Source organism: Mytilus edulis, chromosome 2, assembly GCF_963676685.1.
Source record: "Mytilus edulis chromosome 2, xbMytEdul2.2, whole genome shotgun sequence".
Classification (NCBI taxonomy): domain Eukaryota; kingdom Metazoa; phylum Mollusca; class Bivalvia; order Mytilida; family Mytilidae; genus Mytilus; species Mytilus edulis.
The window spans coordinates 62,092,825-62,157,167 of record NC_092345.1 but is presented as its reverse complement, the minus strand read 5'-3'; the positions used below and the strand labels follow the sequence as shown (position 1 = coordinate 62,157,167).

At 32.3% G+C, this 64,343-nt stretch overlaps 1 protein-coding gene and 1 long non-coding RNA gene across 3 annotated transcripts; one reads left to right on the top strand and one right to left on the bottom strand.

Annotated features, from left to right (window-relative positions):
- Positions 1-3,715: 3,715 nt before the first annotated feature.
- On the top strand, positions 3,716-15,616 carry LOC139510631 (uncharacterized). 2 transcript variants are annotated; one of them, XM_071297180.1, is made up of 6 exons: positions 3,716-3,765; positions 7,924-8,111; positions 8,969-9,066; positions 10,161-10,251; positions 11,308-11,465; positions 15,353-15,616. In XM_071297180.1, the coding sequence occupies exons 2-6, from the start codon at positions 7,970-7,972 to the stop codon at positions 15,557-15,559; spliced, it is 696 nt and encodes a 231-aa protein (XP_071153281.1). In that variant the 5' UTR covers positions 3,716-3,765; positions 7,924-7,969; the 3' UTR covers positions 15,560-15,616. The 2 variants fall into 2 exon arrangements, with proteins under 2 accessions (XP_071153281.1, XP_071153282.1); XM_071297181.1 differs by having other exon boundaries at positions 3,719-3,765; positions 7,939-8,111.
- A 6,476-nt stretch (positions 15,617-22,092) lies between these two features.
- Positions 22,093-28,887, bottom strand: LOC139510630 (uncharacterized). Its single transcript, XR_011661938.1, has 4 exons — positions 28,783-28,887; positions 27,467-27,557; positions 26,253-26,410; positions 22,093-22,356 (listed from the first exon to the last, which is right to left on the bottom strand). It is a non-coding gene; the product is annotated as an uncharacterized lncRNA (long non-coding RNA).
- Between the last annotated feature and the right edge of the window lie 35,456 nt (positions 28,888-64,343).

Sequence of the window (64,343 nt, the reverse complement as noted above, 5' to 3'; positions counted from 1 at the left end):
AGGCAAATCGATGTAAAATAACCCCCCAAAAAACTCCAAACACAATAATTGAACAATATCAGTATAATCGATAACTTTCATCAGGCAAACGAAGGTAACCGTTGGATTGTTTACCAGACACAAGTTGTTTCCTTTTTCCCTTTTTAATATTCGATATACAAATTTTATGGATTGTTTTAGGCATTTAATTATGCTTATATAGATGTCATACCACCAAATCATAGTACTTCACATTTCTTTTCACGTTGAATTTCACAGTTGTAGGAAATTTAGCCCTACAATTTTGCAGTAACAATCTGTGTCATAGACATATATTTTACGTGTTTCAAAGCACCATTATTTTTTCATTTGCTGTTTCTGTAGAATATTTTGAAAAGTTGAGGTTCCATGGTTACTCAATTTTGCAGGAAGAAAAAAAATGAAAATTTGATTAGTTAACCCCCAGTGATGGTTATTTTCTTATATGCAATGAAATATTATGTGAATTTTGTTCTCTATAGAACTGGACAGGGAAAAAACTTAACTCATGCCCAGTATTTATTTATTTGAAACAACCATAATTTTTTTGAAAAATGCACATTTAACAAAGACTAATAGAGGAAAATCAATTGTGGTATTACACCTATAGATTTAGGGTTTCTTTAATAGTATTTAACCATATATTTGAGCAGTTGATATAGTCAGACAGGCGTACACTATGAAGTGGTTCTTTGATAAAAATAAAAGAGTGTATATACAAAAAAAAATAACAACAACAACAACAAAACAAAAGAAACACGGAAAATTCAGAATGGAAAGTCCTTTATCAAATGGCAAAATAAAAATCACATCAAACGAATGGATAACAATTTCCCAGGTAAAGATGCGTTTTTTAGATTTGCTGTTTTCACTGGTCTTTTTTACATACATATTGATTTAATATAACATAATAAGTTTGTACTTGTTATTTGTTTATTTAAACTAAGGTTCACAACAATGCTCTCCTTGATGTTAAAGCTTACTAAATATAACGTTCGAATTGAAAAAAGTGGGTGTAAATTAACACAATATCTCCAGGTGAAATCATCCTTTAAAAATAGTTGTGTGACGAATAAATGTAACCGACAGCAAGGACGTATATTAGTTATACGTCCTTGCCGACAGTAACTTTTGACCACTGATCGGCAATATCATACTCACTACTAGTGTGAAAAGTTGAAAGGAAATAACGCCTTTTTTGGGCATTTCTGTAGTTTAATCATATTTTTACAACAAATATCTTATTTCAGATAAAATCTTTTTTTGAAAAATATTAAATTCAATAAAGTTAATTTTTAGCAATGTCAATGTTATGATTTTTGAACACCTTAAAATCTCTCAAACAGACACAAATCGAAAAGATTCATTGATGAAGCCTCTTGGTTTTTGTGTGATGGTAGAAGTGTTCCAGTTAATATGAAAAGTTTTCTGTTTGGTGAAATAATTAAATCGCTCAAGGGAAGGATGTTGATCTGTTTTATCTGCAAATAAAATAGCATATTTACAACTGCAGATGTCTGAAACACATATACTAATTACATACAGTTTAAAGTAACTTGAAGTCTCTATACAGTTTTGAAAATAACATAACTGTTGTAATTTTTATCTAAAGTAGATACAATATGTATTTAAAAACAAGAGTTGGAATACTTTTATCTTAAGTGTCAGTGATTGATTATTGAGTTATTTTGACAAATTTTTATGAGTACATAATTGATTGCTGCAACATCGTTCTGAACTTCCAGTTGACACCAGTTTTTAAGATTTTCTAAATACATTGACTTACATATAGAAATGGACAATAGAGGTCGGTTATGAACAAAACTTCACGTCAAAATAGATGATTTTAGCTTTTTAATTTTGAACATTCCATTTCTTTATAGCACATCTAACAGAGATTGCATATGGAGTATATATCTCCAGTTGAAACGATACACAAGATAATACATTTCCTTTCATGACTTCTATGATATAGATTTTCTGCTTACAAGGAAGCTATAAAACAAGTCTGGTATGATAGCAAACATATAAAAAATTGACCTACATGAACAGTTTACACCCCTAATATGACCCAATTTGAATTATCCGCCATTGATTTAAAATATGTTTACCCAGAGATATTTTTTCATTATTGATTAGCTAAATACATAATCTTTAAGTGTAGTGAGTCATGTTTTGGCTATATTTCTGCAAAAAAAAATATTTTAGGGACCAAATTTGGTCGAATTTGACCATTTTTGGTTAAGATCCACAGTACCTAAAATAGCTATTACCTCTGACATTCTATACTGTATTTCACCGTATATGATTTACTTTAATAAATATATCTTTATAAAGCATATTCTGTTGTTCATTTAATGGTAAACTATTAAAAGCTATCTGACATAATAAATAAGCTGTTCATAATTGAAATTTAGTCATTTTGAGGTAAATTTCCCTTGGTTGCTAAGGAAAATTATGTTCCTTAGCAACTGACAATAAGGACTGGGATGATTAAGATTTTAATCTGATTTTTATGAATAAAGCAACTACCTTGTTGTTAGAGGTAGTTTTTCTATCACATTATTTTTTTTTATGTGGCCAGCTGTTGGTTGATGCATACAGAGAATTGATGTTAACTCGATTGTTTTTCTCACTTTCGCAAAACTAGTTAAGATGACCTACGATAATCTCTTTTCAATCTTTAGTTTTCTGTCTTGTTTCTTGTGTACTATTGTTTGTCTGTTTGTCTCTTTCATTTTTAGCCATGGCGTTTTCAGTTCATTTTGATTGTTTCTCTGGTATCTTTCGCCCCTCGATTTATGAGTTTGACTATTCCTCTGGTATCTTTCGCCCCTCGATTTATGAGTTTAGCTGTTCCTCTGGTATCTTTTGCCCCTAAATTAATTAGTTTAACTGTTCCTCTGGTATATTTCGCCCTCGATTTATGAGTTTGGCTGTTCCTTTGGTATCTTTCACCCATCGATTTATGAGTTTGAATGTTCTTCTTGTATCTTTCGCCCCTCTATTAATGAGGTTGGCTGTTTCTCTGGTATCTTTCGCTCACCGATTTATGAGTTTAGCTGTTCCCCTGGCATCTTTCGCACCTCGATTTAAGAGTTTGACTGTTCCTCTGGCGTCTTCGCCCCTCGATTTATGAGTTTGACTGTTCCTCTGGTATCTTTCGCCCATCGATTTATGAGTTTAGCTGTTTTTCTGGTATCTTTCGCTCCTCGATTTATGAGTTTGACTTTTCTTCTGGTATCTTTCGCTCCTCGATTTATGAGTGACTGTTTGTCTGGAATCTTTCGCCCCTCGATTTATGAGCTTGACTGTTCTTCTGGCATTTGTCTCCCCTCGATTTATGAGTTTGACTGTTCCTCTAGTATCCTTCGCCCCTCGATCTATGAGTTTCACTGTTCCTCTGGTATCTTTCGCCCCTCTATCTATGAGTTTGACTGTTTCTCTGGTATCTTTCGCCCCTCATTTCTCTAATTATACACGGAATGAAACATTAAACACAAAGACAAAGACTTGTCAGCACTTTAAAAATGATTACCCCGATATTAATCATACGCCTACATTATGTCTATAAAATTTGAAAGCAAAGCAATTTAAGATATTCACGTAACATTCGCTCCATATGTTGCCAACAGTACATAAACTCAAATGACAATAAAAACCGATGATTTTCCTTCTTATATCTCATATCCACTACAAACCCTAACAAGAGTAGTTTATAGAAAATAAGGAGAACTTGTAAACCAGGTAAGTTGTATTTAATATATTTTAATATATAAAATATGAGAAATAACATGAATATTAAAATGTATCAAATTTGGATTAAAAAGTATAAAAGTGGTACGGATTTGTATATTCTACGATGTTCGACATATATGAAATCTTGAATGATTTGTAAAGGTATTTTGTATTCAAATTTAAAAAAATAATTATGACTCAGTTTTAGTTTAAACATATTTTATTTGTTAAAGTACAAATTGGATAAGACACAAGTCAAACAGACTTATGAAGTCTTCTCCATTTAACATTTATAGCAATATAATACAAAAATATATATGTATGAGCATGCATGTATAGAATGGTATATCTATTTAGTAAATATATATATAAATATGGATCAAAAGACGGAAAATTGAAGACTCAGTCTGACTAACATGTGCCTAATTTAAGAGATAAAAGAAATCTGTTTAAATTTCTCACAAACAATTTCTAATCATCAAAATGCAAATTAAAGTTGGGTTAGAATAGGTTTCTCTGAGCGTCGTAAATATCGGTAGGTTGTAATAAAGCTTGTTGAAAAACGTTACTGGTAAATTGTACAAATTGAATAAAAGTACTAAAAAGTTTACATTCACATGATGTGTTTTCAATTTGGACTCAACAAAGATACCGTATAGCGGGTTATTTTCGCGGATGAAAATATCACGATTTTTATTGAATAAGGTATACGAAATATTTTTGGGGTAATTATTTTGGCGGATTTAAATATTTTATCTATACCTTTGCATGTAAACTTTTAATTTGGCGGAATTTGCTTCGGCGATTTTGTTTTATCCGCGAAAATAAGCGATAATTTACATCCCGAACCCGCTTTACGATACCAGGTTTATAATTTATGTCGTTAGAGGCTAGTGCAGTGCAAATGAGACTCACAGGTGCCGCTCGAATAAGATTAAAACCGAAAAGCCTTATACGACGGTATTAATAGAGTATTGCAAATCGAAAATTCTTAATTCTCCCAAAAAACCTCAACTATAAACTTTACATAAGATAAAGTTATTGCATGGGCAGATTGATTTAATGTCAAAATAGTGTTCGTTTTGGTTGTTACACAGAACTACATATATGTTAATTATACGATTAACAACACAAGTTTGCAATCCTTTCCCAGATTGCTGCATTCTGACATATCTTTATGAACTTGAAAACATGAAATTACAAAAATCTTCATACATAATTCAATGTGTATACAGTGTTAATGTTTTATGTCATGTCTATTAAATCTAGAGTTGGATTTTCCTCGGAGTTCAGTATTTTTGTGATTCTACTTTTTGCTTAAACGTTTTAGTTTTATATGGAACTCGAAATACGTTATGTAACATAGGTTTTATTAATTTCTATCTCGATTACATTCTGCTACAAGTTTTTCTCCCGCAAATTGAAACAAAGTTCATGTTCAATGTTTTCGTATTCAAATAATGAACGACTACAGAACCTTTAAAAATGTTTTCGATTTCCAATCTTTAAATAAAGCCAAGATCGAATCGATTGACTCTTTTTTTTCTTTTTTTTCTTTTTCAAACTGCACTTAAGGAAGTTCGCTGCTCAGTTTCAAAATAAATAGCCATTACACTAGTATATATTGATGGGGGATTAATTGAGGAATCAAAAAAGCAAAAAAATATAAAGGGTCAATGTGCTTGTTTGATCTTGTTTCCGAGATATTAGCCATTGGAATTTTGGCGGGAACATGTTCTCTCTTGACTTTTCAAAGCTTTATCATGGACAAGTTGAAGTTCTCAAAAACTGTTAAAAAGTAATTAAAATTTTATAAGACTTTTACAGATGGCTTATCATTATACATGTACAAGATTCGTTTTGAACGTTTTTTAATAAACGCCCAATGCCGAATATTTAAAAGCCAAGGATGCAAAAGAACCTTAACATTTGAAAATCTATAAAACAAAATATTATCCGAAATCAGTATACACATCTTACAATCATAGCGTTTGAATAATCAATGAGATAATACGCACATATGTTTGCGCAAGTTGAATAAATTAACTGACACACAGTGACAATACCACCTGTTTTATTTTGGTTTTTAATGAATTTTATCACTTTAATCTTGAGTTAAAAATCCAACAAGAGAAAGGATTCTTATACCATGTTTGTATTATCTCAGTCTGCTTAGTTACATCGGTATGTAAACTGATTTACAAGACAAAATTATTGGTCTATTTATTAATGATGTTAGTTGCCGTCGGCGCTAATCACGCATATCTTCATCTAAAAAATAATGTTTTTTTTTTTTTTGCACTTTTTTAAATAAGAAAAATGTTGAGGCTATAAAAAAAGGTACTGATCGCATAATTATTTGAGGGATTTCTCAACATAAGAATTACTTAACAATAATAAGTCATTAAAATGTAAATATAATAGTAAACTAAAGAATCTGATGTTTACGGAGAACACATCTTACAATTTGTTCTGATTATATGTTTTACTCTCTGTATCTTTTTCCAGTGCAATTTATTGGATAATCAAAACGTTAATTAAATAGCTGGCATAACATATTAACATAATGGCACTGTTCAAACTTTTGCGGTTGAACAGAACACTTCTTTGTAAGAGTTGTCCTCACTGACACCGTGTATCTTGCTGTCAGAATTCTAAGTACTGTAACACAATTCAATATGTTTTCCTGAATTAATTGTTATATCATAAGAATATTGAAATCAAGTTATCCTTTTTGAATTTGAGGGAACTCACTGACTAACTCTTTAACAGTTAGAAATAAAAGCCTATAGCTTTGTTTTCAGAAATTTATGCCCAGTTCATGTTACAAGAATTTGTTTAAGATTTAAATATTTGTTTTTCATATTGCAACTCCTAAGGCCCAGAACTCAATACTGTGACATATCGATACTACAGTACATGTAGGTCTAAATCAGTAAATGCTATGGTGACTTTTTTAAAGGTATGCTTCGAATAGTCCTTGTGTGTTGAGTTTCCATGGTGAGTGTCTCCCTATCTAACGAACTAGTACCATTGTATACCAATGGCAGTCAAAGTCCTCGCCTGTCGTTAAGGCCTCCCCCTAATTCAGGACCCAATTTCTGTATGTATCATTTAATGAGGAGCAACAGATACAAAATGGATATTAAAACGGAGTCGAAGATGTCAATATCAAATTGATAATGCAAAAGAAAAAACATAAACGACGAAACGACAAACAGTAGACAAAACACAACAGAGTAAACTAAAATGGTGAGCAACAGAACACGAAATATTAATTTGTTTTAAGTTGATATGGTCATATCTTTAGATCAACCGTTTAGGAAATAATTTTCTCCTAAATACTAAGACTTGTTTACCATGTTTACCTCATGAAATGCTTACATTATGTTTGGCTTTATAACTATTTTGATCTGAGTGTCACTTATGATTCTTTTGTAGTCGAAAAGCGCGTCTGGCGTATTGAATTACAATACAGGTACCTTTAATAACTATTTGCCTTAGCTGTATTTAGCACAACCTTTGAGATTTTTTTGTTCTTAGTAACATTTTAAAATTAAATAAATGGCACTATATCTGTCAACGTATATTTGTTCCTAATAATATTTGTTCTTGAAGGAAACAATATTATAATAATATTTGTTCTGCAAAAATTATGTCATGGAATATTTTTTCCTTCTGTATTATATTTGTTCCACTGATATTAGGAACTTATATGTTCCTGAGTATAACAAATGTTCCTATTATGCTGAAGTTTAGTTTACACCTTATTGATTATTATATAAATCAAAACAGATTTTAAATACTGATTATATTCTAAACCAAAACAGATTAAATGCTAATTATTTGATTATTATGTAAAATGAAAAGTGTTAATATGAGTTAGATATATTCACCTGTACACAACACATGAATGTGTACTAAAACATGGAGGCTGATGAGTATGAGAAAATATGTATGTTTTTAAATGATGGGACATATTTGTTAACTATTCTTCATGTGACACAACCATAAACATTCTAATATGTTGAAATCAACTTAACTGATTTAGCAAACCTGTGTTTGCATATTTTTTCAATAAGATGTACGCATGCTTAATCATAAGCATAGGATGGTATAACAAAATATTTCTAGCGATATAAAATTTATAATCTTTTATTTGAGTAGTTTGTTCATTTTCAGAAACGATAAATAACACTCAACTGCAAGGATAATGAAGCTTGTTTGTACCTGCATCCTGTTTGTATTCCTGCAAATCAACCTCAACCAGATATATGTAAGCGCGCAGGTAGATGTTGCCAAATGCCCTATATGTACGTCTCACCTGCAGGAAATATTTTGCAACGAAAAGATTGGTAAGATGTTATACCTTTTAATATCCCAATTAAACTTTTTGTCGCATTTCCGACGCCCTTTTCTGAACAGAGATTCATCAAACACATACATTTTCAATCTCAGGATGAACATGAATTAGATCTAAACACGTTAGGAGCCGTCTAGTTAATAACCTGATCCCAAAAAGTCACAAAAATCCAAATTGTTTATAGTATGTGTAAATGTCACATAAGTCAGTATTTTGGTTGGGTACCAATATTTTTATTGTAATACATGTATTTAATTTGTAACTGCATATAAGCCTGATATATTTGATGATTTTTTATAATCCATGGGTCAATGTTGTTATGAAATTATAAAATTAAGAATAGAAATGGGGAATGTGTCAAACAGACAACATCCCGACTAAAGAGCAAAAAACTACTAAAGGTAAACAATGGGTCATTTACACAACGAGAAAATTCCGCACCCGAAGGCGTGCTTCAACTGGATCCTAAACAAAAACGTTCACTAGTTCAGTGATAATGAAGGCCATTCTAAACTCCAAAACATATAATTGAACTTATTGAACTTAAATTAAAGATCATACAAGACAAGGAAACTAAAGCAAGAGGCTCCTGCCTTGTGACAGGCGCAAAAATGCTGGATTTAACATACTTTGTGAAATCATTACCTTTCCCTATACATATAGCCAATGTAGAAAACACAACCCACAACAATACGTACAGTAAAACTCAGTTTAAAAGAAGTCTGAGTCCGACATCGATATAATAGGTAACAGAAGAAATTAGGCAAAATAACAATCATACCTAAATTAACAAAGAACTAATATTTCAATATACCAGTCGGACGGATAATACTAACCTGTCTGTTTCAGTTGTGGTAGTCATCATAGTATCAATAGTTCAAATTCCTGGCCCTCCTCATTATACTATTATCACTTGTACAGTTGTGAAAATTTACCGAGGCAATGAGGTAATGTATTCCTACAGACAACTGTGTCATCTACCATACTTTGATTGTCTTCTACAAAGAACTTTGAAAATAAGAAAATAGAGAAAAAAAAACATTGCTTTATATTTAGTAATAAAATAAGATAAAAAAAATATTGAACAAAACTGAAATTTACAAAATTGTACTGTTTTAAAAAAGGATCGAAATATGGATAGAATATACTTAAAACGCAAAAATTTCGAAGAAACACTGACACAAAGATGTGACATTCAATTCGACCGATACCGTACCGTTATCTACCGGATTCACACGAGGATAGCCGATTTACATTCGTCACATTCGACCGATTCGGTACCGTTGAATACCGAATTCACCCGAGGATAGCCGATTGAAATGTGTTGGTGTTCTCAAGTGCTGCCGAAGGTATTTCTTGTAACATCAATGTCAAACATCACGTTGCTCAATATAGTACAAATCCTCAATCGGTAATGTTATTTATCGAGGATAAAAGTCCAGGATTGTGACTCTGACAAATAGGACATTACCGTAGTCAGTCTGTTTAGTCCATAATAAGCGAGTTTTGTCATAAAACTAAGATCTTTACAATTGATTTCTGTAATGTTAATTTCCTATCACTCAATGCTCATTTTTGATTTTGACGATACGAGAGATTTATTGCATCGAATAGGAGTATTTTCAACATTTTTAATTTGAACTGTGAAGCGACGAATCACATGTATTTTATTGTAAGCATTCATTGAGCAATTCCATATTACACACTTATATATATATATGTATATATATGTATGTGGCAATATAGTTTTGTATTATTCTGACATTTGCAAGCTCTATTTTTTTAACAATTTGGGATATCATTGCTCCTCAGGTATCGTCAGATCGTTGAACGTAACTTACTAAATATTCACATTAATTTCAAAATACAACGATAAGCATTTAAAATGTGTATTAAATTTATCATTCTATTTTTATTTTGTTGTTATATTTGACTACAATACATATATTCAAAATAGTTAAGACATCTGAAACATGCGCTCATTGAACAACTGCTAATCATCAAGGTATCTATATCATGTCTTGTCTTTTTAATATTACAGACAGAAATTCCGATAGGATCTTCTATAAAATTTACAGCGCACGAGGATGCGTGCGTTCCCGCATGGAGGCAAACAAAATATATTTTGTCTGGTAAGTTAAAATGTTCAAACCTAGCTAGATTGATCTAAACTTGTTAATCTATCAATTCCTTAAATAATGGGTTTTGGAGTATGATGCATCTATCATGATAATTCCTTACATTATTACATTAAATTGTTTCAAATACTTGCAAATTATAAAGATGCGTTTTTTTAGTATTGGAAACTTTCTACCCGAAATTAAAGTAGGAAAACGGATGAAATCTGCCTCCGGATGGGGTATTTTCTCGCTGTGTTGAAGACTCATCGGTGGTTATCGTTTGTTGACTGCTCTTTGTTTGGATTGTTGTCCCTTTCACATATTTCCCATTCCATTCTCAATTTCTTTATAAGAATTGATGTCTATCAACATGTGTTGTGGGCCTCAATCCTTGTCGTGGGTCTCTATCCTTTTTCTTGTCTTGGAGGGACTATAAGATTGAAGTCACGCTTTTCGATATTGAATTTTATTCTACTGCCATTCAACAAGACATATGTACAGACGACAATAACTGTTCGCCGCCGACAAGCAAAAAGAATGTATACAGTTCCGTAAAATAGCATAAACAATTATGTCCTTCATTTCCGGTAAACAGAAATACCAAACAGAGGTATATAACACATGTTCAGCATTCTTATAATACATGTTCGGAAAGCCTGAACACATACTGTGTATGTACGATTCTCATTTTTGTTCATAACAAAACAAAAAGAAGCAAAATAATGAAATAAAATGGACATCTTTTCCATGCTAACATTTATTCCTGTTTACTTCACATTTAAAGATATCTAAGCCCTACATACATTTACATGTATGATAACGCAACACTTATTGTTTCATTTTATACTGCCAACTAGTTAATAGAACACAACATGTTATTTGTATTATGGAATACAAAATTATAATATTATAATGAACACGATAGAAATATGTGTAAAAGATTGTCTTATTCGCTATGTCTTTTTACAATAATTATGATTTTCAAAGTAAAGATGAAATTGATTAGAAAGCTAAAAGGAAACCATTTGATATTTCTTTTTTATTAGTAAAAGTTTATTATAATTTCAGGAACTTTAGGAACACTGCGTGACGGTCATTATGATATCACTTTATGTCATAGCATAATATTTCAGATAGGTGAAATCTCGATCACATTACTGCGATGGATTGAAAATGTTTTCAAAAAGTTAAAAAGTATTGGATGTAAAGGAAAACACCACTGCTTGGTAGGTATATAAATGTTGTATAACTATATTTCTTCTTTTTATTTTAAAGATTTGCATTTCAATTCCAAGATATGTTTTTAATTTTCTTTTGATACCAACAATTTCAACTTTTCGTAACATAAGTTATACTTATTTTCTGCACCCGAACAATAAGAGAAACAAAGATATAAGAATTGCATATGTTTCCATTCTATTCTTTTATTGTATAAAGCCTGATTTAAACCAGAGACCCTCCTTAAAAAAACGTTTTGTGTTATCAAAAAAACTAAGGAGATTTCAAAACGAGTGTTTCCTGATCAATTTAATAACCACTTTCCATGGTATTTTTTTGAATAAAACTATGAAATAGATATAAGAAGATGTGGTATGAGTGTCAATGAGACAACTCTCCATTCAAGTCATAATATGTTAAAGTAAGTAACCCAGGCGTAGATCAAAGTACGGCCTTCAACACGGAGCCTTATTTAAAAGCTCATTTTACATGTATTATAATACTTGTCCGATTGGCAAATTCACATGCGTATAATTGTTTTTTGCTTGACGATTTTGGCAAATAAGACAGTTGTGTGGTATTCTAAAATGTTAGACTTTGGATATACATGTATGTTCAATTTGTGAAACATTCTTTTAAACTTGACAACTAAAGTCTTGTAACTCTAGAGGTTCAAAACAAGGGAAAAACCAAAAAAAAAAAAACCAACGTAGAGGTTTAAGAAAACTGTTACAAGTATACTTGAGTGCGTGTTTGATATGTTCAAAATTACTTTTATTCTTATTTTTAATTCTCTTCACTCAAGAACGACAAATAAAAAAGTCAAAATCAAACAAGATCTAGAGCTTTTTTATCAATCACAAACATATTGTACACTTAAGAATAAATTGATTCAAGCAAACTCGAGTTTACTGAGTGCAATATCTGAAAAAAAATCTAAATTTATTTGTCTAAGTCCAGTATCTCCGGAACGACAGACGAAAACATTTTTAAAATGTAATATGAGCTTTTTACTGCCAATCAATTTTAATGAAAATTTTAATAGCAAAAAAGTAAAAGTTAGTGTACAGTATAGACCTACATGTGTTAGTGTATGTTCACTTGTGTGTACAGTGTAGACATACATGTGTTAGTGTATGTTCACTTGTGTTAATATGTCTTTTGATTGGATCAAGCCATTTCAGTTGATATTTATAGTGTGGTTTTTATGTTGTGATGTAACACTATTGTTTCAGATAAGGGTGGACTCAAGGTTTTGAACCATTAAACGTTTAAACCCACTGCAATTGTTTGCACCTGTCCTAGGTTATGAATCTTATGTTCAGTAGTTGTCGTTTGCTGATCTTGTTCATGAGTGTTTCTCGTTTCTCATTTTTTATGTAGATTAGACCGTTGATTTTCCCATTTTAATGGTTTTACACTAGTAATTTTTGGGGCCCTTTATACTTGTAGCTTGTTGTACTGTGTGAGCCAAGGCTCCGTGTTGAAGACCTATCATTGTTTATTTTGATAAATTGTGACTTGAATGGCGAGTTGTCTTTTTTGCACTCATGCCATATCTTCTTATATATATATACATGTATATGGTGTGAATGGCTGAACGGCGGGAGTTGACGGACGGGCTATGGTATACAATGATATGTGCCATTAGAGAAAATGAACTTAGTTTTGAATTATACGGTCACCTGGGTAATAATCCTGCTGATTAAATACTTCTAGCGACAACAATCTAATGGTTAAAACTGTCACTAAGCATGAGAGAAAAAAACAAAACCAATATGTTAATGCAATAAAGTGTTCTTGAGGAGTGTAACATTTTGTAAGGTCTGATCAATTTAATCGAAAGAATTAAAATGATCTACAAGCGGTATAACAATGTACATGTATAATGTTTACAAGCAATCTCATTTAGCAGAGTTCACGGTATAGGTTTTCTCATTGTTGAAGGCCGCACGGTTGCCTATAGTTACTAAGATTCACTTTTATGAACGTAAATTGATAGTTGTCACATTGGTAATCCTTCCACATCTCCTTATTTATATTAATAAATCATTATGGAAAATACTAGCCAGAATTATAATATATATAATTGTTCAAAGAGTTTTACTTGAAATACGAATACATTATCCAAATCACCAAAAATAACAACCAGTATAAACCTTACAAGCCTTTACAATAAATAAATCACTGCGCAGAGAAAAATACAATACATGTCATTGCAGACACAAAATTAAGAGTTCCCATTCCTTATGAAGTTCGAATCAGTAAAAACAGAGAAGTATTAAAAAAATAAACCTAGTGCGAGCAAAAAACTAACATCTAATTATTTATAAACAATAGGTGTCTTGCATATATACAAAACATATCTGTATTATGTAATAATGAATATGGTAAAATATTGGATCCATCTTATGAAAGATATTGAACCTTCAAATATTATTCTAAGGGAAGCCATAAATCTATCTCATTTTATGGACAAACATAACCAGGAATCTTGGATAGGAAGCATTAAACATATATTTAAATTTCTAGACTTATAATATCTATTTGTTAACCAGTCAAACTTTAAACAAAACCATATTCTAAAAAAAGTAAAAACATCTTTAACTATTAAATTTAAAGAAAGCTGGTTAGCTAGTTTAGAAAGCAATTCTGAGAAGTGTACTAACTTACAATCTGGCAATAAATTAAGAACTTACAGAAAATTTTAAAAATATTTTTATGTTTGAACCATATTTAGAAATGAATTCAAAAAAAGACAGGCAAATAATCACAAGATTTAGAACTAGCTGTCATGATCTTGAAATCGAAAGAGGGAGGTATATTGGAATTAAAGCTGAAGACAGAAAGTGTAAGCTATGTAAGAACGTAGTTGAAGACGAACTACATTTTCTTTCAAAATGTCCTGTTCTAAAAGATACTCGATCTCAACATCTATCTAATTTAAATTCAAAATTCAAAAATTTGTCAAGATTATCTGATGAAATGAAATTTGTTTGGATTCTTTCATCTGAAGATTTGTTTGTTACTTCAAACTAATCTAATTTATTGCACTCCCTTTTTGAAGAACGAAAGAAAATTATAGAAAATATTGTTGTTTGAAAAAAAAAAAAAATAGAAGAAAAATATATATAGATATATATAAAGGAAATAAAATTGATCAGGAGTTGTCTCCCATAGACCTAGAACTATAAAGATTGATGTAATTTCTCCAGGTCACAATGGCACCCATAACAACTATGTTTTGTCAATAACTTGGTTTATATCAGGTTAATTAGTGTACGTGTGTATTCGTGTGTTTTTTTGTTTAAATGTACTTTAATCATTCTAATCATTTTCTGTGCTTTTTTAGGTAATTCATTTGATTGTATAGCTCAAATTTTGGGCACCATGATTGGTTAATAAAAAAAAAAAATTATCTGTCAGTTGTTCAATAAGTAATTTGTTTCAATTTATAATTCAATGTATTTAAAATCATTTTATTTAGGAAAATAAAAAGGAAAATCATTTATAAAAGAATACCTGAATATTCATGTGACTATCAACATGATAAATGATAGTTAAACCTGTTAAACCAATTTTGCCGTTTCAGAACATAATGCATCCTGGGTAATATTTTCAAAAGTGTACACCAAAACGTCGTGATTGGTTGGAAATGTCATAAACAATGGAAATTCAATCAATGACGTAACGTCATTTTCATTTTGGGGTACGACCAATGATCCTTTAGATTTTGAAAAGGCGAATTATGTTAAGTTGTACACACTGTGGTAATCCAACGACATGAATAATGTAAATGATTTTTTTCATCTTGCGACTACTGAAAGCAGTTTTTTTTGTTGTTTGACTGCGTATCCATACACTGCTGATTTCATTTTTAATTATTTATTTACAGGCACTTCCGGACATACCTAAAAATAAGGACGTGAAAAATGCCTGCCTCTTTCCCGTAACTCCTACCAACGCAACTGACTGTTATATAAAGTGGGGTGTCTGTCTGAGAACGAAATGCAACGACCCGTGTACATGGTTCTATGCAGAAGGATCAAACTGTGCTGAAGGCGACTATGAACCTGACGTGGTGCCACCAGTTGCAGGCTAAGAAGAACAATAATATTTATTATATAATGTTCTGATAAATAAATGATAGCAAAATTTATTTTGATGGAAATTAATGGCATTCTATATCATATGATGATATGCTATTACAAAGAAAACATCTTTTTTCCCCGATTGATTGATCATTGATTGTTGGTTGCTATGTTCAGTGACAATTTTCCCGATTGAGGGTAACATATACAGTTACCTATTGCAAGTCAAGGTCAAATTATGTCTGGAAGATGTAACAGTATATGATATACACCAAAGGGAGATTGATTGATTGTTTCTTAATAAACGCCCAGAGGCTAATATTTCCTGCAAATACAGAACAAGAAAAGTAGAGCTAATATGAATACAACACATTAATTGAAGATAAACAAACAGAACCATGGCATATAGAAAATAAAATCAGAAAAAAAAACAGAAAATGGTTCACAAAATACTAAAAAAGATAAAGAAATACCAACCCAAAGTTCTAAAGTTCGGGATAAACTCATTCACGGGCTTTGAAAGTGGTTGTTACTATTAAAAATTTTCGAGGGGGGGGGGGGCGGAGGATTTGCTTCTCATTTCAGTTTGTTTCAAGGACAATTGTACTGGGAGTGTAATATTTGGTCGATAACAAATATATACGATGTGAAATACTTAAATATCATTCGAAAAACCAAGGTGTTTATTATAGATAAAATAAATGATCAAAAAAGTTATATTTACTGAAATACTTTATATCATAATCGTGATTTCCCATTTTGGAAATAAAACATAGATTATGATAAAATTGAGAATGAAACTGTGGAATATGTCAGAGACAATAACCCGACTTAAGAGCAGAAAACAGTCGAAAAACACCAATGGGTCGTCAACGCAGCAAGAAAATCCCGCACCGGTATTCGTCCTCAGGTGGTCCTTAAATAAAAATGTGTACTTGTTCAGTGAAAAAGGAGGTCATACAGAACTCAAAAACATATAATTGAACTTAAATTAAAAAAAACATACAAGACTAATAAAGGCAAGAGGCTCCTGACTTGTGACAGGCGCAAAAAGCGGCGGAGTTAAACATGTTTTGAGAGATCTCAACCCTCCATCTATACCTCTAGTCAATGTAGAATAAAGAAAAAAGCAATATTACTCACAGTACAACTCAGTTTAAAAAATGTCCGAGTCATCGCCGATGTCAGAATATGTTACAAAAGAAACTGAGCAAAATGACAATGATACATCAATTAACAAAGAACTACTAGCAGTTATTGACATGCCAGCCCAAGACCTCAATTAAAATGGTTGAAAGATTATGTCATCATCATATGAAAACCAAGTACAATTCCTTAAGTAAGGTATTACTTATATAATTTTCCCGTTCAAACGTGTCCTAAGATTGGACAATTTTAATTTGCAAAACACTCATTTGCAAATACACCGCCGCCTCAAATTAGAGCTACAGTGTCATGTATATAACCAAAATGTGCGAGATTAAATGGGATTCAATAATTTCATTGCTTTTCTGCTGTGATTATTATATATATATTGTAATTTAAAACAACATGGGATTTTCAATATTCCATGGGATAATGGTCAATCCCCTGGGCTTTTGCCTTGTCCCATGGGATATTGAAATCCCATGTTTTTCTAAATCAAATTACAAAATATATATTACAATAACAGCAGACAAGCAATGCAATTATTGAATCCCATGTAATTCCGCACGTTTTCGTTATATATACACGACACTGTAGCTCTAATCCGAGGTGGCAGCGGATTTGCAAATGAGTGTTTTGCAAATTAAAAGTGTCCAGTGTACTTTATTATCTATATTTGTTGGTATTTTCCCGCACTTGTATATATATCCTACAAATGAAGCGTGATCGACATCTCGCAAAAATTACCGCAAACACTGCGGCTATTCCGTCTTTAATACTAGTTGAGTATTTAACAAAAGTCACACGTATAAGCTTGCTAATAGAACGAACAAGAACTACTTTATTTTGCCAATCATGTAAGCCATGTGGTATTTTAGTATGCTTGTAGTTACTGAAAGAAAGTTCAAAGAACTTAACAGGCTTCGAAAACAGTCCGTCCAACACTATGACAAATACACACATCACGTTGAAAGCAGACATTTTAGTTGTTTTTATAGTGTTGCTGTCGTGCTTCTTCTGCTCATATTGAACATTTGATGCTCTGTCGCAAATGCCGTTACAAATTACATGCAACTTCAACAGAGTCTGTTTACATCTGGGGCACATGAAATCATTCACGAGTTGTTAAAGCTTCTAGTCGCTCAGTCTTTTGTTTTCTCTGTTGTGAATTGTAGACTGCTGCTTGCCCTTTTCTCTTTTTTTGTTTTTGTTTTTTGGGCTCTTTCAAATGGTACTGTCAGTTAATCTTCAACTTAATTTAATATTTTATTAGCATACCTTCTATATACGGTATTCAGTTTTCATAAATTATATTTGTGAAATTTCTGGTACACTAATTTAATGTACCGTATTGCTTTAATTGTACAACTTTCTTAAAGTCAGGGGTCCACGGTGGGTAAGGTTGTCCTGCGAGCAAACGTTCTGTGCTGGTGATTCGCAATCTAATTAAAAACCGATCTCTCATCGCTCCTGTTTCTGATATGTCGCGTGGGAGATCTAACGAAACCGGCTTTGAGGTCACATGTGAGTGAACTAAAAGTTATTAATTTATAAAGATATGCTAATGAGTTGACGACCTATTAATAAGCCAATCAAAAAAGTTTATGAATTATTTTGACTGACGATTTCGTCGTAAATAAAATGAGTTACATCCCTTTGCCTTACGTTAAACTTCCAAGATCGTGGAAGACTCAATTTCATTGGTCGAAAAAGACACACCTCCGAGGTCACTCACATGTGACCTCAAAGCGGGTTTCGTTAGATCTCCCCCGCGACATATCAGAAACAGGAGCGATGAGAGATCGGTTTTTAATTAGATTGGGTGATTCGGTCCTGACTGGTGCTAATGATCATTGGAAATATGTAAACAAAGACGAAAATGATGATTTTTGACGTTCTCTCTCATACAAAAATGAAGGAAACAGTTGATATTTTTCAATCTTGTTTATTATGGATTAAAATTATTTTGTGAAAAAACAGTGTAATTTATTAAAATTTTGCATTTTGTCAATTTATTCATGTCCTGATACTGTGTTGGTGGGTCCTGATACGGTGCTGGTGATTTTTGATAAGAACTTAGTCATATTTGAATCAAATGTTACAAAATCAATAAAATTGGGCAGATAATTTTTTTCAATAGGATCTGTGACTCCTATTTTTGCTTTTGTGCTCACAGATCCTATTGAAAAAAATTATCTGCCCAATTTTATTGATTTTGTAACATTTGATTCAAATATGACTAAGTTCTTATCAAAAATCACCAGCACCGTATCAGGACCCACCAACACAGTATCAGGACATGAATAAATTGACAAAATGCAAAATTTTAATAAATTACACTGTTTTTTCACAAAATAATTTTAATCCATAATAAACAAGATTGAAAAATATCAACTGTTTCCTTCATTTTTGTATGAGAGAGAACGTCAAAAATCATCATTTTCGTCTTTGTTTACATATTTCCAATGATCATTAGCACCAGTCAGGACCGAATCACCCAATCTAATTAAAAACCGATCTCTCATCGCTCCTGTTTCTGATATGTCGCGGGGGAGATCTAACGAAACCCGCTTTGAGGTCACATGTGAGTGACCTCGGAGGTGTGTCTTTTTCGACCAATGAAATTGAGTCTTCCACGATCTTGGAAGTTTAACGTAAGGCAAAGGGATGTAACTCATTTTATTTACGACGAAATCGTCAGTCAAAATAATTCATAAACTTTTTTGATTGGCTTATTAATAGGTCGTCAACTCATTAGCATATCTTTATAAATTAATAACTTTTAGTTCACTCACATGTGACCTCAAAGCCGGTTTCGTTAGATCTCCCACGCGACATATCAGAAACAGGAGCGATGTTTCGGTTTTTAATTAGATTGCGAATCACCAGCACAGAACGTTTGCTCGCAGGACAACCTTACCCACCGTGGACCCCTGACTTTAAGAAAGTTGTACAATTAAAGCAATACGGTACATTAAATTAGTGTACCAGAAATTTAACAAATATAATTTATGAAAACTGAATACCGTATATAGAAGGTATGCTAATAAAATATTAAATTAAGTTGAAGATTAACTGACAGTACCATTTGAAAGAGCCCAAAAAACAAAAACAAAATAAGAGAAAAGGGCAAGCAGCAGTCTACAATTCACAACAGAGAAAACAAAAGACTGAGCGACTAGAAGCTTTAACAACTCGTGAATGATTTCATGTGCCCCAGATGTAAACAGACTCTGTTGAAGTTGCATGTAATTTGTAACGGCATTTGCAACAGAGCATCAAATGTTCAATATGAGCAGAAGAAGCACGACAGCAACACTATAAAAACAACTAAAATGTCTGCTTTCAACGTGATGTGTGTATTTGTCATAGTGTTGGACGGACTGTTTTCGAAGCCTGTTAAGTTCTTTGAACTTTCTTTCAGTAACTACAAGCATACTAAAATACCACATGGCTTACATGATTGGCAAAATAAAGTAGTTCTTGTTCGTTCTATTAGCAAGCTTATACGTGTGACTTTTGTTAAATACTCAACTAGTATTAAAGACGGAATAGCCGCAGTGTTTGCGGTAATTTTTGCGAGATGTCGATCACGCTTCATTTGTAGGATATATATACAAGTGCGGGAAAATACCAACAAATATAGATAATAAAGTACACTGGACACTTTTAATTTGCAAAACACTCATTTGCAAATCCGCTGCCGCCTCGGATTAGAGCTACAGTGTCGTGTATATATAACGAAAACGTGCGGAATTACATGGGATTCAATAATTGCATTGCTTGTCTGCTGTTATTGTAATATATATTTTGTAATTTGATTTAGAAAAACATGGGATTTCAATATCCCATGGGACAAGGCAAAATCCCAGGGGATTGACCATTATCCCATGGAATATTGAAAATCCCATGTTGTTTTAAATTACAATATATATATGATAATCACAGCAGAAAAGCAATGAAATTATTGAATCCCATTTAATCTCGCACATTTTGGTTATATACATGACACTGTAGCTCTAATTTGAGGCGGCGGTGTATTTGCAAATGAGTGTTTTGCAAATTAAAATTGTCCAATCTTAGGACACGTTTGAACGGGAAAATTATATAAGTAATACCTTACTTAAGGGATTGTACTTGGTTTTCATATGATGATGACATAATCTTTCAACCATTTTAATTGAGGTCTTGGGCTGGCATGTCAATAACTGCTAGTAGTTCTTTGTTAATTGATGTATCATTGTCATTTTGCTCAGTTTCTTTTGTAACATATTCTGACATCGGCGATGACTCGGACATTTTTTAAACTGAGTTGTACTGTGAGTAATATTGCTTTTTTCTTTATTCTACATTGACTAGAGGTATAGATGGAGGGTTGAGATCTCTCAAAACATGTTTAACTCCGCCGCTTTTTGCGCCTGTCACAAGTCAGGAGCCTCTTGCCTTTATTAGTCTTGTATGTTTTTTTTAATTTAAGTTCAATTATATGTTTTTGAGTTCTGTATGACCTCCTTTTTCACTGAACAAGTACACATTTTTATTTAAGGACCACCTGAGGACGAATACCGGTGCGGGATTTTCTTGCTGCGTTGACGACCCATTGGTGTTTTTCGACTGTTTTCTGCTCTTAAGTCGGGTTATTGTCTCTGACATATTCCACAGTTTCATTCTCAATTTTATCATAATCTATGTTTTATTTCCAAAATGGGAAATCACGATTATGATATAAAGTATTTCAGTAAATATAACTTTTTTGATCATTTATTTTATCTATAATAAACACCTTGGTTTTTCGAATGATATTTAAGTATTTCACATCGTATATATTTGTTATCGACCAAATATTACACTCCCAGTACAATTGTCCTTGAAACAAACTGAAATGAGAAGCAAATCCTCCGCCCCCCCCCCCCCCCCTCGAAAATTTTTAATAGTAACAACCACTTTCAAAGCCCGTGAATGAGTTTATCCCGAACTTTAGAACTTTGGGTTGGTATTTCTTTATCTTTTTTAGTATTTTGTGAACCATTTTCTGTTTTTTTTTCTGATTTTATTTTCTATATGCCATGGTTCTGTTTGTTTATCTTCAATTAATGTGTTGTATTCATATTAGCTCTACTTTTCTTGTTCTGTATTTGCAGGAGATATTAGCCTCTGGGCGTTTATTAAGAAACAATCAATCAATCTCCCTTTGGTGTATATCATATACTGTTACATCTTCCAGACATGATTTGACCTTGACTTGCAATAGGTAACTGTATATGTTACCCTCAATCGGGAAAATTGTCACTGAACATAGCAACCAACAATCAATGATCAATCAATCGGGAAAAAAAGATGTTTTCTTTGTAATAGCATATCATCATATGATATAGAATGCCATTAATTTCCATCAAAATAAATTTTGCTATCATTTATTTATCAGAACATTATATAATAAATATTATTGTTCTTCTTAGCCTGCAACTGGTGGCACCACGTCAGGTTCATAGTCGCCTTCAGCACAGTTTGATCCTTCTGCATAGAACCATGTACACGGGTCGTTGCATTTCGTTCTCAGACAGACACCCCACTTTATATAACAGTCAGTTGCGTTGGTAGGAGTAACGGGAAAGAGGCAGGCATTTTTCACGTCCTTATTTTTAGGTATGTCCGGAAGTGCCTGTAAATAAATAATTAAAAATGAAATCAGCAGTGTATGGATACACAGTCAAACAACAAAAAAACTGCTTTCAGTAGTCGCAAGATGAAAAAAATCATTTACATTATTCATGTCGTTGGATTACCACAGTGTGTACAACTTAACATAATTCGCCTTTTCAAAATCTAAAGGATCATTGGTCGTACCCCAAAATGAAAATGACGTTACGTCATTGATTGAATTTCCATTGTTTATGACATTAATTTTCTAACCAATCACGACGTTTTGGTGTACACTTTTGAAAATATTACCCAGGATGCATTATGTTCTGAAACGGCAAAATTGGTTTAACAGGTTTAACTATCATTTATCATGTTGATAGTCACATATTCAGGTATTCTTTTATAAATGATTTTCCTTTTTATTTTCCTAAATAAAATGATTTTAAATACATTGAATTATAAATTGAAACAAATTACTTATTGGACAACTGACAGATAATTTTTTTTTTTATTAACCAATCATGGTGCCCAAAATTTGAGCTATACAATCAAATGAATTACCTAAAAAAGCACAGAAAATGATTAGAATGATTAAAGTACATTTAAACAAAAAAACACACGAATACACATTTACACTAATTAACCTGATATAAACCAAGTTATTGACAAAACATAGTTGTTATGGGTGCCATTGTGACCTGGAGAAATTACATCAATCTTTATAGTTCTAGGTCTATGGGAGACAACTCCTGATCAATTTTATTTCCTTTATATATATCTATATATATTTTTCTTCTATTTTTTTTTTCAAACAACAATATTTTCTATAATTTTCTTTCGTTCTTCAAAAAGGGAGTGCAATAAATTAGATTAGTTTGAAGTAACAAACAAATCTTCAGATGAAAGAATCCAAACAAATTTCATTTCATCAGATAATCTTGACAAATTTTTGAATTTTGAATTTAAATTAGATAGATGTTGAGATCGAGTATCTTTTAGAACAGAACATTTTAAAAGAAAATGTAGTTCGTCTTCAACTACGTTCTTACATAGCTTACACTTTCTGTCTTCAGCTTTAATTCCAATATACCTCCCTCTTTCGATTTCAAGATCATGACAGCTAGTTCTAAATCTTGTGATTATTTGCCTGTCTTTTTTTGAATTCATTTTTAAATATGGTTCAAACATAAAAATATTTTTAAAATTTTCTGTAAGTTCTTAATTTATTGCCAGATTGTAAGTTAGTACACTTCCCAGAATTGCTTTCTAAACTAGCTAACCAGCTTTTTTTTAAATTTAATAGTTAAAGATGTTTTTACTTTTTTTAGAATATGGTTTTGTTTAAAGTTTGACTGGTTAACAAATAGATATTATAAGTCTAGAAATTTAAATATATGTTTAATGCTTCCTATCCAAGATTCCTGGTTATGTTTGTCCATAGAATGAGATAGATTTATGGCTTCCCTTAGAATAATATTTGAAGGTTCAATATCTTTCATAAGATGGATCCAATATTTTACCATATTCATTATTACATAATACAGATATGTTTTGTATATATGCAAGACACCTATTGTTTATAAATAATTAGATGTTAGTTTTTTGCTCGCACTAGGTTTATTTTTTTAATACTTCTCTGTTTTTACTGATTCGAACTTCATAAGGAATGGGAACTCTTAATTTTGTGTCTGCAATGACATGTATTGTATTTTTCTCTGCGCAGTGATTTATTTATTGTAAAGGCTTGTAAGGTTTATACTGGTTGTTATTTTTGGTGATTTGGATAATGTATTCGTATTTCCAGTAAAACTCTTTGAACAATTATATATATTATAATTCTGGCTAGTATTTTCCATAATGATTTATTAATATAAATAAGGAGATGTGGAAGGATTACCAATGTGACAACTATCAATTTACGTTCATAAAAGTGAATCTTAGTAACTATAGGCAACCGTGCGGCCTTCAACAATGAGAAAACCTATACCGTGAACTCTGCTAAATGAGATTGTTTGTAAACATTATACATGTACATTGTTATACCGCTTGTAGATCATTTTAATTCTTTCGATTAAATTGATCAGACCTTACAAAATGTTACACTCCTCAAGAACACTTTATTGCATTAACATATTGGTTTTGTTTTTTTTCTCTCATGCTTAGTGATAGTTTTAACCATTAGATTGTTGTCGCTAGGAGTATTTAATCAGCAGGATTATTAACCAGGTGACCGTATAATTCAAAACTAAGTTCATTTTCTCTAATGGCACATATCATTGTATACCATAGCCCGTCCGTCAACTCCCGCCGTTCAGCCATTCACACCATATACATGTATATATATATAAGAAGATATGGCATGAGTGCAAAAAAGACAACTCGCCATTCAAGTCACAATTTATCAAAATAAACAATGATAGGTCTTCAACACAGAGCCTTGGCTCACACAGTACAACAAGCTACAAGTATAAAGGGCCCCAAAAATTACTAGTGTAAAACCATTAAAATGGGAAAATCAACGGTCTAATCTACATAAAAAATGAGAAACGAGAAACACTCATGAACAAGATCAGCAAACGACAACTACTGAACATAAGATTCATAACCTAGGACAGGTGCAAACAATTGCAGTGGGTTTAAACGTTTAATGGTACAAAACCTTGAGTCCACCCTTATCTGAAACAATAGTGTTACATCACAACATAAAAAACCACACTATAAATATCAACTGAAATGGCTTGATCCAATCAAAAGACATATTAACACAAGTGAACATACACTAACACATGTATGTCTACACTGTACACACAAGTGAACATACACTAACACATGTAGGTCTATACTGTACACTAACTTTTACTTTTTTGCTATTAAAATTTTCATTAAAATTGATTGGCAGTAAAAAGCTCATATTACATTTTAAAAATGTTTTCGTCTGTCGTTCCGGAGATACTGGACTTAGACAAATAAATTTAGGTTTTTTTTCAGATATTGCACTCAGTAAACTCGAGTTTGCTTGAATCAATTTATTCTTAAGTGTACAATATTTTTGTGATTGATAAAAAAAGCTCTAGATCTTGTTTGATTTTGACTTTTATATTTGTCGTTCCTGAGTGAAGGGAATTAAAAATAAGAATAAAAGTAATTTTGAACATATCAAACACGCACTCAAGTATACTTGTAACAGTTTTCTTAAACCTCTACGTTGGTTTTTTTTTTGTTTTTTCTCTTGTTTTGAACCTCTAGAGTTACAAGACTTTAGTTGTCAAGTTTAAAAGAATGTTTCACAAATTGAACATAGATGTATATCCAAAGTCTAACATTTTAGAATACCACACAACTGTCTTATGGGATTTTCGATTTTGCCAAAATCGTCAAGCAAAAAACAATTATACGCATGTGAATTTGCCAATCAGACAAGTATTATAATACATGTAAAATGAGCTTTTAAATAAGGCTCCGTGTTGAAGGCCGTACTTTGATCTACGCCTGGGTTACTTACTTTAACATATTCTGACTTGGATGGAGAGTTGTCTCATTGACACTCATACCACATCTTCTTATATCTATTTCATAGTTTTATTCAAAAAAAATACCATGGAAAGTGGTTATTTACTTGATCAGGAAACACTCGTTTTGAAATCTCCTTAGTTTTTTGATAACACAAAACGTTTTTTTAAGGAGGGTCTCTGGTTTAAATCAGGCTTTATACAATAAAAAAATAGAATGGAAACATATGCAATTCTTATATCTTTGTTTCTCTTATTGTTCGGGTGCAGAAAATAAGTATAACTAATGTTACGAAAAGTTGAAATTGTTGGTATCAAAAGAAAATTAAAAACATATCTTGGAATTGAAATGCAAATCTTTAAAATAAAAAGAAGAAATATAGTTATACAACATTTATATACCTACCAAGCAGTGGTGTTTTCCTTTACATCCAATACTTTTTAACTTTTTGAAAACATTTTCAATCCATCGCAGTAATGTGATCGAGATTTCACTTATCTGAAATATTATGCTATGACATAAAGTGATTTCATAATGACCGTCAAGCAGTGTTCCTAAAGTTCCTGAAATTATAATAAACTTTTACTAATAAAAAAGAAATATCAAATGGTTTCCTTTTAGCTTTCTAATCAATTTCATCTTTACTTTGAAAATCATAATTATTGTAAAAAGACATAGCGAATAAGACAATCTTTTACACATATTTCTATCGTGTTCATTATAATATTATAATTTTGTATTCCATAATGCAAATAACATGTTGTGTTCTATTAACTAGTTGGCAGTATAAAATGAAACAATAAGTGTTGCGTTATCATACATGTAAATGTATGTAGGGCTTAGATATCTTTAAATGTGAAGTAAACAGGAATAAATGTTAGCATGGAAAAGATGTCCATTTTATTTCATTATTTTGCTTCTTTTTGTTTTGTTATGAACAAAAATGAGAATCGTACATACACAGTATGTGTTCAGGCTTTCCGAACATGTATTATAAGAATGCTGAACATGTGTTATATACCTCTGTTTGGTATTTCTGTTTACCGGAAATGAAGGACATAATTGTTTATGCTATTTTACGGAACTGTATACATTCTTTGTGCTTGTCGGCGGCGAACAGTTATTGTCGTCTGTACATATGTCTTGTTGAATGGCAGTAGAATAAAATTCAATATCGAAAAGCGTGACTTCAATCTTATAGTCCCTCCAAGACAAGAAAAAGGATAGAGACCCACGACAAGGATTGAGGCCCACAACACATGTTGATAGACATCAATTCTTATAAAGAAATTGAGAATGGAATGGGAAATATGTGAAAGGGACAACAACCCAAACAAAGAGCAGTCAACAAACGATAACCACCAATGAGTCTTCAACACAGCGAGAAAATATCCCATCCGGAGGCAGATTTCATCCGTTTTCCTTCTTTAATTTCGGGTAGAAAGTTTCCAATACTAAAAAAACGCATCTTTATAATTTGCAAGTATTTGAAACAATTTAATGTAATAATGTAAGGAATTATCATGATAGATGCATCATACTCCAAAACCCATTATTTAAGGAATTGATAGATTAACAAGTTTAGATCAATCTAGCTAGGTTTGAACATTTTAACTTACCAGACAAAATATATTGTGTTTGCCTCCATGCGGGAATGCACGCATCCTCGTGCGCTGTAAATTGTATAGAAGATCCTATCTGAATTTCTGCCTGTAATATTAAAAAGACAAGACATGATATAGATACCTTGATGATTAGCAGTTGTTCAATGAGCGCATGTTTCAGATGTCTTAACTATTTTGAATATATGTATTGTATACGTAGTCAAATATAACAACAAAATAAAAATAGAATGATAAATTTAATACACATTTTAAATGCTTATCGTTGTATTCTGCTTTTGTATCTTGAAATTAATGTGAATATTTAGTAAGTTACGTTCAACGATCTGACGATACCTGAGGAACAATGATATCCCAAATTGTTAAAAAAATAGAGCTTGCAAATGTCAGAATAATACAAAACTATATTGCCACATACATATATATACATATATATATATAAGTGTGTAATATGGAATACTTTCTAGATATGTTTGAAATAGGTTAAGTCTATTTAACGACAAACGCCCAATAACTCTTGTCCAACAAATAATCAACTTGCCAAGGAGGATGTCATATGGAAAACAAGAATTGCTCAATGAATGCTTACAATAAAATACATGTGATTTGTCGCTTCACAGTTCAAATTAAAAATGTTGAAAATACTCCTATTCGATGCGATAAATCTCTCGTATCGTCAAAATCAAAAATGAGCATTGAGTGATAGGAAATTAACATTACAGAAATCAATTGTAAAGATCTTAGTTTTATGACAAAACTCGCTTATTATGGACTAAACAGACTGACTACGGTAATGTCCTATTTGTCAGAGTCACAATCCTGGACTTTTATCCTCGATAAATAACATTACCGATTGAGGATTTGTACTATATTGAGCAACGTGATGTTTGACATTGATGTTACAAGAAATACCTTCGGCAGCACTTGAGAACACCAACATATTTCAATCGGCTATCCTCGGGTGAATTCGGTATTCAACGGTACCGAATCGGTCGAATAGGACGAATGTAAATCGGCTATCCTCATGTGAATCCGGTAGATAACGGTACGGTATCGGTCGAATTGAATGTCACATCTTTGTGTCAGTGTTTCTTCGAAATTTTTGCGTTTTAAGTATATTCTATCCATATTTCGATCCTTTTTTAAAACAGTACAATTTTGTAAATTTCAGTTTTGTTCAATATTTTTTTTATCTTATTTTATTACTAAATATAAAGCAATGTTTTTTTTCTCTATTTTCTTATCTTCAAAGTTCTTTGTAGAAGACAATCAAAGTATGGTAGATGACACAGTTGTCTGTAGGAATACATTACCTCATTGCCTCGGTAAATTTTCACAACTATACAAGTGATAATAGTATAAGGAGGAGGGCCAGGACTTTGAACTATTGATACTATGGTGACTTCCACAACTGAAACAGACAGGTTAGTATTATCCGTCCGACTGGTATATTGAAATATTAGTTCTTTGTTAATTTAGGTATGATTGTTATTTTGCCTAATTTCTTCTGTTACCTATTATATCGATATCGGACTCAGACTTCTTTTAAACTGAGTTTTACTGTACGTATTGTTGTGGGTTGTGTTTTCTACATTGGCTAAATGTATAGGGAAAGGTAATGATTTCACAAAATATGTTAAATCCAGCATTTTTGCGCCTGTCACAAGGCAGGAGCCTCTTGCTTTAGTTTCCTTGTCTTGTATGATCTTTAATTTAAGTTCAATAAGTTCAATTATATGTTTTGGAGTTTAGAATGGCCTTCATTATCACTGAACTAGTGAACGTTTTTGTTTAGGATCCAGTTGAAGCACGCCTTCGGGTGCGGAATTTTCTCGTTGTGTAAATGACCCATTGTTTACCTTCAGTAGTTTTTTGCTCTTTAGTCGGGATGTTGTCTGTTTGACACATTCCCCATTTCTATTCTTAATTTTATAATTTCATAACAACATTGACCCATGGATTATAAAAAATCATCAAATATATCAGGCTTATATGCAGTTACAAATTAAATACATGTATTACAATAAAAATATTGGTACCCAGCCAAAATACTGACTTATGTGACATTTTAAAACTATAACACATACTATAAACAATTTGGATTTTTGTGACTCTTTGGGATCCGGTTATTAACTAGACGGCTCCTAACGTGTTTAGATCTAATTCATGTTCATCCTGAGATTGAAAATGTATGTGTTTGATGAAGCTCTGTTCAGAAAAGGGCGTCGGAAATGCGACAAAAAGTTTAATTGGGATATTAAAAGGTATAACATCTTACCAATCTTTTCATTGCAAAATATTTCCTGCAGGTGAAACGTACATATAGGGCATTTGCCAACATCTGCCTGCGCGCTCACATATATCTGGTTGAGGTTGATTTGCAGGAATACAAACAGGATGCAGGTACAAACAAGCTTCATTATCCTTGCAGTTGAGTGTTATTTATCGTTTCTGAAAATGAACAAACTACTCAAATAAAAGATTATAAATTTTATATCGCTAGAAATATTTTGTTATACCATCCTATGCTTATGATTAAGCATGCGTACATCTTATTGAAAAAATATGCAAACACAGGTTTGCTAAATCAGTTAAGTTGATTTCAACATATTAGAATGTTTATGGTTGTGTCACATGAAGAATAGTTAACAAATATGTCCCATCATTTAAAAACATACATATTTTCTCATACTCATCAGCCTCCATGTTTTAGTAACCTCGCCGCGATATAGCCTTTTTGTGCTAATGCGGCGTAAAGCAACCAACAATCAATCAATCAACCATGTTTTAGTACACATTCAGGTGTTGTGTACAGGTGAATATATCTAACTCATATTAGCACTTTTCATTTTACATAATAATCAAATAATTAGCATTTAATCTGTTTTGGTTTAGAATATAATGAGTATTTAAAATCTGTTTTGATTTATATAATAATCAATAAGGTGTAAACTAAACTTCAGCATAATAGGAACATTTGTTATACTCAGGAATATATAAGTTCCTAATATCAGTGGAACAAATATAATACAGAAGGAAAAAATATTCCATGACATAATTTTTGCAGAACAAATATTATTATAATATTGTTTCCTTCAAGAACAATTATTATTAGGAACAAATTTACGTTGACAGATATAGTGCCATTTATTTAATTTTAAAATGTTACTAAGAACAAAAAAATCTCAAAGGTGGTGCTAAATACAGCTAAGGCAAATAGTTATTAAAGGTACCCGTATTGTAATTCAATACGCCAGACGCGCTTTTCGACTACAAAAGAATCATAAGTGACACTCAGATCAAAATAGTTATAAAGCCAAACATAATGTAAGCATTTCATGAGGTAAACATGGTAAACAAGTCTTAGTATTTAGGAGAAAATCATTTCCTAAACGGTTGATCTAAAGATATGACCATATCAACTTAAAACAAATTAATATTTCGTGTTCTGTTGCTCACCATTTTAGTTTACTCTGTCGTGTTTTGTCTACTGTTTGTCGTTTCGTCGTTTATGTTTTTTCTTTTGCATTTTCAATTTGATATTGACATCTTCGACTCCGTTTTGATATCCATTTTGTATCTGTTGCTCTTCATTAAATGATACATACAGAAATTGGGTCCTGAAGTAGGGGGAGGCCTTAACGACAGGCGAGGACTTTGACTGCCATTGGTATACAATGGTACTAGTTCTTTAGATAGGGAGACACTCACCATGGAAACTCAACACACAAGGACTATTCGAAGCATACCTTTAAAAAAGACTCCATAGCATTTACTGATTTAGACCTACATGTACTGCAGTATCGATATGTCACAGTATTGAGTTCTGGGCCTTAGGAGTTGCAATATGAAAAACAAATATTTAAATCTTAAACAAATTCTTGGAACATGAACTGGGCATAAATTTCTGAAAACAAAGCTATAGGCTTTTATTTCTAACTGTTAAAGAGTTAGTCAGTGAGTTCCCTCAAATTCAAAAAGGATAACTTGATTTCAATATTCTTATGATATAACAATTAATTCAGGAAAACATATTGAATTGTGTTACAGTACTTAGAATTCTGACAGCAAGATACACGGTGTCAGTGAGGACAACTCTTACAAAGAAGTGTTCTGTTCAACCGCAAAAGTTTGAACAGTGCCATTATGTTAATATGTTATGCCAGCTATTTAATTAACGTTTTACTTATCCAATAAATTGCACAGGAAAAAGATACAGAGAGTAAAACATATAATCAGAACAAATTGTAAGATGTGTTCTCCGTAAACATCAGATTCTTTAGTTTACTATTATATTTACATTTTAATGACTTATTATTGTTAAGTAATTCTTATGTTGAGAAATCCCTCAAATAATTACGCGATCAGTACCTTTTTTTATAGCCTCAACATTTTTCTTATTTAAAAAAGTGCCAAAAAAAACAAAACATTATTTTTTAGATGAAGAAATGCGTGATTAGCGCCGACGGCAACTAACATCATTAATAAATAGACCAATAATTTTGTCTTGTAAATCAGTTTACATACCGATGTAACTAAGCAGACTGAGATAATACAAACATGGTATAAAAATCCTTTCTCTTGTTGGATTTTTAACTCAAGATTAACGTGATCAAATTCATTAGAAACCAAAATAAAACAGGTGGTATTGTCACTGTGTGTCAGTTAATTTATTCAACTTGCGCAAACATATGTGCGTATTATCTCATTGATTATTCAAACGCTATGATTGCAAGATGTGTATACTGATTTCGGATAATATTTTGTTTTATAGATTTTCAAATGTTAAGGTTCTTTTGCATCCTTGGCTTTTAAATATTCGGCATTTGGCGTTTATTAAAAAACGTTCAAAACGAATCTTGTACATGTATAATGATAAGCCATCTGTAAAAGTCTTATAAAATTTTAATTACTTTTTAACAGTTTTTGAGAACTTCAACTTGTCCATGATAAAGCTATGAAAAGTCAAGAGAGAACATGTTCCCGCCAAAATTCCCATGGCTAATATCTCGGAAACAAGATCAAACAAGCACATTGACCCTTTATATTTTTTTGCTTTTTTGATTCCTCAATTAATCCCCCATCAATATATACTAGTGTAATGATTATTTATTTTGAAACCGAGCAGCGAACTTCCTTAAGTGCAGTTTGAAAAAGAAAAAAAAGAAAAAAAAGAGTCAATCGATTCGATCTTGGCTTTATTTAAAGATTGGAAATCGAAAACATGTTTAAAGGTTCTGTAGTCGTTCATTATTTGAATACGAAAACATTGAACATGAACTTTGTTTCAATTTGCGGGAGAAAAACTTGTAGCAGAATGTAATCGAGATAGAAATTAATAAAACCTATGTTACATAACGTATTTCGAGTTCCATATAAAACTAAAACGTTTAAACAAAAAGTAGAATCACAAAAATACTGAACTCCGAGGAAAATCCAACTCTAGATTTAATAGACATGACATAAAACATTAACACTGTATACGTATACACATTGAATTATGTATGAAGATTTTTGTAATTTCATGTTTTCAAGTTCATAAAGATATGTCAGAATGCAGCAATCTGGGAAAGGATTGCAAACTTGTGTTGTTAATCGTATAATTAACATATATGTAGTTCTGTGTAACAACCAAAACGAACACTATTTTGACATTAAATCAATGTGCCCATGCAATAACTTTATCTTATGTAAAGTTTATAGTTGAGGCTTTTTGGGAGAATTAAGAATTTTCGATTTGCAATACTCTATTAATACCGTCGTATAAGGCTTTTCGGTTTTAATCTTATTTGAGCGGCACCTGTGAGTCTCATTTGCACTGCACTAGCCTCTAACGACATAAATTATAAACCTGGTATCGTAAAGCGGGTTCGGGATGTAAATTATCGCTTATTTTCGCGGATAAAACAAAATCGCCGAAGCAAATTCCGCCAAATCAAAAGTTTACATGCAAAGGTATAGATAAAATATTTAAATCCGCCAAAATAATTACCCCAAAAATATTTCGTATACCTTATTCAATAAAAATCGTGATATTTTCATCCGCGAAAATAACCCGCTATACGGTATCTTTGTTGAGTCCAAATTGAAAACACATCATGTGAATGTAAACTTTTTAGTACTTTTATTCAATTTGTACAATTTACCAGTAACGTTTTTCAACAAGCTTTATTACAACCTACCGATATTTACGACGCTCAGAGAAACCTATCCTAACCCAACTTTAATTTGCATTTTGATGATTAGAAATTGTTTGTGAGAAATTTAAACAGATTTCTTTTATCTCTTAAATTAGGCACATGTTAGTCAGACTGAGTCATAATTATTTTTCTAAATTTGAATACAAAATACCTTTACAAATCATTCAAGATTTCATATATGTCGAACATCGTAGAATATACAAATCCGTACCACTTTTATACTTTTTAATCCAAATTTGATACATTTTAATATTCATGTTATTTCTCATATTTTATATATTAGAATATATTAAATACAACTTACCTGGTTTACAAGTTCTCCTTATTTGATATAAACTACTCTTGTTAGGGTTTGTAGTGGATATGAGATATAAGAAGGAAAATCATCGGTTTTTATTGTCATTTGAGTTTATGTACTTTTGTGCAACATATGGAGCGAATGTTACGTGAATATCTTAAATTGCTTTGCTTTCAAATTTTATAGACATAATGTAGGCGTATGATTAATATCGGGGTAATCATTTTTAAAGTGCTGACAAGTCTTTGTCTTTGTGTTTAATGTTTCATTCCGTGTATAATTAGAGAAATGAGGGGCGAAAGATACCAGAGAAACAGTCAAACTCATAGATAGAGGGGCGAAAGATACCAGAGGAACAGTGAAACTCATAGATCGAGGGGCGAAGGATACTAGAGGAACAATCAAACTCATAAATCGAGAGGAGACAAATGCCAGAAGAACAGTCAAGCTCATAAATCGAGGGGCGAAAGATTCCAGATAAACAGTCACTCATAAATCGAGGGGCGAAAGATACCAGAAGAAAAGTCAAACTCATAAATCGAGGAGCGAAAGATACCAGAAAAACAGCTAAACTCATAAATCGATGGGCGAAAGATACCAGAGGAACAGTCAAACTCATAAATCGAGGGGCGAAGACGCCAGAGGAACAGTCAAACTCTTAAATCGAGGTGCGAAAGATGCCAGGGGAACAGCTAAACTCATAAATCGGTGAGCGAAAGATACCAGAGAAACAGCCAACCTCATTAATAGAGGGGCGAAAGATACCAGAAGAACATTCAAACTCATAAATCGATGGGTGAAAGATACCAAAGGAACAGCCAAACTCATAAATCGAGGGCGAAATATACCAGAGGAACAGTTAAACTAATTAATTTAGGGGCAAAAGATACCAGAGGAACAGCTAAACTCATAAATCGAGGGGCGAAAGATACCAGAGGAATAGTCAAACTCATAAATCGAGGGGCGAAAGATACCAGAGAAACAATCAAAATGAACTGAAAACGCCATGGCTAAAAATGAAAGAGACAAACAGACAAACAATAGTACACAAGAAACAAGACAGAAAACTAAAGATTGAAAAGAGATTATCGTAGGTCATCTTAACTAGTTTTGCGAAAGTGAGAAAAACAATCGAGTTAACATCAATTCTCTGTATGCATCAACCAACAGCTGGCCACATAAAAAAAATAATGTGATAGAAAAACTACCTCTAACAACAAGGTAGTTGCTTTATTCATAAAAATCAGATTAAAATCTTAATCATCCCAGTCCTTATTGTCGGTTGCTAAGGAACATAATTTTCCATAGCAACCAAGGGAAATTTACCTCAAAATGACTAAATTTCAATTATGAACAGCTCATTTATTATGTCAGATAGCTTTTAATAGTTTACCATTAAATGAACAACAGAATATGCTTTATAAAGATATATTTATTAAAGTAAATCATATACGGTGAAATACAGTATAGAATGTCAGAGGTAATAGCTATTTTAGATACTGTGGATGTTAACCAAAAATGGTCAAATTCGACCAAATTTGGTCCCTAAAATATTTTTTTTGCAGAAATATAGCCAAAACATGATTCACTACACTTAAAGATTATGTATTTAGCTAATCAATAATGAAAAAATATCTCTGGGTAAACATATTTTAAATCAATGGCGGATAATTCAAATTGGGTCATATTAGGGGTGTAAACTGTTCATGTAGGTCAATTTTTTTATATGTTTGCTATCATACCAGACAATTTCCACCATATAAATCAACAACATGTTATATTTATATTGGTATTTGTTGAATATGTTTGTTCAAATGACTGACCTATGGTTGACAAAAAAACAACCTTAATGCAAACCTTAAAAAAAGAGGCGGGGGGGGTAGTGACATAATTTTTTTTTTTTTTTTTTTTATTTGCAGAAAAAAATAAGAAATAGAGAGGCACTAAAATCAAAGAATTTTGGGATTGGGTTAATCACTAGGTTCATTATATTTATGAAAAATTTGGGTTTTATGTAAAAAATTGGGAATTTTGAGAATAAATTTATTTTACAGGGTTTACTTTGAAGTAAAAACTCTTTTGAATCAAAACTGAACATATAACTTCGTAATTTTTTTCTTCAATTCAATTTAAAGTAAAGGGTAGAGGACAAAATACTACATCTTTGTTGAAAAACCGTAATTTTGGAATGAAGTGTACTTTAGGCAGATGCTAATTTTAATAAGTATCACTTTTTCTATGTTGTGATGTTGTGCTATTGTTTCAGAACTAGCGTTTCTAAAGAGCCTATGTCGCTCACCTTTGTCTATGTGAATATTAAACAAAGGAAGCAGATGATTCATGACAAAATTGTGTTTTGGTGATGGCAAGACAAGACAAAATATTTTATTTCCTCAGACATAAACGTGTACAAGAGGTCAAAACATAATAAAGTATACATATAAATCGATGGTGATGTGATGTGTTTGTACATCTTACTTTACTAAACAATCTTAGGGATAACATCAAAAGTTCAATGTAGGATAAAACTTAATTCACATAGTTTTTTCACTGACCCCAACCCTCTCTTAACTTAATTTGGGAAAAATTGAATAACGAATAGGGATAAATTATGTAAAAATCGACTTTAGATATACAAAACTTGCAGAATTTTAACCCCCCCCCCCACCCCCAAACTATTTGATTTAAGTTTTTTTTATCCTACATCGATCGTTTGATGTCGTCCCTTAGTGCTTACAATTATCTCTATCTATAATGAACTTGGCCCAGTAGTTTCAGTGGAAAATGTTAGTAAAAATTTACAAATTTTATGAAAATTGTTAAAAATTGACAAAGGACAATAACTCCTTAGGGCGTCAATTGACCATTTTGGTTATTTTGACTTGTTTTAGGTCTTACTTTGCTGTACATTATTGCTGTTTACAGTTTATCTCTATCTATAATAATATTCAAGATAATAACCAAAAACAGCAAATTACCTAAAAATTAGGAATTCAGAGGCAGCAACCCAACAACGGATTGTCCGATTCATCTGAAAATTTCAGGGCAGATAGATCTTGACCTGATTAACAATTTTTCCCCATGTCAGATTTGCTCTAAATGCTTTGGTTTTTGTGTTATGAGCCAAAAACTGCATTTTACCTCTATGTTTTATTTTTCGCCATGGCGGCCATCTTGGTTGGTTGGCCGGGTTACCAGACACATTTTTAAACTAGATACCCCAATGATGATTGTTGCCAGGTTTGGTTTAGTTTGGCCAAGTAGTTTCAGAGGAGAAGATTTTGTAAAAGTTAACGACGACGGCCGAAGATTTTCAAAAAGGGGAAATAACTCATTTTTCGAAATTACATCCAAATTAGTTTGAGCATGTTTTCAATTGCTGGAATATGTTATATGATATATTTACCCTCAATACATCTAAAAATAGTTTTTTTCATAAGAAAGGACTATTTTATCATGAAAATATTCATATGAAAAATATTTATTAACAAATAGAACCTAAAAAAGGGGAATTTCAGGGTAAATTACAATGACATTTTCTCTTTTGGCAACTTTCTGCAACATTTACACAAGAATTTTTTTGCAGCATTTTGTTGACAAAACATCCATAATTTTATATTTCATAGTCCTTTATATAAGCATTTCTGCGTTTTCGGTAAAATCAGATGTAAAAAATGACAATAATCGGGAAAAATCATGCCGATATTTGTGTTAGGTGGACCCCTTTGTCAGTTAGCAGTCTAAATGATTCAATTGTTCTCTTATACCCTTGAAAATAACAAAAAATGTTATGCTTTATCTCATTTTTACCATAAAATACGATGTTAGCCATTTCTCCTTGCTATACTACTATATACATATGATTTCATGTATTTTCCATGGCAACCAGACTATACAGATTTTTTTTATTGATTTTTTTTTAATTTGACTGTTAGTTTGGACCATTTCAACTTAAAAAAAAGTAATCGAAAAAAAATAATCTGGCCAAAATTTTTCATATTTGGTATATTATTACAGAGAATTGATGTTAAGATGACCAATGCTAATCTGTTTATCGCTATTTTGCCTATGACGACGTTGATGTTTACATTGAGAATGGCACATGCGTCCTTAGTTTCTATTGATAATGTTTCATATCACTTTACTTTGCTCAGAAAGGAAACCAATCGGTAAGATCAAAGAAAAATTTCGTAAAATAACGATAACAACCGATATCAGCTTTTCAGCTACTGCTCATTCGAACCATTTGGTAAAAATATTGGAGTTTAGGAAGAGTTTCTATTTTCATATTTTAAAATAAAAAATGTTTACCATGTTGTAAACCTTAATGAATTAGAATAGTGTATCTCGCATAACTATCGTATTTATCATTGACCAGAACACATCCTTGAAACGTGTATGGTACTCGGTTCAGTATCTTCTCTTTCACTAATAAAATTCTTGTTCTTGTTCTTGGATATACCAGTCGTTTTTTAATTGTTCCGTTGATTAATAGTGTTTGATTTTTGTCAGTTTTTATACGCCCGTCAAAAGTTTGACGGGACGTATTATGGTATACAAATGTCCGGTGTCCGTCTGTCTGTCTGTCTGTCTGTCCGTCTGTCACGCCGTCTGTCCGTCCGTCTGTATGTCCGTCTGTCTGTCCGGCGTAAACATGTCGCACCGTAACTTGAGAACGACTTAACCAAATTTCATGAAACTTAATATAGTTGTTTCTTATGATGGTCAAATGATCTATATACTTTTTGGTGAAAATAAGATTAAAACTTTTTGAGTTACGGCACTTTGTAACTAAAACAAGGGGGTGTTTTTTTCACATGTCGCACTGTATCTCAAAAAAGATTCTTGATTATGGCTTAAAACTTTAAACACTTCTTAGTTATATTAATCTTAATATCTGTATACTTTTTGGTGATGATTCAAAATTTTGTTTTTTAGTAATTGAGTATTTTGTAAAAAAGGGGGAGGGTTTTTTTTACATGTCACGCCATATCTCAAAAACGATTTATGATTATTGCTTAAAACTTTACACATGTCTTTGTTATATTAATCTTAAGATCTATATTCTTTTTGGTGATGATTCAAAATTTCATTTTTGAGGTATTGAGTATTTTGTAAAAAAGGGGGAGGTCTTTTTTACATGTTGTGCCGTATCTCAAAAACAATTAATGATTATTGCTTAAAACTTTACACAAGTCTTTGTTATATTAATCTAAAGATCTGTATACTTTTTGGTTATGAGTAAATTTTTTTGTTTTGAGTTATCGAGTATTTTGTAAAACAGGGGAGGGTTTTTTACATGTTGTGCCGTATCTCAAAAACAATTTATGATTATTGCTTAAAACTTTACACAAGTCTTTCTTATATTAATCTAAAGATCTGTATACTTTTTGGTGATAATGATTCAAATTTTTTTTTTTGAGTTATTGAGTATTTTGTAAAACAGGGGAGGGTTTTTTACGTGTCGCTCCGTATCTCAAAAATAATTTATGATTATTGCTGAAAACTTTACACACTTTTTTGTTATATTATTCTAAAGATCTGTATACTTTTTGGTTTTGATTCAAAATTTTTTTTTTGAGTTATTGAGTATTTTTGTAAAACAGGGGAGGTTTTTTTTTTACATGTCGCGCCGTATCTCAAAAATAATGAATGATTATTGCTTAAAACTTTACACACTTCTTTGTTATATTAATCTAAAGATCTGTATGTTTTTTGGTTTTGATTCAAAATTATATTTTAGTGGTATTTAGTTTTTTGTAAAAAAAAAAAACAGGGTGGGGGGTTTCACATGTTCCGGCGTGTCTCAAAAACAATATATGGTTATTGCTTAACACTTTCTCAGAAACTATTTATGATTATTGCATAAAACTTTCACACAAGACGTCGGGCGTATCATGCGCTCATAGCGCAGCTGTTTATTTAGGATTTAATCTGATTTTCAATTTGCGTGGGAGTTTATTATGTTTGCTATACTTTTCTTTTTTCTTTTTAATTTTGACCAGATGAATTAGAAATGTATATTAAAAGCTCAAACACTCTGTTGAATAGTTTGGTTCAAAGGACCACGTCATGGGTATTAATGAAAAGGAAAGACAATTATTTTATTTGTATCCATTTCTTTAATTTTCTTTGAACACACACACACCTTACAGCAATCACAAATGCATTTTCGGAGGATTTTGAATTTACCTTGTCAAAACATTACTTAGAAATAAAAGAGATGTGATTTATATTTCCAATAAGGCAACTAACCCGAGAAAACAAACATCACGGTACAACCTTCAAACCAGCACACCCCATACTTTATATAGACAAGTTTTGAATTCGTGCACTTCCCCGTAAATAGTTTATGTCACATTGTTAATACTTTAACGTTACAGTAATATTTGGTGGTTAGATGATGCTGTTTACACCGATTTACTCTCGGTCAATCGGTGTACCTCTTTCATAAAGTACGAAATAAAAGTATTAGTAAAATTTCTTAAAATACTTGAAAACTGTCATTAGATAAGACAATGTGTACAGCTTGTCTTGCCTACACAGTTGAATTATTCATTTTGTGTAACATATTCGTGAATAATAACGTTATTGAGTAATTTGCGTTGCTTGCAAAATTTGTTGTAAAAGTACAATTTTCATTATCACTGAACTAGTATATATTTGTTTAGGGACCAGCTGAAGGACGCCTCCGGGTGCGGGAATTTCTCGCTACATTGAAGACCTGTTGGTGACCTTCTGCTGTTGTTTTTTTCTATGGTCGGGTTGTTGTCTCTTTGGCACATTCCCCATTTCCATTCTCAATTTTAATGTATGTATCGGTATATTGAATTATGTATATATTAACAGAGAAACGAAGGATACAAAAGGGGATTGTAACTTAAAATACAAAAATAAAATAACGACCCCATGGCTAAAAAAGAAAAATGTCAAACAGACCAACAACAAAGGAAACCCAAGACTGAGCTTTATGAACCCCATCAAAACAGAGGGTGATTTCAATTGCTTCGGATGGGTAGGAGATCCTGCTTCACTAGTGGCATTACTCTGTAAGTACACACTCGGTTAGTAATGAAAAATTATGAAAAGTGCATGGGCCTTCTGAGTTATATCGAGAAAATTTATAGATGCAGGGGCTTAAGATGACGACTCAGACGTGTAATCAAATTACACCTTTGTTTGTTGATTGAATTCCCCACTCCAGCTATTTGAATGCTATCATGACCTAGTAAATCGTATGTGTGTCCACGTTTTTGTCCCTTAAACATTAGCATTATCAATTTCCCCTGCTTGAAGCAGCTCTTATTTTAATAGTTTCATTCCTTCCACTATAAGACTTTGGAAAAGTCTTCTTTTGAGTTGACAAAAATCCCCAAGTTTGGGTATATTTTTTACATGAATGTTTTTTTTATACTAATTGCTTTGTTTACGAAATAGCTTGATGACACTCTGTGCTAAATAAAAAGTTATAAAAAGGGGGCTTTTTGAGTTTGATAGATGCATTAATATTTGAATATTTATTGATGCAAGGCCTTAAGACAACGAATCATTCGTGTTATAAAATGTACTCCTTTGTTTATTAGTTGAATGATCCACTGCAGCTATTTGATCGCTATAAAGACCTCGTAAATTGTTTGTGTGTCCAAGTTTCTTCCTTTAAACACTATCAATATCAATAATTACTGTTGTAAATTAATTAATTCCATAAGCACAAGGCTGTTGATGGGAGACTATTTGATGATATATCACATATTTACATATTCACTGCCATATTATTTCATATTTCTTTTTGATAGCTGACCATGCGCCTTTTGATAGCTGACCATGCGAAGTTGTACAGTTAGTCAAGGTCGTTAAAAACTCCCTTCATCATGATTTTGATATGACTTCAGTTTTTGAAAAACGTTTGTACATTTATTTTCGCAGGACCGTAAACCGTTTAAAGTTTAATTAGATTAGTTTTTTCATATATTTTACTCAAGCGCCTCCTAACCGTCTCATATACACTATATGTTTTATTATTCAGAATAGTCGATGTCTTCACCTAATTGATTTTTTTTTATACTAATGGCTATGTTTAAAAAAGATCTTGTTAACTCGTATAGTAATTTATATGGAATTACATTTGTATCTGATCTACTATGTATAAGCCAAGGAATTTTCCAAAATATTTGTTTTTATTGAGGATTCTATTCTGTTGTGAATGTTTGTTTTAAATTTCATAACATATCTACAGTAACATCGAATGTTATGATGAGGCACATGATGAATGTTTTTTTCGCAAGACCGTAAAGCGTTTAAAGTTTTATTAGATTAGTTTTTTCATATATTTTTTCTCAAACGCCTCCTAACCGTCTCATATACACTAAATGTTTACTCAAGCGCCTCCTAACCGTCTCATATACACTATATGTTTTACTCAAGCGCCTCCTTACCGTCTCATATACACTATATGTTTTGCATACAGCCTCATTTTCTAAAACCGAAATTATAAAACATATATTATGGTTAGTTGTGTTAGTACACATTATTTTTTTCTTATTCAGAATAGTCGATGTCTTCACCTAATTGCTTTTTTTTATACTAATGGCTATGTTTGAAAAAGATCTTGTTAACTCGTATAGTAATTTATATGGAATTACATTTGTATCTGATCTACTATGTATAAGCCAAGGAATTTTCCAAAATATTTGTTTTTATTGATGATTCTATTCTGTTGTGAATGTTTGTTTTAAATTTCATAACATATCTACAGTAACATCGAATGTTATGATGAGACACATGATGAATGGTTTTTTCGCAAGACCGTAAACCGTTTAAAGTTTTATTAGATTAGTTTTTTCATATATTTTACTCAAAGGCCTCCTAACCGTCTCATATACACTAAATGTTTGCTCAAGCGCCTCCTAACCGTCTCATATACACTATATGTTAACTCAAGCGCCTCCTAACCGTCTCATATACACTATATGTTTTACTCAAGCGCCTCCTTACCGTCTTATATACACTATATGTTTTACTCAAGCGCCTCCTTACCGTCTCATATACACTATATGTTTACTCAGGCGCCTCCTAACCGTCTCATATACACTATATGTTTAATCAAGCGCCTCCTAACCGTCTCATATACACTATCTGTTTACTCAAGCGCCTCCTAACCGTCTCATATACACTATATGTTTTACTCAAGCGCCTCTTAACCATCTCATATACACTATATGTTTACTCAAGCGCCTCCTAACCGCCTCATATACACTATATGTTTACCCAATCGCCTCTTAACCGTCTCATATACACTATATGTTTTACTCAAGCGCCTCCTAACCGTCTCATATACACTATATGTTTTACTAAAGCGCCTCCTAACCGTCTCATATACACTATATGTTTTACTCAAGCGCCTCCTAACCGTCTCATATACACTATATGTTTTACTCAAGCGCCTCCTAACCGTCTCATATACAGTATATGTTTCACTCAAGCGCCTCCTAACCGTCTGATAAACACTATATGTTTCACTCCACCTAACCGTCTCATATACACTATATGTTTTGCATACAGCCTCATTTTCTAAAACCGAAATTATAAAACATATATTATGGTTAGTTGTGTTAGTACACATAATTTTTTTCTTATTCAGAATAGTTGATGTCTTCACCTAAATGATTTTTCTTATACTAATGGCTATGTTTAAAAAAGATCTTGTTAATTCGTATAGTGATTTATATGGAATTACATTTGTATCTGATCTACTATGTATAAGCCAAGGAATTTTCCAAAATATTTGATTTTATTAAGGATTCTATTCTGTTGTGAATGTTTGTTTTAAATTTCATAACATATCTACAGTAAAATCGAATGTTATGATGAGACACATGATGAATGTAATTTTCATTTTACATACGTAAATGCAATCAATATACAATTACAATAATCGAAAGACACATCAATGTACAATATTATCTTACCTCCTATACATTTCTAGGAATATGATTGGTTAAAAGCGTCCTCGTGGAAACCGTGTATATCTAATATTAGGTTAGTTGGGAGGCGGGGCTTATTTCATACACGGTTAGTAGTGGAGTTACGTCCCTTTATATTCCATATAAGGTAATAAGGAGGCAGGGCTTATTGCATACACGGTTAGAAGTGGTGTTACGTCCCTTTAGAAAAACAAAACAGTACTGAGAAAAAAATCTTAAAGGTTTCAACAGACAAAGAAAGTGATGATAAAGTGAAATAAATTCATAAAACACATTTAAATCTAACAAGTTGTCATTGTTGGCAACTGTTTTTGTAGGATCAAATGAAGTAGTTTCTTAATCATGTTAATGCTAACTGTATGGAGACTTGCTCATTTTGATAGGTCACTAGTCTAAATTTCACACGTTAAGATAGTCGGTAAGATAAATTCGTTACATAGTGTGCTAGTGACGTAATACGGTATATATGGGGTCGGTAAATTCCATATGGGGGTATATATGGGGTCGGTAAATTCCATATTTACCGTATTAGGTCACTAGCACACTATGTAACTAATATTGTGCAACATATCTAGCGAATGCAACGTTGGTTTTAAAGTTTCTTATTATCATAATGTAAACAGATGATCATTGTAGGAATAATTAATCATGGTGCTCGAAGTTTTTGAATATTTACAAACTTGATTGCATATGAATGTATGTACTTGCTTTTAGCTTATTTGTGTTAAATTTTTGATTTTCTGTTTATAACAGCTGCTATTTTCTCTTTAGTAATTGACCATTCTCTGTAACTGGTTTATGATAATAGAGTTTAAGAAGTTTTTTTTAAATCTTTACTAAAGATGTTTACAAGGTTTATCATGTTGTTAATCCCATCAAACAAGAATATAAATCTGGCATCTTGTCGTATTTATTACATACTATTAGGTGGGATTCGGAGGGGTGTTGATCCCAAATCCCGAGCTTAAAATACATGAAATCCCGAGGTCCAAAATAAAAAAAAAATCAAATCCCGACATCCTGAAATACGACAAAAGAAATCCCGGATCCAGAAAGGGTCAATCCCGAAAACACGAGCTTACAAACACTAGATCGCGACGTCCCAAAAAAGGGCATGCCCCTCTTAATAGATTAAGTCCCATTTGACCACACTTCGGATATGCATGGCTTTTGGTTAAACCCAACAAGGCATCTTTAATTGTCTTCAAAACTTGCTTTAATTTTTTTGGGAGAAAAGAAGGGGTGGGTGGTTGATTGGTGTGATTCCTTTTCTCATTTTTTTCTGTATGCAATAAGTCTTAAACACACGTCATGAAAGCTTATATAGTAACTATATGTATATATATATGGTTTCATTATTATTCGTTGTGTACCAATGTGTAAATGTTATCGCGGGTAAATATAAAGCACTTATTCAAATGATGAATAAAGAGCAAATTCTATGTAATCATATAACTTGGATTTGTCAAAACCAGGTGATCACAATTTCACGAAAATACTTGTTTTCTTTTATCCACTACAACATTTGTACAAATTGTGTCTACATAAGTGAATGAACCAACCGTAATTCATTTAGAATCCTACGATGATCATCACACGACACTTAGATTTTCTCGATGACAACATCCGTTTTAATATGTATTATCAGTAATTTCAAACTAAGAATAATAGCTTTATTGTCAATTTCACATAATCAGACGTATATTTTGTAAGTTGACTAGTGTTTTTAAAGTTTTATGCACAACATGTATTCTATCAACCATTAAAATCTGGCTCTGACAGAGTGTCTTTATGCTACTACTTGATATTTGGACAAGCCAAGCAAATATGAAGTTTAAAGGGTTTAAATCATCTGTCGACTAGGTATGTTGTAAGAACCACAACCAAGCTTTAGGATGAAATAGCAAGTACGTTTATTTGTATCCATTCCTATTTTGGACACGCCCATCTGATAACAATTACAACTGCTACTTTTGTAGGATTCAGAGTTTATCCTGCCAAAAGCAATGCTTATGAAATATAAATATATGATTTAGTTGCCATTATGCATACAATCCCCATGAGCCAAATTTCATCGTTCAACTTTCAATAATCAGCAGAAACCATACTGTCCAGTATGGTAAAACATACAAGTAAATTCCTTAAATTTACTTGATTTTTGTAATAAGATAGACAAATATGTGCATATGGTTTATCTTACGTGTTCACAATTGATGTATTCATTTTGTGTAACAGATTTGTAAATAATATGTTAACTTAGTGATACGTTTGCATCGGTTGTTGAAAAAGTCTATGTTAATAATTATATTAAAGGGACATGTAAGATTTATAAATAGTCGTATTCCGAATATTTGTAAATGCAGGTTAACACTCATAGCATATAATCTTATATCTAAATGAAGGTTACAGTGGCGTAGCTTGCCTTCTGTTTATACCGAGGCAGGGGGTCAGGGGGGGGCTGCGGCCCCCTGACGCTATAGAGGTTTTTACAATTTGAACAAGAAAAAATCGTTAAAATAGTTGCTGTCCAATGCTATTTCATCATAATAATGTTAATTATATGCCTTACTATCTATACTCAAAGCTATAAAAATAACAAAATACGTGAAGGCATCACATTAGACAACCAATGAAAAGTCAGTTTCCTGACTTGCTAGCAGTTACAGAAAGCAGGAACATATATATATTGACATACTGTTCCCAACAGAAAGCCATCTCAAAATGCCTAATGGCTCCCAATTTATTTTCAAGCCGTAGTACACTCTAATATAGTTGGCTGTACCTCACACGTCATATCACAAGAAATCATGACCTTGCTCGGTGGATAGAAGAAACCTGTACAAAATGTTTAATACAGAAAAAAAACCCCAAAAAAACCGCAAATATCAAGGTTTATTTGTAATAAGTTTTGTGATGATCATTTATTTGGTCGTAGGTCACGAATCAACGAATTATAGATAATCACCACAAAATGACAGCTGGATTGAACAAACGAATTTCAGGATACACTAGGAGAAAAACATATGCTACATGTAAAGTGAAGCACGGCACTTGTTTTAGTGGTGTATTCCTTCGAAGGTCTTGAAATTACATATTGAATGATTTTTAACTTTTTTTTTCATTCACGATGAACATGAAAACCGGCGAATAACTAACATATACTTTATTCTGAAGTCTTCATTATAAATGAACACTATTTGGTTGATTTTTAAAATATATATAAACTGACATTATGTATTAACTAACAGACATATTTCTCTGGAATTAGTGATTCCTTTAAATATTTTAAATTCCCTGCTTGTGAAAACGTACTATGAATTCAAAATAGCGAGAACAAAACTTGAGAACCACAACATATAAATTATTTTCTGTGCACTATAATATATAAATGCATATTTTGTTTTGTTTAGTACCAAAGTCAATGAACATAGTCGTAGGGGAACATGTCAACGGTTATAAATGAGGGTTTGAATGCTTAGAATGGGATTATCAAATATTTATTTTTTATTTATTTTTTAATCATTGTCGCCCATATTTTGATTTTCCTTTATTTTATAATTTAGCACCATTTTAAATCCATATTCTTTTAAATTTAAATTAATTTCAGGGCCGATTTTTCTGTTTTCTTAAAACCTCACCCAGGCCCTCATATACAAGAAATTATACTGACACAAAACTAACTAATTGACCTAATTCAATGGTAAAGTGATTTGATCGGGTGACTCATCTATTCTACTCACTGTTTTCGCTTGCAATGGGGTAGGACAAAATAAATCTGATGTCGATTTCCTTTTACTCTGACAAACTTGAATTACAGAAAACTACCGTAAAGGGTATTTCCAAGTAGAGGAAGGAAAATTAATTCAAATGTTCCCATAAGTCTTAAATAATTCGTAAAGGGTATGAATCAATAACCGCGCCAACAAGACATAACAAGTTGCTACATTATTGTTTAGTAGCCAGTTTGCTGCAATAATCATTTAAAAGAAAATACGGTTAAGGAATTTTTTTTACCGATGCCTCGGTTGCCTCAACGTAAGCTACGCCCCTGACTTTTTTAAGACAACCTTGATCATTTTAACTTATCCTTTATATCATGCTTACATTGTACCGTTCAATATTCATGCTTGTTAGTCTTTTCCATTGTAATTGAGTCTGAAGTTTTATGCCAGCAATGTCAGTTATTATGATATATATAAGTACGTCTGAGTCAGTGACAACTCTACAACAGATGTATCCATCGGATCACCATCAATGATGGTGATACATGGCTGTGTACATAATGTATATACAACTCGTCTAAACATCAACCCAACAATGTTACATCTGTAAATTTGCTTTCGCAAATTTTTTGTTCTTGCCTCGCCGGGATTCGAACCCATGCTTCTGTGATATCGTGACACCAAATTGCCTGCATTGCAGCCATCCCGCTAGATCACACGACCACCTGGGCTCTATATATATATATGCCTAAATATATATGCCTGGGATAAGAACATCCTTAATATTTCGATTAGTTCATACTTTTGCAAACAGTAAATTTATAAAAATGACCATATAAAGTTATAAAGGAATTTTGGGTCCTCAATGCTCTTCAACTTTGTACTTGTTTGACTTTATAACTATTTTGATCTGAGCGTCAATGATAAGTCTTATTAAGACGAAACGCGCGTCTGGCGTATTGAATTGTCAACCTCATAACTATTATGATTCGTAAATTTTACTGACGCCATCACGAGTTGGTTGACCGTTATGGAATAACCGTTTCCCAAATGATATCGGATATGTTCATTACGTTGTAACTACAATCCCCTTCCCTTTCATTAATGTGACCTACCGAATTAGACTATTTACCGGAATTGTTATCTCATAAACAACACGACGGGTGCCACATGTGGAGCAGGATTTGCTTACCCTTCCGGAGCACCTGAGATCACCCCTAGTTTTTGGTGGGGTTCGTTTATACTTTAGTTTTCTATGTTGTGTCATGTGTACTATTGTTTGTCTGTTTGTCCTTTTCATTTTTAGCTCACCTGGCCTAAAAGGCCAAGTGAGCTTTTCTCATCACTTGGCGTCCGGCGTCGTCGTTAACTTTTACAAAAATCTTCTCCTCTGAAACTACTGGGCCAAATTAAACCAAACTTGGCCACAACCATCATTGGGGTATCTAGTTCAAAAAATGTGTCCGGTGACCCGGCAAACCATCCAAGATGGCCGCCATGGCTAAAAATAGAACATAGGGGTAAAATGCAGTTTTTGGCTTATAACTCAAAACCCAAAGCATTTAGAGCAAATCTGACAGGGTAAAATTGTTTATCAGTTCAAGATCTATCTGCCCTGAAATTTTCAGATGAATCGGACAATCCGTTGTTGGGTTGCTGGCCCTGAATTAGTAATTTTGAGGAAATTTTGCTCTTTTTGGTTATTATCTTGAATATTATTATAGATAGAGATAAACTATAAACAGCAATAATGTTCAGCAAAGTAAGATTTACAAATAAGTCAACATGACTGAAATGGTCAGTTGACCCCTTTAGGAGTTGTTGCCCTTTATAGTAAATTTTTAACCATTTTTCGTAAATCTTAGTAATCTTTTACAAAAATCTTCTCCTCTGAAACTACTTGGCCAAATTAATCCAAACTTGGCCACAATCATCTTTTGGGTTAGTAGTTTGAAAAATGTGTCCGGTGACCCGGCCATCCAACCAAGACGGCCGCCATGGCTAAAAATAGAACATGGGGTAAAATGCAGTTTTTGGCTGATAACTCAAAACCCAAAGCATTTAGAGCAAATCTGACATGGGGTAAAATTGTTTATCAGGTCAACATTTATCTGCCCTGAAATTTTTAGATGAATCGGACAACCCGTTGTTGGGTTGCTGACCCTGAATTGTTAGTTTTAAGGAAATTTTGCTGTTTTTGGTCATTATCTTGAATATGGCAAAGTTGGCTTTAGATGAATTTGGCTATTTATTTTAGGTATTTTTAACATATAGCTCTTCAACGATTTTCGGTACTTATACATCTTCGGATTTCAAATGTTTGGCTTTGAGCGTTCCTGATGAAGGTAAATCCAGAAAAGCGCTTCGAACGCAATAAATTATTAAACGTGTTGTTTTATATTTTTTATTATTGATACAGATAAACTGTAAACAACAATAATGTTCAGCAAAGTAAGATTTACAAATAAGTCAACATGACCAAAATGGTCAATTGACCCCCTTAGGAGTTATTGTTCTTTATAGTCAATTTTTAACAATTTTCATAAAATTTGTAAATTTGTACTTACATTTTCCACTGAAACTAATGGGCCAAGTTCATTATAGATAGAGATAATTTTAAGCAGCAAGAATGTTCAGTAAAGTAAGATGTACAAACACATCATCATCACCAAAACACAATTTTGTCATGAATCCATCTGCTTCCTTTAATATTCACATAGACCAAGGTGAGCGACACAGGCTCTTTAGAGCCTCTAGTTAGCCATGGCGTTTTCAGTTTATTTTCGATTAATGAGTTTGACTGTCCCTCTGGTATCTTTCGTCCCTCTTTTATGATCAATTATTTATAAAATATAATAGGAAAAATAGATGTGGCATGATGTTTCCATGTATGGGACATAATTGTTGATAAAGAAGTAAACTATATGTTGGAATTTTTTGTCAAGTCCCCGTGAATGAACATATGTATGAAAATAGAGACTTAACCTGCATTTTATTTAAAAAAACTATTTCAATATAGGTTTATTTTATTGACAATGTATCAGATGATAGAAAATTTCTCAGATTGAAACAGTTAGAAAAAAGGTTCATATTGACAAAAATAATATGAACTAATAGTATAAAAACGGCATAATTTCTGCTGTAAAAACTGTTTATTGGATGATTATAAAAAAGACATTCAATTTGCATTTATTCCTTCATTTCCCATGATAATAAAAATAGTTGTTCAAGGGAAAGCTAAGAACTTTGTTCACTTTTAATTAGAAAAAAAATAAAGTTCAGAGGGTAACAAAATTTATATGAAATTGTAAGTTCAGAAGAAAATGAAAAGGGGCAAATTTTCAAATTACCTTTTCTTGTTACAAAAATACCAAACTGCAGTGGTTGCAAGATAGATTAAAACCAACATATTATCAGTAGGAACATATTTTTGAATGAAATTAATGTTATTGACAATTTAAACTGTCTTTTTGCCAAGAAGACTCATAATTGATCAAACAAGTAATTTGAAATTGAAAGATAATACAAACATTCATTGATGAAATTAACTGCTGGTTTTTGTCTAAAGGGCATTTTATTTTTCTGAAATAATGGTTTGATAATATATAATTTTAAACTCGATGCATTTGTGACATTTGTATCTTCAAACGGGGTTTACAGACAAGATATCACCCTATTACTAAGCTCACAAGATATAACATATTAAAGAAAAATCTGTGTTTAAATTAGCAAAATTTCAGCCGTTAGAATCACACGTTCAAAATAACACATTATTTATTTTTACGTAATATTAATAATACTACTATTGATAAAGCTAGTCCAGAAACAGCATCTTTATTTAATTCAGTAGGTGGAATGATATTTCCACAATAACTTTCTATAGCTGTAATAAAAAAAAATGTTGATGATAGTTATCAAAGGTACCAGGATTATAATTTTATAATTTAGTACGCCAGACGCGCGTTTCGTCTACATAAGACTCATCAGTGACGCTCATATCAAAATATTTATAAAGCCAAACAAGTACAAAGTTGAAGAGCATTAAGGTTCCAACTAGACTTTTTTTTGTTATGTGAAAGAGAGTCGAAAGGTATGAAAGGAATATCCAAACTCGCAAGTCAAAAACAAACTGACAATACCATGGCTAAGAACAACAAGACAACTAACAGTACACAACATAAAAAAATATCTAAAGACGTAGCAACACGAACCCAACCAAAATTGAATTTCATGTGCTCTGGTAAGGCAATCAGATCCTGTTCCACATGTGACCTCTGTGGTTTTTTTTTTAAAAATGTAAATACAAACGCGGTGTAAGTCTAATTCGACAGGCGACATTCGAGGAAAAGAGGACGTGATTGTTGCTACGAAAATTGGAACATATCCGACGTAATCAGTGAAACATATATTCCAATTTGGTCAACCACAATCTAATTAAAAACCGATCTCTCATCGCTCCTGTTTCTGATATGTCGCGTGGGAGATCTAACGAAACCGGCTTTGAGGTCACATGTGAGTGAACTAAAAGTTATTAATTTATAAAGATATGCTAATGAGTTGACGACCTATTAATAAGCCAATCAAAAAAGTTTATGAATTATTTTGACTGACGATTTCTTCGTAAATAAAATGAGTTACATCCCTTTGCCTTACGTTAAACTTCCAAGATCGTGGAAGACTCAATTTCATTGGTCGAAAAAGACACACCTCCGAGGTCACTCACATGTGACCTCAAAGCGGGTTTCGTTAGATCTCCCACGCGACATATCAGAAACAGGAGCGATGAGAGATCGGTTTTTAATTAGATTGGATCAACCAACTCGTGATGGCGTCAGTAAAATTTTCAAAGGGATGATTTCAACTTCGCGACTTGGGACTGGGTTCAATTGCCTCCTTGTTAGCAGTAACCCCTGATCAAATAAATGATGGTTAATTATTTGGACTTTTGTATCAGATGGGAGATATATACTCCATATGCAGATACATAAAGATAGAAAGACAAAAATGGAAAGTTCACAATTGAAAGCAGAAATCATCGTTTTTGTCGTAAAGTTTTGTTCTTTATCGACCCTCATTGTCAATATAAATTTGTGCTCGATGAACTTTGCCTATTGTTTACTTAATAGAAGTCTAAAGACAATACGTCACCATCTTAATTAGGTTACTAAATATACAGTTGGAATGAAAAATGTAGGTGTAAATTAACACAAATTCTGCAGATGGAATCTTAATTTTAAACAATAAATTGTCTTGTGATGACATTTAGTTTTTACAAACGTTATATTATACAACATCTGTGAAAAGCTTGCCAGGAAATAACGCCTTTATTTATTTCTGCAGGTGGAATCATATTTCTGATGAAAATATCTATTAACGGTATACAATATTACGATTATTAAACATCTAGACACCCCTTAAACATGCGACTATCGATAAGATTATTTGATGAAATGGATTTTTGGTTTTAGCAAGGATTTGTATAGTACCTTACTATACAAATCCTTGGTTTTAGTAAGTTTTCTATGACATCATAAAATCATTAAAGGGATTATGTTAATTTGCCGTAATTTCTAAAAATAAAACAAAATATTTACAACTGCAAAAATTATATATAAAAAAAAAAAAAAAAAATTGAAGGCATTGTAAACAAAAATGGTAAAGTAACATAAAGCCTCTTTATAGTATTGAAAATAAAACTAATTGCTGTTACAGTTTTTAAAAAGTAGAAATTTTGTACAACATATTGAATACTTGTGACATCCTTTTCAGTGATTGACCAAGGAGTAATTTTACAAATTTGAATGTATACATAATTCAGTGAAACCTATAATTATCATATACTTTAAAGTTTATTTTGTGCAAAAACAAAATTGAAAAAAAAGGAAATTTCATTCAGTATGACTGTACTTTTCTAGTTTTGTTTTGTCGTTTTACATTAAAAATCGGTCAAAATGTTTTCGTTTGATTTGATTTTAAATGACCAAATGGTGAACACGTTGAGCCCATTCCTAGTTTAAGTGGTATTGTTTAAAACAGATTCCATTTAACTAAAACATCTTACTATCCTTTAAAGATGTTTTGTTTTCAAGGAAATTCCGATTTTTATGCAGTTAAGCTGCATTATTTTACTAATTAAACACTTTTTAATACTTTTTATTCTGGTTACAAAAAATATGACCAGAAAAACCTCAAATGATGGTCGAATCATCCAAAAGTTTTGAAGTTACACATAGGAAGTAGTGCTCATTGTGTAGTTTATTATGACATGTGCTTTTGGCTAAGGTGTCAAAGAACAGTTTTATGAAATATTTAATCGCCGAAAATCTCTTAAGGCAAGTAGTTTAGATTTTCAAAATAGCAAAAGTCGGAGGCATATTGTTTGTCATCAATACGTAGTACAACTACGTCAGTAGCCTATTATATAATAAGTTCAACTGTTCATGCTGTTGGCGGCAATTTCAAAATAGTAGACGATTTTTTTTTGTATCTTTTCAATTTGGAGACAGGGGTGCAAATTAGCGGTGGTCCGAGGTCCGCGAACTTCCACTTTTGCACGCGGAAATTCGACTTGGTTTCTAGCTACGCCCGACGGAGAGAGACACTTTCCACTTCAGAGAAAAAAAGAAATAACTTTGCAAACCTTTTCACCAAAGTCTCCAAATAAACGATCTAAAAACTTATTTTCATCATTATAATTCATGACAGCGATGTTCATTTTGTTGAACCGCTAACTTTATACAGAAAATCGCCGACAAATAATGTGTAAATTCGAGTAAAATCGTATCTGATTGACCAAAACAACATTGTAAAAGATGCCTGCCGTGAAGACAAAACTTTACAATATCGGATCCGATTCCAGGAGCGGATAAGGGTAATTCCGGGTTTTGGCGATCAACTACAAAAAAAATCCAGGCAGGTGACAAAATACATCTATGCATGGTAAATGAATATAAACACTAGAATTGAAAACCAAAAGATATATGTAAAAGAAAGAAAAAGCAGAAAATATTTTATACAGACACTCAAAATTACTTTTTGACAAATTTGAATGTCAAAATCCAATACAATGTGACAGCTGGGAACAGTATATCTAACAATATATATGTTCATGGTCACAGTATAAATTTTCTTCATCAGTGATAAATGATGATAATGCATATGAGATGCTTTTAAAGTGTAAATTTTTGAAGGGTTATTTTTTTCTCAATTTTGAAGGGTCAATTAAAGTAGCTGGAAGTTTCTTACTTTATTTTCACAAATTATGCAAATATATTATATAATACCTGAATGTAAGCAAATCATATGATATATACGTGGCGTCCTTTAGGCCACACACCCCCTCCTGTTCGATAACTTGGAAACGGTCGAAATCCCCACCCATAAACCATATATTCAAGTATAGGACAATATGATAAATTAAATAAGATATAGGGGGGTCCCTGGAGTCACCCACCCTTCCTGTTTGAGAACTTGGAAACGGTTGAGATCCTTACCCCTTAACCATATATATTCATGTTTGTGACAATATGAAAAATCAAATGATATATAGGGAGAGTCGCTGGGGGTCACCCACCCCTCCTGTTTTAGAATTTAAAAACGGTCGAGATCCCCACCCCTAAACCATATATATTCATGTATGGGCAATATAACAAATCAGATGAAATATAGGGGAAGTCCCTTGGGTCACCCCAACCCCTCCTGTTTGAGAATTGGAAAACCGTTGAGATCCCCACCCCTTAACCATATATATTCAGGTATGGGACAATATAACAATTTAAATGGAATATAGCGGGAGTCCCTGGGGTCACCGTACACCCTCCTGTTTGAGAACTTGGAAATGGTCAAGATCCTCACCCCTAAACCATACATACTCATGTATTGGACACTATAACAAATCAAATGAAATATAGGGGAAGTCCATGTGGTCACCCCACCTCTCCTGTTTGAGAAATTGGAAACGGTTGAGATCCCGACACCGAAACAATATATATTCATGTATGTGCCAATATAACTATTTAAATGATATATAGGGGTAAGTCCCTGGGGTCACCCTACCCCCTCCTGTTTGAGAACCTGGAAACCGATGTGATCCCCACCCCTAAACCATATACATACATGTATGGGACAATATAACAAATCAACTGAAATGTAGGGGAAGTCCCTATGGTCACCCTACCACTTCCTGTTTGAGAACTTGAAAAGCGTCGAGATCCCAACCCCTAAACAACCATATGTATTCATATATGGGACTAAATAGCAAATCATTCACATTTACTATGGGCAGGTCAGTCAGACCTCACCTTTGATCCCTGTAGTAGTGAACATTTGTCTGATTCGTGTCTCATAACTTTTGTACTATAGAACACAAACTCAGTTTTTTTTACTGGGAAACCAGTCCATTCATACTATTACATGTTGGTACTAAGTCAACTTGTACTACTAGCAGTCAACTCAAACCAACGTTAACTCCAAGTAGAACAACTGCAATCATTGCGAACTTGTACCACTGCAGACTCACCATAAACACTTGATATACATTGATATATGCATTGCTTTTGAAACCTTGATAACAATTATATGCCTTAATAATTAATTCATTAGATAAACATAAATGTACTATATATGAATGTTTAATGTTGAAGCAACAATGCCATAGTTTTCATTATTACGTTTGCCTTGGTTTTTGGTTAACTGCCTTCAGCGCTTGCAGCGCTTTGATTTTTATCAGACACCATGTTGGTCCAAGGACACAGTTATCGTCCTTTGGTTTTCGTTGTCTACGAATATAGTCCCTAGTGTGAACAGTGTAGAACTTGCATTTTTTATTTGATACACTTTCCCAATTTATTTCTTGATATTTAATGCATAACATATTAGGTAGGGGGTGTTAATTACATGTTAAAAAAAATTGGGTGCTGAATCTTTATGTTAAGTAGTTATTTAGTCCAGTTAAAAAGGTCAAATTTACATCAACAGTTACAAATAATAATTAATTAATAAATATAGAGTATTGGTTCTTGCAAGGAAGCTATAAAATCAAGTGATCGAAGTGGGGAAGATGAATCACACCTTTGAAAATTTTACGAACGCCATCACGAGTTTGTTGACTAAGATGAAATTTCTGTTTCACAAATGACGACTGATATGTTCCAATAGTCGAAATCATTAATCCGCCTCCGTACACACCATAAAAATAAACTCATCAATGAGTTTGTACCGAGAGCAGCAAGTGCAAAAATATGGAGCAGTAACTGCTTCACCCTTTCAGAGCACCCGAGATCGACACAGGTTTTTTATGAGGTTCGTGTTGCTCATTAATAGATTTAGAAAACTGAAATGTGTCTTCGGTCGTTTTTCGTGGGTGCTTTTCATGTCGTTGTCAGTTTGTCATCAGCTTATGAGTTTGAATATTCTTTTGATATCCTCCGCCTTTTTTTATCTCTATTTTTTTAAAGCGGGAGAAGATGTCCTTCATTTACATATTACAGTCACACTTTTTCAAATATTGCTAAATAATGTCAAATAAAGGCAACAGTAGTATACCGGTGTTCGAAATTCATAACGCATCAAATAAGAAAACTACGAAACAACAGAAACAGAACATTAAAATGTAACACACACAGAAATGAACTATAATATAACAATGACCATTTTCCTGACTCGGTACAGGACATTTTAAGAAAAAAATGGTGAGTTGAACCTGATTTTGTAGCATGCCAAACCTCCTGCTTAAATGACAATGTTAAATATAACATTAAAATGACAGATTACATGACAGGACTACAATACAAATAAATGGGAGAAAATGTAGGAAAGAGAAACACACGTATAATAGCTAACAAAAGATATCAGGTTTACAATTCAATACGCCAGACGTGCGTTTCGTCCACACAAGACTAACCATTGACGCTCAGATGAAAAAGTTTGAAAGACAAAACAAGTATAAAGTTGAAGATCACTGAGGACCAAAAGTTCCAAACAGTTGTGACCAATACATCTAGGGTTTTCTACCTGGGATAAGAACAGCCTTATTATTTAGAATAATTCATACTTTTGTAAACAGTAAATTTTATAAAATGACTATATAATAGATATACATGATAAAAACCGAAGTGGTGACTAACTACAGAATAAACAAGGATACATTACATAATACAACCTAAAGACCAGCACATAAAAATAAACAGCCGTATTAGCCAAATCACAAATCCAGTTGAACGCACAAAGTGACGTCACATTTGAATTTCTAAAACGATTTCCCAAAAAGAAGTTTTGCTTCAAATAATCCAATCGATAAGATAAAAAAAATGCCAGACATAATAATTGAACAATTTAAACTTGTATTATTTTTCAAATAAATAACAAATTTAATAACCCAGATATGAAGAGTAAACCCAAGAAAATTTGATATTTAACAAAAGCATTAAATTTTCATAAAGTACTTAAATAATTCTTCGTAAATAAGACCTGATGTACAGTAGTTGTCGTTTGTTTATATAATTTATACGTGTTTCTCGTTTCTCGGTTTTTATATAGATTAGACCGTTGCTTTTCCCGTTCGAATGGTTTAACAATAGTAATTTTTTGGGCCCTTTATAGCTTTTTGTTCGGTGTGAGCCAAGGCTCCGTGTTGAAGGTCGTACATTGACCTATAATTGTTTACTTTGATAAATTGTTATTTGGAGGGAGAGTTGTCTCATTGGCACTCACACCACACCTTCCTATTTCTACTTAAATTTTAAACAAGAAATTTAATATAAGAATAAAATTTATAAACGTATCATTTCATGCAGTGATTATAGCATAATAAATTCTATCGATTAACTTTAATCAGACAAAAAGAAGGTTTGATATTTTAGGCATTTAATGTTGTTTATAGATTTAGGGTTTCATTAATAGTATTTAATTATTATATTTGAGCAGTTGATATAAGAAGAAAGGCGTACACAATGAAGCGACAATTGAAAAAATTCAAGAGTATACTAAAAAAGTATACAAAAAAGTATATAACGAAAATACCAAACTTCACGAAAAATTCAAAATGGAAAGTCCTTTATCAAATGGCAAAATCAAAATCACATTAAACGAATGGAAAACAATTAACTAGTAAAAGATGTTTTTTTGCGATTTGACGGGTTTTAAATAAATGATTTAGATGACATATAAATTTGTACTTAAACGAAGTTTAAAGACAAAGCTCAACTGGATGATAAAGCTTACTTGATATTACGTTTGAATTGAAAAAAAGTGGGAGTAAATTAACACAACCTCTGCAAGTGAAATCATCCTTTCAAAATAATTATGTGACGAATAAATGTGACGACAGTAAATTTTGACCGATGATCAGCAATACTATAAATACTAATAGTGTGAAAAAGTGGAAAGGAACCATCGCCTTTTTGTTTGCATTTCTGTAGTTGAATCATATTTCCAAAATAAATAACTTTTTTCACATAAAATCATATTTTGAACAATATCAAATTCAATAAAGTTAAATTTTTAGCAATGAAAATGTTAGATTTTTGAATACCTAAAAACCTCTCAAACAGACATAAACCGAAAAGATTCAATTATGAAATAGACTCTTTATTTTTGTGTGATGTTATACGAGTTCCAAATATAAGCAACACAGTTTTCTGTTTCGTGAAATAATTAAATCGGTCAGGGGAAGGATTTTCATCTGTTTTATCTGCAAATAAAATAGTATATTTACAACACTGAGCAAATGTCTAAAAAAACATATAAATATTATATGCAGTTTAAAGTAACTTGAAGTCACTATGCAGTTTTGAAATAACATAATATATAAAGAAGATACACACTGTATATAAAAACAAGAGTTGGAATACTTTTGTCATAAATTTCAGTATTTGATTATTGAGTTATTTTGACAAATTTATATTTAGTACATAATTGATTGCTGCGACAGAGTTCTTCCAGTTGGCAGAAATTTTTTATGAGTTACTAAATACATTGACTTACATATAGAAATGGACAATGGAGGTCGGTTAAGAACAAAACTTTACGTCAAAATAGATGATTTTAGCTTTTTAATTTTGAACATTTCATGCTAATTTTTATTAAAAATGATTTTTTGGCAAACTAGGCGGTACTATGGAAAGCGGCATAACTCTTTGTTCTTTCAAATGAGGCAAAATTTGTTTGGTTATTTACTAATGAAAATTTGTCTATACTTAAATATTTAGGGAGCTATATTATTACATGTCTAGAAGTTAGACGAAATGTTAATTAATGTATGAAATAACAATGATAATTGTAATGATTTTATGGTTCTCATCCTGCCTGGAACTAAATGTATTTGATTTTTATAGAATGAAGATAATAACACCTATCTGAACTTTTTTTAATGTTTCCTTTTATTATATAAAAATGTTTTTCTGTTACAAATCATGATGTATTGTTCTATGTGTACATGTTATGCTGCCCATCAAGGGTCCTTGATTGGAATAATAAAATATTTTTATTCTTATTCTTATTTGGTAGAAACGCAAATACCAAGTTATTCCTTCCCCTGATCATGTTATATGATCTCAGAAGGCGCTTCAGTTGCAGTTAGAAGTGGCATGAAAATTTTGGAACTAAAAATTATATTACATTCTGCGTAATTTGTGTTTTAAATAATATGATTATATTGTGACTTGAGAAAAAAAAGGATTATATTCTGTAGATAATTAGGTAACTTTAATATGTTATCTGACATTGGAATTTATAGGTCCGTAATTTGTCGTAATTTGCATCTACCTGCTTGAGAGTTCTAGAGTTTAAAGAACATTGTAGTCTAATTTTATTGAAAGGTTTTTCTTGTATTACTTTTCACGGAACGGTTCCTATATAAGTACAAGAAAAAGTATCCAGAGAATATTGTATTAGATCCAGTGAGTGATTTTGGTCAGCTGAAGCGCCAGAAAATAAAATTATAGTTTAATTAGAGAGACTGAGTGTATAATTTTACGATGAAAATTGTCGTAGTTGGTAGTTCACACGTTCGTAGATTGGGAACTTTTATTTATAATAGACCTGCATTACATAATTTCAACTTGATGAACTGTGAGGTAAAATGTCTTGGGATCGACGGCGGAAAAGTTTCAAATTCAGATCATGTGCAAACTATTTTGTCTTTCATAGAGAAAAATCGTCCCGAACATGTAATTGTTCACATTGGTGGTAACGATTTGGATATATTAGGAGCCTCTGAAGATACGGTAGAGGAATTGGGGTTACGGCTGATTTTATTATCCCAAACATTGACAACCCGATTTGAGATTAAGTCAGTAACAATATGCCAACTTCTACCAAGAGAATCGACATGAGTCATTGCATCGAATGTGTATAATGATTTAATTATTAAGACTAACAGATTTTTGAAAGCACAAATAAAGGACCAACCACATTGTCGTTACTGGAAAATAACAGGGGTGAAAAATTCGGATCGTTATAACTATGTTGATGGTGTTCACTTTAACTATGATGTTGGCATGCCAAAATATTTTCGAAATATAAGAGGGTCAATTATTCAAGCTATGAAATGAAGAAAGTTAATAGCAGTTAAGTATTGGACAGGTTTTTATTTATTTATTTATTTGTTAAAAGCTATATTAAGTTCAAGGGAAATTCCCCATAAACATGCTTGTACAGAACAATGCGATTTAATGTTCAATTTCTTTCAAAACTGGAGGTATAATTTGGGTATTATGTGCCAAAAATAGTTTTATGCAACTATGGTATATTTATACCAGGATGATTTGTTTCAATAATAATTATATTAAAATTAGGGTTTTAACCGGAGTGTCATATCATTATAACAGTTTTTATGATAACAACACGTTATATTCCTTGGATACTTTCTCGCGTGGTTGTATCGTATCGGGACCACACATAGGAGCAGAAGATAAATAAACAAACTCATAAACTATACGGCTTGTAATTAAAGTCATGATAGTAACAACACAGCTGCATCATCCATAAATTTTAACGGTCATCCAGGCAGTCTGCTCAGGTTCATAAAAACAATTAAGATAAAATTATTTAACAACCTTATCCCTAACAAATTAAAACACAGCTGCATATTACGTTAATTTTAACGGTCATTCAGACAGTCTGATAGAGTTCATGAAAACAACTAAGAGAAATTTATTTAACAATCCTTATCATAGCAAATTAGGTGGGCAATTAAATACGGGCAACAGAACTGCGTATATTTACAGAGCTTAAATCTTCTGCATGTAGACTTTTTCATCAAGAATCATTGTAATTAGAATTCACATATTTATTAGTGAATAGTGCATATGACACATACATGACATATATAGAATATCATTAATTTTTTATTTTATTTTTTCCTAAATTTTGTATTTGGATACATTGTGTACTTTAAACAGGTGTTATGGCACCTACATGAATTTATAAGGCTCTTTTGATGAGCCACTGAGATAAATAGTGTACTTGGATACATTTATGTACTTAACACAAGCGCATCTGAATCTATGAGGCTCTAGTACATATGGTGCTTTGATGAGCAATGCCCATATGGCATTTATATAGTTTTGTTGTGCTTGAGTACATATTTGTATGCATGATGGGTGCATATAACATTTAGATGAATTCTATGAGGCTCTAGTACATATGGTGCGTTGAGGAGCATGCCCATATGGCATATAGATAGATTTGTTGTGTTTGAGTACTCATTGTATCTATTTTTGAGTGCATATAGCATTTAGATGAATTTGTGACGCTCTAGTAAAAATGGTGCTTTGATGGGCAGTGCTTAGGGTACTTCAGTAAATTCTGTTGTGGTTAATAAAATATAATATTAAGAATCGGTGCGCACGGCACTGAAATGAATTTAAGGGTATAGAGTATATATGGTATAAAAGGTATAAATATGTTCAAAATGTTCTTATGGCACTTATTTTGATATGGTAGTTTTATATCATGCATTCAATATATCTTGTGTTCTTTTTCCAGCAACCGTTTTATCAGAAATGCCATCCAAAGAACCAAAAAGAAGTAATCGTAAACGGAAAAGCACACAGAGGCTTGGAGAAGTTATTGAAAACATAGGCAATTCAGATTTGGGATTGGGTGTATCTATAGACAATTCTGTACCAAGCTCTTCAAATCCAAATATTAATTCCGGCCAGTTGTCAGCTGATAATCCACCTGTGCAGTCAAATCCAATTGATCCAAATACGTATAATCATGACCAGATTCTGAGCATATTGACGGTCGCAAGTCCAATTATCGCCAAACAGTAGTTACAATACTCAAAAGCACTGGTGTTATTCAAGGCAGGAATGTAAACTCACCAGATCCAACTTTGATACCAACACACCAAGGTGTTAATTCCATTTGTCCACCAAGACAAGATACCACTACATGTAATACAATAGAGATGACGACACCATCCCAGTCCCACTCAACAAATATTATTGATAAACAATCATCTGAGAGCAGTCATCCGTCCTGCTCAAATGTGATTAGCAAAAGCGGCAACAGTGTTTCATGCCAACTGAAGGATCTCCGAGTCAACAGGGCACTCCAAACACAGGTACATGTTCAAACGAGTAAGAAGGCCAGGGTTTATCACGCCAACTGGCTTTGGGTGTGGACCAAAAACTGAAAGCTGATATTTGGTCTAACAAATACATTAATCTGGAGGATTTCTTGAAATCCGAATCCAGAGTTGTAAAGTATGTTCCAATAGAGAAAGATAATTGTTTAACATTTGTTAAAAATAGTAGTAGTAAGGCAAAAATTGAGTCAATGGCACAGTGGTATGAAGCTTTTCGCATTTATGGGGCAATTTATTTTGAAAAATACCCTACTGAATCCCCGAAGCTGATGAAATATGCGGCTATCATTGCAAACTTGGCAGAAAAAGCTGGAATTGAGGCTGCATTTTTTTTTATGATCAAGCATATAGGCAGTGGAGGGAAGTAGACCCTTTGCACTTACCATGGGATGGTGTAAATGGGGAATTATTAAATGAGGCGTTAGCTATGGGGCTTATTGGGAAAACTAATGCCATGAAACAGCCCTTTCTTACACAAAGCCTCACGGCTCCAGCCCTTAAACAGAAAAGGTTTTGTTATGCTTTCAACAATGAATCAGGCTGCACGGCAAGAATTTGTAGATACGAGCACACCTGTCAGGTTTGCGTTGGAGACGATAGTAGGAGGGATTGCCAACAATCCAAACACGAGAACGCCGATTCTAACTCCACCAATAGAAGGGGGCCCTGATACCAGTCCTTAACATCTGAATCTGTTTTATGTGTTTTGATGTTGTATCATGGGGATATGGACCTCTGATACGACACAAGGCTGTTCTTTTCATGAAATACGTTGAAGGGTTCCTTGTTCTTGCTACTGTGCCATAAACGGGTAATCATGTTTAGATCTAGAAGTGTATTTTCATTACATGTATAAGAGGGCCTTTTATAGCTGACTATGCGGTATGGGCTTTGCTCATTGTTAAAGGCAATCTACCACATCTTCTTTTTTATATATAAGAGTGTAATAACTTTGTTGACAGTATAGTTGATACTCGTTTTTAATTGTATCTATGTTGGTAACTGTGATTACGAAATATAATGAGGACATGGGCCTCTTTATTTTCAATCCTTTTTACAGACTTACGGTAATATTTTGT

Excerpts from the sequence above, each read along its gene's own strand:
- LOC139510631 (XM_071297180.1), top strand. The coding sequence starts at position 7,970 with ATGAAGCTTGTTTGTACCTGCATCCTGTTTGTATTCCTGCAAATCAAC. Across the intron at positions 8,112-8,968 it reads ATTTTGCAACGAAAAGATTG|TTGTGGTAGTCATCATAGTA; the intron begins GTAAGATGTTAT and ends TGTCTGTTTCAG. Across the intron at positions 9,067-10,160 it reads AAATTTACCGAGGCAATGAG|ACAGAAATTCCGATAGGATC; the intron begins GTAATGTATTCC and ends TTAATATTACAG.